The 72089-nt window shown below is 31.9% G+C and overlaps 5 protein-coding genes across 5 annotated transcripts; all 5 read right to left on the bottom strand.

The window, feature by feature from the left end:
• Positions 1 to 7089: 7089 nt before the first annotated feature.
• Positions 7090 to 7410, bottom strand: LOC145805353 (uncharacterized). The gene has a single exon (XM_082900475.1). It carries the CDS (start codon positions 7408 to 7410, stop codon positions 7090 to 7092), a length of 321 nt encoding a protein of 106 aa, XP_082756601.1.
• Positions 7411 to 18805: 11395 nt separating this feature from the next.
• On the bottom strand, positions 18806 to 33312 carry LOC114256878 (uncharacterized). The gene is made up of 9 exons (XM_082902158.1): positions 29777 to 33312; positions 29559 to 29661; positions 29342 to 29416; positions 28922 to 29072; positions 28601 to 28670; positions 24685 to 26654; positions 22852 to 22932; positions 19927 to 20049; positions 18806 to 19225 (listed from the first exon to the last, which is right to left on the bottom strand). The coding sequence occupies exons 1-8, from the start codon at positions 29949 to 29951 to the stop codon at positions 20026 to 20028; spliced, it is 2649 nt and encodes an 882-aa protein (XP_082758284.1). The 5' UTR covers positions 29952 to 33312; the 3' UTR covers positions 18806 to 19225; positions 19927 to 20025.
• A 441-nt stretch (positions 33313 to 33753) lies between these two features.
• On the bottom strand, positions 33754 to 34074 carry LOC145805354 (uncharacterized). Its single transcript, XM_082900476.1, has one exon. It carries the CDS (start codon positions 34072 to 34074, stop codon positions 33754 to 33756), a length of 321 nt encoding a protein of 106 aa, XP_082756602.1.
• Positions 34075 to 56541: 22467 nt separating this feature from the next.
• LOC145806126 (uncharacterized) lies at positions 56542 to 71897 on the bottom strand. Its single transcript, XM_082902159.1, has 10 exons — positions 71430 to 71897; positions 67432 to 68810; positions 67214 to 67316; positions 66997 to 67071; positions 66577 to 66727; positions 66255 to 66324; positions 62425 to 64394; positions 60593 to 60673; positions 57663 to 57785; positions 56542 to 56961 (listed from the first exon to the last, which is right to left on the bottom strand). The coding sequence occupies exons 2-9, from the start codon at positions 67604 to 67606 to the stop codon at positions 57762 to 57764; spliced, it is 2649 nt and encodes an 882-aa protein (XP_082758285.1). The 5' UTR covers positions 67607 to 68810; positions 71430 to 71897; the 3' UTR covers positions 56542 to 56961; positions 57663 to 57761.
• Positions 71458 to 71778, bottom strand: LOC114295568 (uncharacterized). The gene has a single exon (XM_028239839.2). The coding sequence runs from the start codon at positions 71776 to 71778 to the stop codon at positions 71458 to 71460; it is 321 nt and encodes a 106-aa protein (XP_028095640.2).
• Positions 71898 to 72089: the final 192 nt, after the last annotated feature.

A 72089-nucleotide genomic window follows, 5' to 3' on the forward strand; every position in this document is an offset into this window, starting at 1 on the left:
GAGGTATGTAACCCCGAGAAGATCGCACAAATGAGGCAAAGTATGAAAGACATGCAAAATATTCTAAGTATAGAATCATGCAAGAGCAGTTAGAAGAAGATCAAGATAGAATTCATGGTGATTGACACGCCTTCACCTTACAACATCATCTTGGGAAGGCCATGGTTGCATGCAATGGGGGCAGTTCCCTCAAACGTTGCATCAACTATTGCGGTTCCCCACAGAACATGGGATTGAAGAAGTCAGAGGAGACCAACTGCAGGTAAAGAATTGCTCCATGGCAGCAATGAAAACTACCTGCAACATTCGGGAACCAGGGAAGGCAGAGATTGAAGACGAGGACATGGAGGTCCTAGATGATGTTGGAAAGGAGCCAGCCAAAAAGAGTGAAGAGACACTGAAGAAAATCCTCGTCCAGGAGGGCGATGAAGAGCGCTTCATTCAGAGAAGGAAAGTTGAATTAGACATTCAAGAACAAGGAGGCACATCGGCCATATGCAGAGCTTACATTATCTAAAGAATAAAAAGGTACAAGAGTACAAGCGACAAAAAAAGGAAAAAACTTCAAAAACTGAGATGATGCTAAACCGAAGTTAAGCCGAGATGATGTTTAACCGAAGTTAAACTGAGGTGATGTTTAACTGAAGTTAAACTGAGATGATACTTAACCGAAGTTAAACCGAAATGATATTTAACACTTGTTGAAATTATGAGAGAATTTACAACTTAAAGAGTGCACAAAGTTAAATGTCGGCAAAAGATTCGCCGGAGTCAAACGTCGTTTTGATTAGAACCACTAAGTGCACGCCAGAAGTGGTGACCAGAATTGTGAAAGGAATAAATGCTTCAAGAAACAGCGATGATAGTTTGCAAAGGCCAAGAGAAAGAGGGTCTAAAGGGGGTGCATTAAATACCAGAAGTTTTAATACATTGGTGAAAGCAGAACACATCAGGTCTGTGACTACGGCACGAAGCCAACCTCCCTAATGTGATCCTAAGTACAACTTATGTTCACATTAGGGGGCAGGGAGAAGGTACAGGGGGAAGGAATGATAATTAAGGAGCAAGGAATGTTAACATTTGTTGAAATTTTTGAGCAAATTACAAGATGAGTTAACCGAAGATTATGAAGTCTACCACTTGTTGAAATTTATAGCAATTTACAAGTTTGGTATAGTCGAGATAAACACTGAAAGACGTTTCCGCGATATGATCATCCGAGATGACCAATTAGCTTGTTAAGAGCAGAGAAGGTTGACAAGTACAAAAATGAAGACCTTAAAGAACTAGGGACTGAAAGCAATAACATCGGATTGATCTGCTTCGACGGACGACGATGGTTCAGCCTCGGCAATCAGTTGGAGGAGCTTCTCTACCGCCACCTCGGCATCAATTTCAAGAAGGAAGCAAACTACTCGGCATCAGCGGCAGGTTGTGTTTCACCCCCAGAAGACAGTTGGAAAGAACTTCTCAGTAGCCTTCTTAGCCACGAAGCTCAGCATCAATCTCCTGAAGAGTTTGATCAAAGCTTTTCTCGGCGATTGGCACCTCGGCGTTTTGAAAGCAAGAATTGAAAGCAAAAACTCTGGGAAAAGACACAGAAAACAGAAACAAGAATGTAATTCGTAAATCAAAAATGGTGATGAAGCTATTAGGAAATCAAGACAAAAAGATTGCACAAGTGTGACAAGCCAAGAACAGTGGCAGAAATCAACAGATGTGTGAACAGTGTATATTCAAGAAGATGATTTGAAAATAACGGGTAAAACAAGCAATGGTGATTAACAATAAAGCAGAGCTTCTTGGAAAGCAACAAGAAATAAAACCAGGAGGAACAGTGGCTTACCAGAAAGAGGGAAGCCGGAATGAGAATTGCCGAAGTCTGACGACAATGACAGAATGACGTAAAGCTTCACCGGAGGAGAGAAACGAAGACAGTTGTAGAAGCTTGAAAGCTTGAAACAAATGGCGGATTCAAGCAAAAGAGCTAGAAAGAGAAGAAGCCAGAGGATTAAATGAGAAAAAAAAAAATAGTCAAGAAGACGACAAAGTTCAAGAATAAAGCCAAGTGCACAGGCACTAAGTAAGTATGTGAAGAACAAGAAAGTAATGAACCAGACATGATGCTAGCAACAGAAAGCGGATATGACAAAGAACAGTTTCAGGCATTTTAGCAATAAGAAATCAAAAAATTGAAGACAGATGAGAACAGAAGGCCACAGATGGCAAATAAACAGATTCAAAGTAAATCAGAAGAGTTATGAAAGATTGAGCTTAATAAAAGAGTTTATGAACCTACCAAGAGAAATAAACGCCGATATGAAAATCGTCGGAGTCAAATAGATGACTGGAAATCGGGAACTCACCAGAGAGTGTGAGTGGAGCAGTTGCAAAGCTCTTGGAGTTTACGAATTAATGGAACAAGAACCTCGGCTAGGAGGTATGATCTCGAGCAACTTGGAATGAATGAAACTTGATACTTGACACCAGTGGACAGCGAAGTCCAGGAAACTTTGAGGTCGGCAAGTTTGATCTCAGATAGAGGGGCACAGATGAACGAACAGTGTAGGTTCCATCACCTCAGAATGCCGAGGTAATAGAACCTAGGGGCAGTTGTGGGGATATATTTTCTGAGTACCAACACGTGGCAAGGTGACGCCGATGTGTCAGCCGAGGTGCCACGTGTCCTGGTCGTGACGCCGAGGTGATCTCGGCTAGGCCGAGGTTGCCTCCGAAGATATCGGAATCCGAGATAAGCGGATAAGGGACAAGAGTCCTAAAATAAAGAGGGAACTCAACTTGGATATGGACAAGAGTCCTAGATTGGAAGAAGACTTCAGTTTGGGTAAAGATAAGACTCTTAGAGAGTTTATCCTAATCCCACTAGGAGTCCCAGATTAGCAGTAATCCTAAGTCCATTAGGGCCAGGCTCCTTTTGGGACTAGGATTGTATTGGCTATAAAAGAGAGGCACCCCCATGGGTCTAAGGTATGCTTTTGATACTCAAGCTTGTGAGTTTAGTACTTGATTTATCTTTGAGATATACTGACTTGATCGTCGGAGTGCCCCCGGGTGGTCGAAACCACCGCGGGATTCTTATATTTCTGTTACAGGTAAGACAGGGGCCATCTATTCTGCCAGTGCTCTCCAGCTGGTTACTAAGCGGGCAGTGTGGTCGGAAAATCACCCACACAAAAACTTAAAAATAAAAAGTATGTTTACTTTTTGGGAAATTTTGTGTAAAGACAACTTTACCGTTAATAATTTAAAAAAATTCACAAAGTCTTTTTTTTTTTTTTTTTTAATAAATATTGTACGCCATTATAATAGTAATAGGATAGTTTCTCACAAAAAAGAAAAAAAAATTCAAAGACCCTAAAAACTTTTTCCATAACCGAAACATAACTTTTTGTAATAATTACCAAATAAATAAATTTTCTTAGATTCTAAAAATAAAATAAAAAATTCATTCATGTGAGCCCTTTAAATGTTGTAAAAGTCACAATAGTCACGGACCCCTTTAAATGTTGTAAAAGTGACAATAAAAGTTGGAAAATAACAATTCAGTGTGAATTTTTTTTAAAAAAATTCAAATTAATGGTAAAATTTATGAACTTTAATTATTAAAATGTTAAAATTTTTCATCAATCTATAATTATTTTTGAAAACACAGCATAAGTGTATTATTTAGTCACATTTTATTTAAATGTAAAAATGTTTTTAAAAAAAATACAGCTTACTTTTTATTTTAGAAATGACTTGTTGATTAGAAATAGAAAAGTTCTTACATGACTTGAAATATAGATTCCCACCGTTTATACATTTTTTTAGTAATACTTAATTTTAAAATGTATGAATAATAATGTGGTAAGGACTGAGCTGATTCTTAAACAAATTAACAATTAACTTTGGTTGAAACCTATCTAACGTAGAGTTGGACGACGTTATTTGGGTATGTAGGACTCATTACGGATCTTGTCGATCGTTCGAGTCATTTATTTTTTAAATTAGTTTGTGTAAATCATCTACATAAAAAATCAAGTTGATTTAACTAAATTACATAATTTTATTACTTTTGTCTTTGAAAAAATGAGCGACAAGAATGATTTCGAAAATAGATCACATAGTTTTTGAAAACAAATGTGATAAAATTATATAGGCACAAAAATCATATCGACTTAATTTTTTTATATAAATAATCTACACAAGGTGTCATAAAACATAATGTCTGGCTGAAATGATTAAAACGGGACTTGTAATGGGCCTACAGCCGAAACAGTGTCGTTCAATTTCATATTTTTATAACATATTATGATTATCATCTCATATGTTATAATTATATTGATTAAATATATCCTACCATTTATATTTGTTACTAAAAAATAACACATTATATAAACATAATCATTAAGTTATAATATTATTATTGTTATTCAATCATATTAGATGGTAATTTTTTCAGGAGGGGGCACACCCAACCAACCAATCTCCATGGGCAATTGTCATGGTCTTGAAATTTCATTATTGCTCCCTCCCCTACGTTCAAGAGGGTTGTTAGCAATGAGAGAGTGGTGTTTCCTCTGTTGCCAACCCAACAACTCAAAATCAACTCAATTTAAACTCTTGGTAGTGTTTAATTCAGTAGAATAAAATGAAATAAAATAATTATTTTATTAAAAAAAATTATTTTTACATTTGGTTTGATTAAAATAACAATAAAAAATACATTACAAATAAAAATTAGGAAAAATTACTCTTCATAGGATATTTTTTTTAAAAAAATATTACAAAATAATGAAAAAAATTATGATTTTAGTTATTATTATTTATTTTTATTTTTATTTTGAAACCCACAAACATGTAATTATCCTAAAAAAGATATGATAATTCTATTTCATAACATTTCACTTAATCAATTATAGCATTTCATCAGTGATGATGGTACAAGACATTTTTTTTTTTTTTTTTTTTTAATATTCAAATGGCACAAGACATTGGAAGAATGGATTGTGGTGTCTTAATCAATGTGTCCACCACTTCTTACTCACCAAAGGGGGTGGGACCCCAGATGAAGAAGACACCAATTTAAAGATTCAGTTCATTTTCCATATTTTAGAGGTACAATTTTAGGTCAATCAGAGGAGAGTGATGATGATCATGATCATGATCATGCTTCATCCACTTATTTTTGATACCCCTACTTACATACATGCAATCCATACTCACAGTTTCAAGCCCACGGTTTAGATTTTTAGACCCAGAAATGGTTTTTGCATCGTGGGTGAGTGGACGGATGGGTGAATTCTTCTCACAAAAAAATCTTCCAAACACTGCTGATGATGGGAAAAATGATTTCAGTCTTCTCCCTCTAGTCACTTTCTCGGGAAATTGCTTGTTTTTTCTTGGGGAAATCACATCTCAAGATTGTTTAAAAATTAATTATCAAATCATAAATAAATAAAATTTAATTTTAATTTTTAATGTCTGTAAAATTTATCATTAATTTGAAAATATTTTTTTAAATATCCACTTAAATAAAACTTTACTTTTTTCTTTCCCTCACTTTAAAGGTTGGTGAATATAACTCTCTTTTCTTATTAGTTCTTTCACTGAGGTTCACAATTTTAAGTGGATAAATTGTGTGAACCTCAATGGGATAATCAATTAAGGAGGGGTTTGTTCTATTTGCACACTATGAACCCTCTCATTTCACATAATTTTTTAATTTTTTTAATTTTAACTGTATCCTTCAAACAAAATATTGTCAAGGACAATCGTACTACACTTTCTTCCCAAACCACCACCATCTATTGCCACCTCTTCCCAACCCCACAACCGTGACGCCCTCTCCAATCCTTCACCACCATAACCCCCCCCCCCTAATATAACTATGAAGAATAAGATGAGAATGACTAAGTTTTTAAATTTAAAAAAAGAAATGGAGCAAGATGCAATAAAGAGGGACGAGGAGACAAGTTTGGAAGGGATGGTGGTGGCATAGGTGGTAATTGACGAATTAGGATTAAGATTAAGATTTGATGGATGAAGGTAAGAAATATTATAAAGATTAAATAATATGAACGAAGTAAAAATAAAATATTAAAATTGTGCGACAAAGAAGTAGGGTGTGGAACATGGAAGAGGGTAACGTTGACCCATATCCTTGGAAGGGAAGAATAAAATTTGAGTGAGTGGGGGTACTAATGCAAACCATAGTCCACTAGGTTATGTGCTTGGAAATAATTTTATTTTCACACGCATAAAAGGGCTGTTTAACTTAAATTCAAAGTTCCATCATAAGTACAAAGTAAAAGTAATGCTAATGAATAAAAGCTTGATTGATTTGAATTTTGATACCAATTCAGAACAAAGTAGGTCAGTGCGTCCTTGTTTATTTTGCACTTGGACTTAACACTGCCATTGCTATGCCTTTTTTCAGTCCGATTGGAGAGTTGTTATTGAATTTTGTGGATTCATTTTTTGATTTTATTTCAATAATTCGAATCGTTCACAGTTTAAAAATCGTTGAGTATATCAGTCTTGTAAAAAAATCAAATCGATCAGATAATGGCAACTATATGTTTAGATCAGCTTTGTATGACAAAAAGTGAATAATCAGAAAATAAACAATTCGTACAAAATTGATCTAAACACATGGTTTTCGTTATCTAATTGACTTGATTTTTTGCAGAGATAATGTACTCGACAAATTCTAAAATGTGAACGATTTTAATCATCAAAATGAAACCCAAAAGTAAGCTTATTGGGTTAGACCGGACAGTTCAGTCTGTAATCGGACTAGAGACATTCCAATCCCTAAAAAAAATTAATAAAAACAATAAAAAAAACAAACCAAACAAAAAACAATGATGGATCCAAATACTTTTTGGGTGTGAGGACCATACATTGTTTCTTAAGTATTTTTTGTGATTTATTTTTTTATTTTTTGTATATAGTATTATTAATAGATACATTTTATCAAAAAAGTTCAACAAATATGGGTCAGCTCAGCCCAGTCCTAAAATATATGGGTTGCACTTGGGTCTATTGGCTTTTCAAAGCCCAATCCATAGCAATTTTTGCCCCCTCTCAGAAGACCACGCGAAACTGAGGAGCATCGTCGCCACTGGCCGGTAAGATCTCCCAGCGGCAGGGTTCGAGCTCGTCGGATACGGGACAGTACCCGGCCAGGGTGACCTTGTCGGTGGAAGTGGCTACCGACCCGAACTCGAAGACCGTGACGTCGGGCGGCGGAGCTCCGGAACGGATGACCTCCACAGCGCCGTTCATACCCGGGACCTCGGATTGCTGGGGCAAAGGCTTGTCCTTCGGGACGGGTTTCTGGGTGGGTTTGCTTCCGGAGGAGGATGGAGCCTCCTTCTTTCCTCCCCACCAAGATAGAATCCCCATGTTAGTTGTGTGAATGAAGAGAGATAACGAGAAAGATATAGGGCTGACCCGAAAACTAAAACAATTGCAACCTGCTCCGATTCAAATCATAGCGGTCGATTTTGTTTGATTTTTTACGATGATGTTTGGGAAGTGGGTTTTTATGTAGGTTTTTTTAGTTGTAGGTTTTTATTGGATAAAAATTTTTTGGTGTTTGGGAAGATAGTTGGGTTTTTATGTGGTTAGATGTGATGTTTGTGAGAGAAAAAGTGAAATGATTAGGGGGTTGGATGTGATATTTTGTTTGGATGTGTTTTTTTTGATTTTGTAAAAAGTTTGTCTTTTAGTAAAAAAAATGAGAAAAAAATTTGGAACCTAGGTTCCCAAACACCACCGTAGTCTGGGGGATTACAATAATAATTAAAAAGTTAAAAATTATTAAAAAATTAAAAACCAAAGAATAATAAAGGTTCCGTGGGATAGAGTTTTAAAATTATGATTTGATAATAGAGTTGTATTTTAACTTTGTGAGTTTTGAAATTATGATTTAAGTGTAAAAAATTTGTTTAGTTATGAGTTTTGAAAAGAATTTGAATTGAGTGATGTGACATATGATATTGAAAAGTGTTTTGAAAAGCAAGCGTGGAATTAATTTTCTAAAATTGTAACCAAACAACACACTCAAATTAAGGGATAAAATTAAACTTCAAAAACTCTATCAAACAGAGCAAAAATTTATGATTTTTTAACTCCTAACCAGTAACAGTTTATCCAATTGCGCAACCCGCACAAATCTAACCTATCCGCATGCATAAATAGGGCAAGTCCGGGTCTATTTTTACATTCAAAATTGGGTTTGGGTCAGATCCGAATCTACCCGCGCAAATCCACAATCCGTCTACAGATTATGTTTAAAATAAAAAAAATAAAAAAAATCTCACTCATGTTGAACTAAAAAAATCTTCATTCTTTTGATCATCTCCTCTCTCTCTCTCTCATCTGGCCCTTGTCTTTTTTTCTCTCTCTTTCTTTCTTTTTCTTATCTCGCCTACTTCTTTCTTCTCCTTCCCATCGTCATCACCACCACCATCTCTCGCCCCTTGCTCATTGTCTCTTTCATCTCCTATTTGTTGTCATCTCTTTCCTCTCCTCTACTCTACCATCGTCGTCGTCTCTTGTAGATCAGCCCTTTACTCCATCGCCGATTTATCACCTACCGCATATCAACCCAGCCATGTCGTTGGTTGCTTGCCATTGTCCTCTCCTCTTCTCCTTGTCGCCGTCGACCAATCGCAAACCATATCTAGAGATGCGAGATCTAGAAGATATAGAAACTACACACACACTATCACAACCCAAACCCGCCCCTATGGGTTTAGCACCATGATCGGCTAGTAATCCGTGGATTACCAAAGGCCTCTGAACAGATTAGCAAATAATAAGGGGCTGCGGAAGCAATAATACAAAATAGACAAGGTCCAATGAGCTGTGATAACATACATGAGACGGAATATTTCAAAACTTATATATATACATAAGCATGCCAATCAAAGGACACCAATATTTACAAAGTATTATATCTCAAGACCTATCCTTACAACACATACAGAGACTAGCATGAGTACAAAAACAACCATGGCTTTAAACTCGATCGGAACCTCCTCAGGAGGCACATCGGTTGGCTGACAAAAACGAAACAGAAGGCCGTCAACTCTGGCCCTGGTGCTCAGCCTTTTTGATCATCCCCCTGAGCTCACATACCCGTTCAAGTTCGACGATCCCATGTATAACGTTTATTATGCCTTGGGGTGGACCGTCGACCGGCATCCCGTTTGGTCTGTTTAGGTCCTGGGGGTTGGTTGTGTTCCCCCTTCTATATACTGGTCTAGGTGTCTAGCAGCCACTAACTCCTCCAGATGTTGCCTCAATGGTGTGTAATTTTCAGTTCGGTGCCCCTTCTCATCATGGAAGGTGCAACAGGACCTCTCGTTATAGCCCCTTTGTGCTTCTCCCACTTGGCAGGCCGTCGAACGAAGGGTTCATCACGTATTTCGCTAAGAATCCGGTAGAGGTTTATTGAATACTGTGGTGATGGCAGTGCGGACTCTTAACTTTCTTTTTCTGGGTCCTCTCTGTTGGCTCGCCTGCCTCGTCCATTCCTGCTTGATTGTTCTACCGTGTTGACTTTTGCTGTAGTCTTTTTATCTGGTATTGCTGCTGCGCCAAATTTGGCTTTAGCACGGACGCTATCTTCCTCTATTCTGATATGTTAATGCACTTTCTCTATTAGGGCCTCCATCGTGAGGGGTGGCATCATTGTCATTGAGTCCCTCAATTTGTTATCGACTAGTAAACCTCGTTTGTATTGTGCGATGGTGAGATTTGTAGGGCAATCCCCAATCTGGTTGAAAGTCTCCTAGTAGCGACTGTTGTAAGACCTAAATGTCTCTTTTTCGCTTATGTCAATGGAGAGTAGCTGGTCGATATCCACGGGTGTTTTGGTATTCATTCTAAATCTAGTCACGAATGCTTCTGCCAATTGTGCCCACGAGGCTATGTTGCCTTCCGGCAGTCTTTCGAACCAAGTTAGGCCCAGGTCGCCCAGGCTGGATGGAAACAGGATACACATTAAAGCTTCGTTTCGCCGGTATACTGTCATAACTTGGCGAAAGTGGCTTAAGTGCATGTAAGGATCTGACTTCCCCTCATAAGTAGTGAATTTGGGCTGGTGGAAGCTTGAGGGTAGTGCTGCGTTCTCAATTGCCGGAACGAACGGCGAGCTTTGCAACCTTGCTAATGCTTTATCCGTTGGTTCATAAGCAAGGTGTGACATTGGCATCCCTACCTTGACACTCCCATGTGTCCTAGGGGCCAATCGCTGCAAGGCTGAAACTCTACGAGGGTCACGAGCCCTGGTGTCCTCCTTCCAACAGGCCCTCTCCTCTAGCACTGATCGCAAGTCCGTTGACCTAGGCAACTCTGTGTGCCTAGATGTCGTTTGGTGCGTGTGCGAAAGCCGATAGCTGCTTCCCTCTGTATATGACCTTTTAGTCCTCGTTCTCTCAGACCTAGAGTGACGAGTCCCGGAAGTTATTGATTGAGTGTCGCCTGTTCTAAGGCTCTTATTTTCTGCTTGTGATGGTGTGACATGTCTGTCACCATCTTCCGAGTGGTAAGAGGGCGTGTTGCCTTTGTATCCCCCTTCTGTCGCCACCATTTTTTCCTTGATCTGGCATTTCATGGTCTCCATGTCTGCCACCATCCTTCTTATTAACTCATTTTGCTTCCTCACGCGATCCTCCAGAACTTGAGGATCCAACCTTTGCTTTTGTCTTTCAGGACTCTGAGAGTGACGGGGACTAGTGTCCCTTCTCTTTCGTGTGTCCTTTCGGGAGTTCCGTCACTGGGCTTCTAATTCTGCCATGGGTGGGATAGAAGGTAAACCTTCACGCCTCTCACCCCCTTCCGGGGTTTGCCCATCAATAGTAGATTGCGGCAAGTTTTCATTGTGAGCCATTGATTTCAACTAGACAGGAAAACTCGATCGAAAGGTTTTGTTCTTTGTGTAATTCTCACAGACGGCGCCAATTGTACGAGCACGAAATAATCTTTTCGTATAATCTTGTTGATCAAGTTTGTACTCCTCCAAATATCGTCGTTTTACTCCCTGAAAACACAAATGTGAGCTAGCCGGCAGGTGTGTGCCGGGTACCTCTTCGATGCCTAAGTCAACCAATAGACAATGGACAAAAGTTCTGTGTATTTGAGATTCAAGATTGTGGTACCTGTACATATGTCCTGCTATGAGCTTTTATAGATTCTGCCTGGCACAATCCTAGTAGGACTCTTATTCTCCAATGTAGAATCCTCCTAGGAATCAGAAAGGTAATGCTTATCTTTTTACACCCCCCTCATTGCTTAACCAAGTGAGATGGTTTTACCACGATAGCACGACAAAAGAGCCAATCTACCACTAACCTTCGGACACAGTTAGCTCGGCGCATTCATGAGTAATGCCTAGCTTGGTCCTTGTTCATTCAGACCTCGGTCCAAAATACTTAAACCGAGCTAATTGCAGCCATTCTTGACCGAGCTAACAAGGTCTAGTCGCGAAGCCTATTTACCTCGGCCCATAGCTCGACCCACTCTCTATCCAGACCTAGCTTGGCCCAAACTTCACACAAATTACCCTCTCAGAAGCCATTGGTGAAGTTCGATGTTGAAGATGGTGGATTGATGATTGATGAAGAACGACGATGATGGTAGATGGAGCATGGAAAAAAAGCGACGGTAATGGCAAAGACGAAAGAAGACGACAATGTTGGGCGAGCGAGTCAAACGGTTGAGAGATGGTGAAGTATAGATTGGCGACGGTAGAGATGATTGGTGAGCAATGGTGGTGGTAGTGGCTGGCAAAGGTAATGGTGGTGATCGGTGGCGGTAGCAGTGGTTAGTGACAGACGACGATGGTGGTTGCGGGTGGATGGCCATGGCCATAGCTACAATGGTGGTATTTTCTAGAGAGAAAGAGATGAGAAAGAAGAAAAGTTTTGGAAAAATGATCATAAGAGAAGTTAATATAAATTGAAAAAATTAATGAATAATAAATATTATAAACAATTAAAGATTTATAAAGTGTTTGGGATGGTTTAAATAAGGATTTTTACCAGCTGGTAGTAGGGGCAAAATCGAAATAAAAAAATATAACAGGACTTCCTGATACATGAGATAGAAACTTAAGACCTAATAGATAATAGATTCAATTATTAGGACCGACTGGAAAAAATCCCATAAAAAAATTGGAGTAATACAAGAAAGATTGGGCTTTTTGAGAATTCATTTCAAAGTTTGGGTTTGCGGTAGTTGTTTGATTTGGGGATTATGTGGGCTTGTAGTAGTTGATGGATTTGGTGATTGTAAATTTTTTTTTGGTGATTGTTGGGCTAATGTAAGGGTGTAATTTTGGACCGGCCCGGCTTATGTCGGGCCTTGCGGGCTCCCGTCAAAAAATCGGCCCGGTCCGGCCCACGGGCCAGAAAACTAGGCCCAGGCCCTAGCCCAGGCCCAGGGGTATTCAAGCTTTGGGCAGGCCAGTGGGCGAGGTCTCAGGCTTGGGCTGGGGCTTTGGGCAGGCCTAAACAATTTTTTTTAATTTTTCGCACCAAAATTTTATTATTTTTCATTAAAAAAAATGGGCATCGGGGTGGGCCGAGCCTTGGCCCGGGCTTTTGGGCGGGCCTTGAGCGGGTCAAGGGTTGGGTCGGGCTTCAAAATGATGGCCCAGGCCCAAGGCATCGGGCTGGGCTTGGGCTCGGGCCGGGCTGACCTCGGGCCGCGGACGGGTTTCGGGCCGCCCGCGGGCCACGGGCCAAAATTACACCCCTAGGCTAACAGTATACTTCTTAAATTTATAATTACTCATTTATCGATTGATAAAAAAAAAAAAAATCAATTGGGTGCTGTTTAGGATGTGAGATCCATCATCAAAATCATTTGTGAGTTGAATTGTTGATTTTTATACGTTGTACATGGGGGGCATTCATTAAACAAAATTAAATTCATTCAATTATTATATAATTTTTATGAACGTGTATTTCAAAGTTATTATTTATTTTTATGATAAAATCTAAATTTGTTTGGGTACGTTATATAATCATATTTTTTATTTTTTTTAAATCCTATCACTTTTTTACTTTTTCGTATATTTTTTTATAAAAAATTAAAATGTACACTTATTTAAATTATTTTAAACAATTATAAAAATATAAAACATATGTCCTCAAACTTCAAGAGCACTTGTCATGACCTTTTTTTAAAAAAAATGGTCAAGAAACTTAGAAAGAGACAGAGAGAGAGTCACGTAAAATATTGTTCAAGATTCAACAGTCATCCCATTTCATAAGTCAGAAAAGCAACTAAGCTGATTACAATTACTACAACACGCTTGTCTGTCTTGAAAATGCTTTGAAACAAAACATAATTATTTTAGTATTATCTTCTGACCATAATAATCAATCAATCAAAAGAACTCAAAAAAAAAAAAAAAAAAATAGAAAACTTACAACATGGGGAGAAAAAGAAATTGAGCCAATTGGGTTGAGAGGTTACATGCTTCTCACCCCTCTGCTAAGTCCTCCCAACACTTGCCCACAACAACAACAAGAGCTTCACATCTACTCATCATAATTGTGACCTTCTTTCCTTTTCTGTCCCTTTCCTTTTCATTTTCTTCTTGGGCCTTGTTAATGTATATTAAAGTATTTAAAAAAACATTATACAATTTTTTATTACATGTATTTTCATATAAAATATTTAAACTTTTTAACCTTTACATGTTCGCGATAAAAAAAAAAAAAAAATCCTTTACATGTTAACAAAAACTCTTCACGTTATAAATGATATTTTCTATTAATGCTCCGTTTGTTTGACAAAATATATATATATATATATATTATGTGTTTATCATAGAAAATAAATTTATTTAAGTTAAAAAATATTTTTCCACTTTTAAAAGATAAAAAATAATTTTTCAATTAAGATCTTATTAATATCATCGCCCCCAACCACCTCCATCTTGCTATTACCACCACCACTATTAATGCAATCATTGCTATTGCTACTATCACCACCACACTCCTTACCATTACTCTCATTAACCCACCACCAACACCACTTTTACCCCAACATTACCACCTCTACTATGCCATTGCTACCACTAAGTGGGTGAATATCTGGGCCTTTGAGTAATATTTGAGATGTTGGTTTGGGTGCTAATTTAAGTATCGTTTGTTTTCAGTGGTAGAATTAATGGAGGCGATTAATTGTGAAGGAATTGATAATGAAGAGATTAAGTAAAATTGAGTTTGTTTTGATGATAGTTGTTGGCGTAGGAATCGTAAAATTATTTTTCTATAAAATAATAAAACAAATAAAAAAATACAAAAACATTATAAACATTAATGTTAAAAAAAAAATGCCCAACATGTAAAAAATAAAAACAAAAATAAAAATAGTTCGGCAGACTGTTTTTTTAAGACCACATCCACCTCCACCTCCACCTCCTCCATCTCAATCCCCCTCCTAAAGCCCAACCAAATTCGGATCTCCATCTCAAGGAAATGGGATTACTGCTGTGCCTTAATAGGAGGTTTATTATGGACTTATTTTTATGATCCGAACTGTCATTTTGTAGGGTTTGTTAAGTACTTCATGCCTACAAAAAAATCATATTAATCGGATATCAATAAAAATAAACCTCCTATAAAATCATATTAATTGGTTTGATCATATAGTTATTGATATCCGATTAATATGATTTTTAGTAAGAATAAAGTACTCAACAAATCTTATAAAATGAACGGTTTGGATCATAAAAATAAGCCCATAATAAACCTCCAATTGATACACAACAGTTACTATTGTTCTCCTATCTCAATCCCTTCTCCAAATTTATAAACAAACATAATATTAAATAAGTTTCACCTCTATCTTAATCCAATTTCTACCTATATACCCAAAACAAATGGGGCTTAATCAGTGCAATAATAAAAACATTGAAAAAAGGCTAATATAACCAAAAAAAAGTTTTGTGGTGAAGGTTGAAGAGGCAGCCCCTGAGGAAATTACCAAAATACCCCGAAAACTTTAATTTTTAATGTCATTTTGCAAGTGTCACATCAAGGGTAGAATGGCAAAATACTTATTCCAAACACATTTTCCCATACAAAAAAGCCTAAACATCATTCCAAACCTAACTTTTTTCCACAAATTAAAATAACCAAAACCCACTAATAGCCTATCCCACACAAAAGCTTTTGCTTGGCTGATTTATTGACCATGGTGTTTGGGTGATTAGAAGTATTTATCATTTGGGCCTTTTTATGAAACTTCAGAGAATTAGATGGGTTGCCAATTTGTAGGTCCAGAGAGTCAAAATATTGGGCTGTAATTTGGGGCTATCCATATCGGCCATTTAAAATAGAAAAATGTTTTGAAATTTTAATTTGTAAGTTCTAAAGCTAGTTCTAATGAGCTGATAGTAAGTCTCACACATTGTGATGTGATGTTTTAATCTTGATTTTTTTTTCCCTTGTCATGTTATTAGTACTCTATTAGAGTATCAAAACTAATACTCTGAATCATTGTTGATTTAAAACAAAATAGACAGATTTTATGATATACTCCAAAACATTGAAAATCATAACTTTTTTAGGCGGGATTAATACGCTTTTTGAATGAGTTTTTACTGATTTAGACCAACAGCAAGTGTGTGCGTGTGTGTTTTTTTTCCCACACAATTTGGAAGCACGTGAAAAAAACCAATTTCATCTATCAATTAGTCAAGGAATCCTTGTAGTGTGTGTGCCCTTCAATCGCCCATCTCAAATACTTTTTCATGATATGAATAATTTATTGTGTAAAACTCTCGTTCATAAGATTATTTATTTAATAAAGTATATTATTAGTAGTTATAAGAATGAATTATATCTGTCTTAAAAATATGAAAGAGAAATATGATTTAAGAATATTTTTTTTAAAAAAAATAATTTGATCCTGATTACTGATATTCGATTAATTAAATTCTTTATATAAATTATTTTTTAATAAACATAATAAATAAATTATTTAAAGCATTCACCTGGATTCAAAGTGAAGCACATGGAAACAAAGGATATGGTAAACAAAGTCCGGTAGGGTGATCGTGGTTGGTGGGTGGAAACTCATTTAAGAGGGAGCAAGCTGAAAACAACTACTATTATGGAGTATGTATGGATTGATAGTCAAAGTTTTTTGCAAAAAATAGTCAACATTGATCCCTACAGAAAAATAGTACCACAACTCAATGGCATAGTTAGGAATTTCGGGTTTATTTAGCAAAACATCATCATCAATGTCATTATATCATATTTTTAATTTTACACAACTAAACAATATTAACATTTATATGATACTTTATAAATTTCATACATTCTCAATTATATTGACAAAACCAATCCAAACTAGTCAAATTACAAATAAAACAAAATATTGGGATATCAAAATCGTTAGAGCGAGTTTTTTTTTGGGAGGGTCGGGGTCAATATGTAAAGTTTTCAGAATGGTTAATTTATGTGTAGAATGTGAAAGAAGGAGAGAAGAGAGATAAGAGAGAAAAAGTGATTGATTGATATATATATATATATATATATATGATATAAGAGAAGGAGAGATGAGATAGTAAAAATGATTGAAAATAGTTTTGAGAAAATTATGAACCAAATAAATTTTAGATTTTGAGCCTCTTAAAAAAAATTTTCAAAACTAATTTTGTTTTATTTTATTTTTTGAAATTTAGTGGTGTCAACTAACACCACTGTGATGAACATAGCTACTCTCCTACCACAATTACTATGCATTTAATGCACCATTTTTTTTTTATATAGATTTTATTTGGAGTTACGCTTGGTAATCTAAATGAATTATCAAATATCTTATCAAATTTCTTACATGTATGTGAGATCCACCCACATGTAATTTGTGTAGATTCCACACTCATATAAGAGATTTAATAAAATATTTAGTAATTCATTTAGGTCCATAACATTTTTTTTTTATATTTGATACACGCTATTAAGATTTCTTATAACTTTTTATAATATTTATTTTTTATTACAAGACATTTAGAAAAGCACAGCCAATAGCCTTGTATCTTGTAGGTTAGCCTACCCTCATGAGTCATCCACTTCCCCAGTAGACTCCCCATGAGTTAATTAACGTTTTTATATCTTATAACTGTAATATTTCCTTCCATCACACCAATCAACCATCCTTGAGTTAAGAATTATTCTTTTTATATCTTATAACAGCTATTGAATGTTGTAATATTTCGATTTTTTATCACATAACGTTTTGTGTGGCTATTTTAGCTAAAAAGCCTAGAGCTTTTTCTTTCCAAACAAGACAACTTCGACTATTAAGAAATTAATGGAATTTGAAGGTCCAAAAAAATCTTAGTTAGAACTTAATAAAGTATAAGTTCATAAATTAGAACTTATGTGTAAATGTCCCTATATTTTATAATTTTGACATAAAAAATATAGTTTCATAATTTTTTAAGTTCAATAATTAATTAGTTTTATTTTTATCAATAATCGTTTGGGAAGTTGGGTTTGGATTGGGGTTGGTTAGGGATAAAATAGTTACAAATAGACAACGATGGTGCTACATGCACCAATTAATATACTAATTAGTGTATCAATTGATAATGTGACATAATTTAATAGGTTTTTGGTATTTGTAATTTGTACACTAGTTAGTACACTAATTTGTGCATATAGTATTATTCAAAAGTCAAAATAGGCCTTTTAGCCCCAAGCTAAAAATTGTTACATTCAAACCATAATCATGTTTTTTTTTTTCTCTTACAAAAGTAAAAAAAGCCAAAAAAATACTTTCCAAACGAGATTTTTTAACATCAGGTTAATAGTCAAAAAGTTAAAAAATTAAAAAATCAACCCATATCTCAAACGAAGCTTTAATTACTTGCTAGTTATATAATGAAATATTTGCTATTGTCATCTACTTTTATATTTCAATTTATTTATTTTTTACATTTTCACACCATCTATCCTAATTTTGATCCATTAACCTTACTAAAATAAAAATTAATATACTTATGTCAAAATTATAAAAATTGTTATATTTTCACCCAACCTTATGAAAGGTCAGGGTAATTTACGATTATTATTTTTTTTTTCTTCACTTCTAAACACAAGGATAGAATCACCTACACATTTAATGTGAACCTCATTATGTCATGTTTAAATTGAAAAATATTATCTTTTTTGTTTAGTATGAGAAAAATAGAATAAAATATAAAATTATATCATATATAGCATTACTCTTATTATTTAGAATGAACCTATTTTGTTTTTAAATTGGTCCAATGTTTGTCTCAAATTTTTTAAAGTAATAATCCGCTTATCTGGTTAACTTTATAACTTTTGTGTTTTTTAAACAAAACTTAAAGTTAGTTTAGCAAAAAAAAAATTTACTTGACAATTTTGAAAAGATGTATTATTTCACTTTGTTTGGTTTAGTTTTTAAAATATAAATTAGTTTGACAAAAATAAATATTAAAAAATAATTTTAAATTAAAAAAATAGAAATTTATGTAAAATTTAAAAATGTGAATCAAATTCATTCTTCTAATTGTATCTTAAGACACACTAATTTTGAATTTACATCATCAAATCTATTTGTACACACTAATGTACAAAAGCCATTATTGAGGTCTACACACTACAACACTTATATTAATTGGAATAATGATATATGTATCAATTAATATACTAACTAGTATACTAACAAATGATATGTCATAATTTTAGAAATTTTGAATATTTGTAATTTGTATAATAGGTGAGGTCAGTAATAATGACATAACACTAGTTGGTATACTAGTGTGTATATTAATTGGTGCATGTAATATCACCATATTAATTGAGAATTAAGTGTCACCATACAAAATATGTACACCAAAAACAGTAATAATAAGAAATAAAAAGAATTAAAAATGCAAAAAAGAGGCTAAATATTATTCTCTTATATCAGATAATTAGATCAAATCAGTGGCACAACTACTTTAGTTATAATAACTCTAGTGTGTGTGCATTCTTTAACCTTTTTTTATTTATTTATTTTCTTTCTTTTAATTCCACTAAGGTAGGCCTACGCCTTTGTCTTTGTCCTCCAATCTGCACTTGACACGTGGTCTCACATTTCGCTTCATCCTCTACCCAATCATCTCTCACAAGTGATTGTTGATAACATCTGAACGCCACAAATAACATGAACACTGCATGGGATGTAAATCAATAATGCATGTTAGAAAAACCCAAAAATATTATCAACAATTTATGTATGTGTTATTTATTTTACAAAATTTATTTGCACTTTTTTAGTTTAAATTTTGAAATTTCATGTTTAAGTACTTGTAATTTAAAAAGTTAAGATATATATATATATATATATATATTTTAATTTTAGTTTATTTATTTTTTCAGCTTAAAAAATATGCTCAAAAAGCTATATTTTCTAAATTAAGTTTGAAATGTTTTTTTATTTTGTGATATTTTTGAAATGTTTCAAAAAGCTATATTTCACATCACGCTCTCTATTTTTCTGTATATCTTTTCTTAAGAAGTCAAAAAATTAACTAAAATAGTCAATTTCTAAATGCAATTATATGACTCAAATGGATAAACAATACGTAACAAAAAAAAGTTTGATATGTTTTTGCACGAATCAAGGCATTCAGTTAAACACTGTATAATAACCATACGATTATCAAAATTTAACTAAATCTAATATTATGTTTATGTGTTTTTAAGATTTGTCGACTTCACGAAACTACTTATGTTGAGAGAACTTGGGATGAAAAATATATATACTATACATTATTTTTTATAGAAAACCTAAGAGTATGCATTATTATATGTACTTACTATTATTCATGCGTATATATATGTATGAATGAAATGACAAAAGTGTCCTTACCTGCCCATATGCGAGCTACGACCGATGACAGGTTCCATACAAGGGCAAAGATGCCAAAAGCCACAGCCTTCTTGTGTGAGCATGATTCCCAAACGTCTCTCAATTGTCCAATCCAAAATTTACCTATAATAACAAATAAATAAATGAATAAAGAAGACCGCTCTCATATAAAATATGTTTTCATGTAAATTACAAAGAAATCAAATTTTCCACATAAATTTTATTGTTCAGGTCAGTAAGAAACTTATGAGATCCATATGTGTAGATTTTGCATTGTGAAAATCTTAACCAAAAAAAATTAAACTTTCCTGTAACTTTTGTTTTCTTGGTAAATGAACTGTTAAATTTAAATTTTTCTTGTAAAATTCTAATGTCAAATGAACATAATATATACAAGAAAATAAATTTCTTTTTCCTTTATATATAAAATTCATCACACTTGAACCGAGTTCAAAAGATTGATTTTAGTGAATAAGATGTTTTTTTTTTTTTAATATATATATGAAAAAAAACTCATCCATATGTATTTGCTTAGAGGCCCATTATTAAATCTATATTCTTAGGGTATGTTTGATTAGCACAATTAATAATGAAAAGATTAACAACCCATGATATTAGTGTAAGATTAATTATCCATCTAAATTAGTGAGATATATAATTACCTCTTGTTCACATTTATTTTACGATAAATATGGAAATATATAATCTCAATTATATGTATGTATTGCGTAATTAGTTGGGAATTAAAAAATACGTCAAATTTGTTTGATAGAATGACTATTAGAATATAATCTAAATAATAAAAATTACAACCAAACAATATAATGTAAGTCTCACAAAAGCCAAAAGTCAATTTTTAATTTATTTTGGATCATATCACCTTTTTTATTTTTTACACATTTTAAAAAAAAAAATTAAAAGAATTAACTTTTAACCAACTTCTCAAAACAACCAGTAGATATCACACTGACTCACACTGGCCGGGGTAGAGCATAGAATGCTTTGTGATAAATTCAATGGTGTGGTTTATACGAATGTTTACTTATAAATTAAAACTTGATAATTTAAAAGTCGAAATTAAAAAAAAATTAAAAATTAATTTTTAAAATTTATTTAAGTTATTTTTTATTAATAAATTATAAGCAAAAACGTAGAAGTTAAAAAAAAATCGAAATTAGTCTTTTTTAAACTTATTTAAGTTATTTCTTATTAATAAATTATAAGCAAAAACTATACTAAACAATCTAGCATAGACTCTCAGAATAAATAAAAAAAAATTATAAGCCGCTCAGATAAATTGCACCAAACAATACCATACTCTAATGTTGCACTATCATACACATACTTGTTGACAAATGTTAAAAATTTATAATTAATAATTTTAAATCCATCCACAATGATTTAAGAAAGAGTTAAAATTTTATGATTGACAAATCAAAAATTAACATTTATCATTTAAAATTATTGTACATCAAATTATATGAATTTTTATTTAGAGATTTTATACATTCTTCACTTAAAAAATACTAAAAAAGAAGGTAATAAATAAATAAAGAGCAAATTATAATAAACTTAAATTATGAACAATTTGCTTTTTGTTCCTCTAAACTTCAAAACTCAACAGTTAAACCACCTTAAAATATTATCTTGTTACAATTAATCATTTTTATTAGAATTTTGTTAGGGATTTACACAAAGTCAAATCATATATAAAGCACATCACACATTTATTTAATTTTTAGGGCAATAATGTATTTATCTAGTGATTCTGTTTGCACTTTACCACTAAGATAAAAAAGACAAAATACAAATGAAATTATTAGATAAGAGTATCATTGCTTTTAAAAAATCAATAACGGATATTATTATTCTAAAAAATAATAAGTGTATCATGTATTTCACACATGAATTGATTTCGTTAAAATTCCAAGACAAAATCCTAACAAAATGTATTGAGTGTAAAATGATGAAAATTCAAAGTAGTTAACTGTTACATTTTGAAGTTCAAAGGGACAAATGACAAATTAATTATATAGTTTAAGAAGGTTTATGGTAATTTACCAATAATAATAAATAAAAAAAATTATGCACTAGTCGTGGGACAAATTCAAATAGTGTCATAATTTGTTATTAATTGATTAAAATTATGGGATCTAATATTCTTTCCTAACCGCTTCGCTTCCTCCGTTTGGAAATCAAGTTTTGCACAAAAATAACCAAAACTTTCAATCACATCATTCTTTTTACTTTTTTATACGTATTTAATAAAATATTAGTAAAAAATTAATTTAAATAGTCAATTTCCAAACGAGCTCTAAAATCTCGTTTGGAAACATGTTATTTTAATTTTTTTTTTGAATTTTTTACTAAAATATGAGATAAAAAAGAAAAATGCTAGAGACTCCCAAAAGATTTATCAAAAAAATTCTACCAAATGTCTCACATGGCTGTAAGATTCATACCATGTGGGTCTTATGTGTGTTACACCCACGTGAGACATTTAATAAATCTTTTAAGTCTCTAGAATTACTAGGAAAAAAAAATAGTATATTTGAAATGATTTTTTGACTTTTTATGAAAAAATTAAAAAAAAAATAGAGAAAAAAAAAGGAGAAATCTTTGGCATTTTTATATAATTTACTAATTTTTTTTTTACTTATTTAATGATTTTTAAAAAAAAATTTAGGTTAAAATCAACGAATAATATTAGAGTTCATAAAAAAAAATCATAAAATATTTCACAAAATTTTTTCATTTTTTAATTAATATATAATATTTTATTACATATATAATCTCACAATGAAAAATCTTCCATAACCATCCTTATAATATTTTCTTCATTATCCCTGTCATTACTCAAAATCAACCCTTCCTAAACAATGCTTGAGAATTACAAAAAGTAAGCATAGTGGAGAGTGTTATTACCGTAGGCAGTGATGAGCGTGGAATACGATGAGCATATCTTTGGTACGCTGAATACTCCAAAAAACTCTGTGCACACCACACCTAGTTGTCACACCACATCTACTAGTCAGCGCAAAACGACAGTCCATAATATTAAATAATTAATGCTCAGAAAATTTTAACTTTTTGGTTAGATTTGTTTGGTTCCCGAGAAAAAATTAGAGAAAACTATCAGGCAAAAATAAGCATTTATGGGATACCCAAGAAAAATTTATCACGTAAAAATATGTAAAAATGCTACATTAGGATTAAACTTGTGGCACATTCCTCGTGTATCAAATTGGAGTTATTGTATAATTATTTAAATTTTATTAACTAATATTTTAACAAATTTTTAACAATTGTCATTGGATCTCACAATAGATCATGCTAATTAATAAATTATTCAGCTTGCTTGATTTGAATTTTTAAAATTCACTTTTAAAAAAATTAATTTTTTTATATTTCATATATTTTTTTTTACTTAATTTTTTAAAATATTCTAAATTAATTTTTTAAATTTCTAAATACACTTAACAAGTATTATATTTATAAAAGAAAATATTTAGAAAATTCAGTAAATATCAAAAATATTTTTTAAAAAATTAAAAATTCAATACATTTTTCATATTCTTGTATATTTATTGATTTTTTAAAATATTTATTTATAAATATTTTATTTTTTAAATACATCTAAGTAAGGTACATCTAAAAAATAAAAAAAAATATTTAAAATTTTAAAAATATTCACTAAAAATAAAAAAAAATTTAAAAATTCAATTTTTTAAAAATTAAATCTAAAAAATTGAAACCAAACACAATCATTATTTCTTTGATAGTGAGAATTGTAAAATGATTTAAGCTTTTTTTTACCTAATTTATTTTGCAAAGATAAACATATTTTGAAAATGTTACTTTTTTTATATCGAGTCAATAAATTTATATACACTATAAAAGAAATAATTAAATTTGCACATTTATACATTCAAATTCAATTCGACTAAATATCGTTTGAGATTTTATCGAAAGATAAACAAGTTAAATTTGCACATTTTGAAATTCATTCATTAAAATTTTAAATTAAGCTTGAACAATCTTTTTTTTGAACAACAATTTAAACACTACTATTCAACTTAATTAGTTTACACTGTCTCCGGATCAGGAATTTGAAAAAAAAAAAAAAATTAAGCAAAAATTTAACTTACACTTCGTTAAAATTTCTTTTACATCTTTTTTTTTCTTCAAATCTCATCCCAAATTTGTAATACAAACACACCTTACAATTTTATTTATAATTGATGAGACTCCAATGTAACACCTATATTGCCACTAGGCCAAGGCAAAATAGACTTTTAACTCCACTAAAATGATGAATAATAATGAATAAAAAAGATTAGTAAACAAATTTAGCACCAAAATTTTTAAGAAAATTACTATTTATACTCTACTTTTGCTTTCTATCCTTTAAATTTTGTTCTTAACCAAAACACAATATTGAGTGTGAATAGCCAGTGAGGGGTGTAAATAACAATCTCCATTTTGAAAATTCAAATGAAATCATAACTAAACCAATTTGGCCATCTTCCAAATAGTTATGGAGCTACCAAACCTCGCCAAAACAAACAGCATGATTGCCAACTGACAAGGTCACATTTAAAAACAATAAAAGAACAAGAAGAAAGAATTACTGCAGATCTACACTATAGATTCAAATTATGATACTATAGAAAAGGAAAAAAGAGTTGTCTAAAATTCCTATTGAGTAGATCAAATTCATTTCAAAAGTAATATATAGGATCAAGTTTAAATCTATACCATAGATTCAAATTTTAATATCAATTTTGCCACCTTCAATTCAAATGAATTCCCCCCAGTTCCATCACTCAACCCATCTAAATTTTTGTTTGGGCCATCCAAAGATTTATTTGAAACCAATTTTGCTTTTGTATCTACGGATTCATCCAAAGCCTTAGTGGACCCTGACTTCACTTTACTCAATTGAACTAAATTCCTCTCGTTTCCATCATCAGATTCACCAACTAACTTCTGGGATTCAGACTTTGCCTTCCTAGCCTGATTTGGGTTTCTCTCAGTTCTTTCAACAAACACATTTAGCTCCTTAGATTCCTCAGATCTTGTCTTCATTTTGTGAAATGGGCTTCTCTCAATTCCATTAACAAACACACTTAGTTGCTCAGATCTTGATTTCTTTGACTGAACTGGGTTTTTCTTGATTCCATCAGTAGATACACTCGACTCCTTACACTGTACATCCAAATTCTTGTTTATTTCAGATCTTTGCCTTGCAATCTGAATTGGGCTTCTCTCAAGCCCATCAGAATTCTCAGATTTCCATGTCTTCCTCTTGCCACTGACCCCAATAGGACTTGGTTTTGGTCTCAAACTTTTGTCACCACTCTCTTCTGAGTTCTCTTCTTCACCATGGAAGATTTTGAGTCCTCCGTTGAGTTCATCACTCTTTATTCTGCTCTCCCATGTTATGCGCTTTCTTCTACCCACCTCCATTTCCTTATAACCCTCTCTCTCTCTCTCTCTAGTTTCATCAGATCTAGTCTCCGCAATTCCAACTGGGCTCTTCTCAATTGCCACAACAAACTCAACAAAAGCCTCGTTCGACTCCGGTTTCGCCACCTTCAATTCAAATGAATTCCTCCCAGTTCCATCACCCAACCCATCTAAATTTTTGCTTGGACCATCCGAAGATTTATTTGAAACCAATTTTGCTTTTGTATCTACGGATTCATCCAAAGCCTTGTTGGACTCTGGCTTCACTTTCCTCAATTGAACTAAATTCCTCTCGTTTCCATCATCAGATTCACCAACTAACTTCTGGGATTCAGAGTTTGCCTTCCTAACCTGATTTAGCTTTCTCTCAGTTCTTTCAACAAACACATTTAACTCCTTAGATTCCTTAGATCTTGTCTTCATTTTGTGAATTGGGCTTCTCTCAATTCCATTAACAGACACACTTAGTTGCTCAGATCTTGATTTCTTTGACTGAACTGGGTTTTTCTTGATTCCATTAGTAGACACACTCAACTCCTTACATTGTACATCCAAATTCTTGTTTATTTCAGATCTTTGCCTTGCAATCTGAATTGGGCTTCTCCCAAGACCATCAGAATTCTCAGATTTCCATGTCTTCCTCTTGCCACTGACCCCAATAGGACTTGGTTTTGGTCTCAAACTTTTGTCACCACTCTCTTCTGAGTTCTCTTCTTCACCATAGAAGATTTTGAGTCCTCCGTTGAGTTCATCACTCTTTATTCTGCTCTCCCATGTTATGCGCTTTCTTCTACCCACCTCCATTTCCTTATAACTCTCTCTCTCTCTCTCTCTAGTTTCATCAGATCTAGTCTCCACAATTCCAACTGGGCTCTTCTCAATTGCCACAACAGACTCAACAAAAGCCTCGTTCGACTCCGGTTTCGCCACCTTCAATTCAAATGAATTCCTCCCAGTTCCATCACCCAACCCATCTAAATTTTTGCTTGGACCATCCAAAGATTTATTTGAAACCAATTTTGAGTTCTCTTCTTCACCATTGAAGACTTTGATTCCTCCTTTGACTTCATCACTCTTCATTCTGCTCTCCCAAACAGAACCTGCCACCACACCATTTCTTGTTGTGCGCTTTCTTCTACCCAGCTCCATTTCCTTATAACTCTCTCTCTCTCTCTGTCTAGTTTCTCTTGTAATGAGTACACCAGGGTCACTGGAATAGGATGAGCATATCTTTGGTAAGCTGAATACTCCAAAAAACCCTGTTCACACCACACATAGAGTCAGCGCAAAACGACAGTCCATAATATAAATAATTAAATAATGCTCAGAAAATTTTAACATTTTGGTTAGATCTATTTGGTTTTCGAGAAAAAATTGGAGAAAATTATCAAGCAAAAATAAGTATTTATAGGATACCCAAGAAATATTTATCACGTAAAATTATGTAAAAATGCTACATTAAGATTAAACTTGTGTCACATTCCTCGTGTTTCAAATTGGAGTTATTGTATAATTATTTAAATTTTATTAACTAATATTTTAACAAATTTTTAACAATTGTCATGGATCCCACAATAGATCATGCCAATTAGTAAAATTATGCAACTTGTTTGATTTGAATTTTTAAGATTTATTTTTTTTAAAATTAAGCTTGTTTTTATTTTTCAAAAAGCACTTTTTAAAAAGTTATATTTTCTTATTTTTTGTGTCTTTTTGTTTTTATTAATTTTTTTTAATATTTTAAGCAATTTTTTTACTTTTTAGACACACGTAGCATAATACACCTAAAAAGTAAAAAAATTGTAAAAAAAATCTTTTAAAAATTCACTAAATACCAAAAATATAAAAAAAAATTCAAAAATTCAGTACCATTTTTATATTTTTATGTATTTATTAATTTTTTAAAATATTTTTTCACAAATTTTTTACCTTTTAGTTACATCTAACTAAGGCGCATCTAAAAAAGTAAAAAAAAATATTTTAAATTTAAAAAATATTCACTAAAAACAAAAGAATACGAAAACCAAAAAACTCAATTTTTAAAAAACTTAATCCAGAAAATTGAAACCAAACGCACTGAATTTTTTTTTTATTTTTCTTTTCTTTTTTTTCACTATTTTTTTTTAAATATTCAAAGTAATTTTTTTTAATTTTTAAATACACGTAACATAAATACACTTAACAAATATAATATTCGTAAAAAAAATATTTAAAAAACTCACTAAATACCAAAAATATTAAAAAAAATTAAAAAATTCAATACATTTTTCATATTCTTGTATATTTATTGATTTTTTAAAATATTTATTTATAAATATTTTATTTTTTAGATACATCTAAATAAAGTGCATTTAAAAAAAGTAAAAAAAAATTGTTTAAAATTTTAAAAATATTCACTAAAATAAAAAAAAAATTAAAAATTCAATTTTCAAAAAATTAAATCTAAAAAATTAAAACCAAACACAATGATTATTTCTTTGATAGTGAGAATTGTAAAATGATTTAAGCTTTTTTTAACCTAATTTATTTTGCAAAGATAAACTTATTTTGAAAATGTTACTTTTTTTATATCGAGTCAATAAATTTATATACATTGTAAAAGAAATAATTAAATTTGCACATTTATACATTCAAATTCAATTCGACTAAATATCGTTTGAGATTATATTGAAAGATAAACAAGTTAAATTTGCACATTTTGAAATTCATTCATTAAAATTTTAAATTAAGCTTGAACAATCTTTTTTTTGAACAACAATTTAAACACTATTATTCAACTTAATTAGTTTACACCGTCTCTAGATCAGGAATTTGAAAAAAAAAAAAAAAACATTAAACAAAAATTTAACTTACACTTCATTAAAATTTCTTTTACATTTTTTTTTTTTCCAAATCTCATCCCAAATTCGTAATACAAACACACTTTACAATTTTATTTATAATTGATGAGTCTCCAATGTAACACCTATATTGCCACTGGGCCAAGGCAAAATAGACTTTTAACTCCACTAAAATGATGAATAAAAAAGATTAGTCAACAAATTTAGCACCCAAATTTTTAAGGAAATTACTATTCATACTCTACTTTTGTTTTCTATCCTTTAAATTTTGTTCTTAACCAAAACACAATATGGAGTGTGAATAGCCAGTGAGAGGTGTAAATAACAATCTCCATTTTGAAAATTAAAATGAAATCATAACTCACCCAATTTGGCCATCTTCCAAATAGTTATGGTGCTGCCAAACCTCGCCAAAACAAATAGCATGATTGCCAACTGACAAGGTAACATTTAAAAACAATAAAACAACAAGAAGAAAGAATATTGGAGATCTATACTATAGAAAAGGAAAAAAAAGTTGCCTAAACTTCCTATTGAGTAGATCAAATTCACTTCGAAAGTAATATATAGGATCAAGTTTAAATCTATACTATAGATTCAAATTTTAAACATTATTCTGATATTTTTTCTGAGTATGTAGCATTGTTACTTGATAAACTATAGAAAATGAGTGAAATGAAACTCACCTTCATTGTAGTGGCAGGATCTCCACAAAAAAGGGTTCTGAACTTTAGAAGAAACTCATTCAAATAAGGAAGAATCATTTTTACTAACCATACTGCCTCTTCTTCCCCAACAATGTAGTCTTGGTTTGTATCATCTCCTCCTATAACTCCCCTGTTATTTTTTTTCCAAAATTATAGCAAAAAAAAAAAAAAAAAGAAACCATCAAACAAGTCTTTAATTAACTCCTATGTGGTAAATGAACTTTCCCATAAAAATAAAAAAGAATAAAGGGAGTTTCAGATGAATAGGAAACAGACAAATAATCGAAAATCAATAAGTGAGAACTGTGCGAAAATGACACAGTTCTCCCTTGCACCTACTTAATTTGCAATTATTTTGCTCTTTTTCATTTATCTAAAGTTCTTCATTTAATAAATTACCTGCAAATAATGGATTTGAATAAGAAGATTGCAGCAAGATAGACAAGACCCAGATAAGAAACCGCAGTTATGAAGCTGTAAAATCATCAAAGAGTGTTTTTAGCTCTGTGCTCTGTTTTGAAACAGGAGATGAGTAAAATGAACAAGAAAAATTGGATAATGAGCATGGTTAGAGTAGTTGTGTTGTGTCATATGAGCTTGGAGTACTATTTCTGACCTGATATTGATATCTTTGGTGTAAGATGATGCAATTATGATAAATGTTCCAATACCGAACATGAATGCTGATTTTGAGACATCTCTCCACATAACCAAATCAGCTGTTAAAATTTAACAAACATCACAAAATGAATGCTTGAAAATGGAGAGGTATAGTGAAGTAGCATCCAAAAAAATGAAAAAAGAAATCAAATCCATCCATGAGTGAAAACTTGCCTAAACTCTGCAATTTATTATGGGTTTGAGAAATCCTCTGGAATCCAGTCTGGGTTTCAGGACGACTTTCTTCCGAGTTCTCTTCTTCACCATGGAAGATTTTGAGTCCTCCGTTGAGTTCATCACTCTTGATTCTGCTCTCCCATGTTATGCGCTTTCTTCTACCCACCTCCATTTCCTTCTAACTCTCTCTCTCTCTCTCTCTCTCTAGTTTCTCCTGTAATGAGTACACTAGGAACACTAGTTTTTTCTTTGAACGGAGGGGCTGTGGTTGTTATCAATGAAATAGAGTAAGACTTTGAGATGAAGAAATGGTGAGGAGAGAGATTTTATTGGCCTTATTTGGTTTGTGTTTCCTAAAAATTTTTGGGAAAAATTCCTTAAAAATTTTTGGGAAATATTCTCTACAAATAAGTTTTCCAAAGTAATTAAATCAAACAAAATTTTCCAAATTTTTTTTCCAAAACTTGTGAATAATTGTGAATTTCAAATTAAAAACAATAATAGTAACCCAGAATTTGATTCACAAATATGATTAAGCATGTTGCAAAAATAAAAGAATGCCATAATATGAAGTTGATGGTTCACAGCTGCATAATGAATATTCAGTACAATATTTGGATTGAATTACTATTAGTCTGGGTTCATATTCTCATAATTCAAATCATTTATATTTAATTGATTGAAAAATTAAAATCATATAATTTTATTACATTTATTTTCAAAAGTTGAATAGTGTGATTGTGAAAATAAATTGTTAATTTTTTCAAAGACAATTATAATGAAATTATATAATTACAAATTATTATTTTTTTCATGAATAATTTATGCATAGAGGACTACAAATAAAAGGTTCACATGAAATTAGACTCATGGTAGACTAGACTGCAATTGTCTTTGTATTTTATTATTTTTAAAAAAAATTGAGTTTTAAGTTGATTTTGAATGTTCAAAGTAGGTCTTTGAACTTGAAACTTCATTCAGATATGAAAATAAATAAATAAATAAATAACTGGAAACCTCTTTTGAAAATTACATATGAAAAAAAAAAATAAATAAAAACTGGAAACCTCTTTTGAAAATTACAATGCTTGAATGATTGGAGATGGACTGTAGTAATACCAACATTTTCAATCGTTGCAGCTCATTGGCAACTGCAGTAGATGCCCAGCAATAGTCACTTTCTTTTCTTTTCTTCTTATTTATTCTTCTTCTTTTTCTTTTTTCATTTTTTCTTACAAAACCAACAATAACCACCACCAGTTGAATTATAATGTGTAGAGTTTTTTTTTTTTTTTTTCTTCTTCCCTCCGCCATGCCTTTTTTGAAGTTCAATCCTGGCAAACGAACTAACTGCCATTCTTGCTCCTGTTGTCAGTAATGCTATGACCGCAAAAAACATGTAAAGAAAAGTGAACCAAACAATCAATGATATGTTGTCGTAAAAAAAAAAAAATTATGATATCAAAACACTTTACTCTCGTGCATGAATGATGCTCAAACACCTATCAAAACATCGATTACTTGGTTTCCATATATGAAAATAGCAGATCTATATGTTTTCAACTAGCAGCAATGGTTAAATTCAAAATTCTCACATAAACTCTTTCAATCAGATTAGGAAGAACCTGCGAGTAAGTTATAACCCTAATTGTTTTTTGGCATGACAAGTTTAAAGAGGGCGACATTGGTCAAATACAACAATGACACAGCTTTTGGAAGGGAAAGTTTTAGAGCATACTTCACAGCGATGGGATAGTGAATACACAGGGGATACAGGCAAAATAATAATTTGTATCATGGAAACAATGCTCTATATGTTTGCTAACCCTCTCTGGCTTCTATCAAACAAATGTGGCAAAGGAAGACTAAAAACGGTTTACACCAAACACAACACAAAAAGATGAAGAAACAAAACAAGACTAGAGAAGATCCAACTAACCAACAACTGATAAACAATTTCAAGTTTCCTATCCTTTTCCACTGATTCTTGCTATCAGAGACAGAAAGATTCGTAATTCTACACCAAATTCCTGTCAAAATGGTTACTATCATTCCATCAGACATTAAGCCAGAAAGAAACCACTAGAAACAAAGTTATACAACAAAACCTAGTTTATTTATAGTTCTAATGGTAGAGTACACTTATATGCTTGAAATACTAATTCAAGGCAAAGGCTGGTTTCAGGGCCAAACTTTACTGCATTCCTAATCCAGAGCAGGTGAACTAGCTTATAGAATTTGGATTTAGGATTTGTAACCATTCCACATTTGTTTGAAAGAAAAATCTCAACCATCCAATATACAATGCCAATAACTCAAGACCCACCAAGTGGTTGTGAATTCATGGATAGATTGAGATAATTAAGGATAAACATGTCTATTATATTTGCAAAAATTCTGGCTCCACCTATGTCCACTGTCTCCTCCACTTTATAATAACACCTATTAGGTTATGTATGAAACCTCTTTTCACCAAATTATCAATAGTAAGAATGGAGTCCAAACTGGATTTCTAAAAAATAATAATAAAATGTTACTTTTGTTATAATTCTCGACTTCCAAAAGATCTTCAATGGGAAACAGTTCCTCGTCCCACCAATAATCAAGGAATCATAGGATTTGAACAAGAAAATCCAATTTCCATGCTTCCGCCTCTTCCTATCTATCCACTATGTTTGATGGAACATCAGATCTCATAAAGGAGCTCAGAAAGCTCAAAAAAGTCAACAAGGCCTCCACACCCACCTCATATGGCTCTCAATGTACCTTAGATGTCCATCCTCCTTGGTCCACTCCAAACTTGCAATCAATCACCCTTCTGGCTTTTCCCATAATTGGTGCTCCTCCTTAACTTAATATTATTATTATATTTTATTTATTTATTTTATGATAAGCAACAAAGACTCCTCTACATATATCTCCATAGGCACTTCCCCAGTAGTGTTTGATTGAACTGACAAAAATGGCGAAGGCCCAAACCACCATCTTCAATAGGAATACACACATTCCAATCTACAAGATGGAATTTGAACTCCTCTAAACCTCAAAAAAGAAAAATTCTCAACTTGTCAAAACTCTTTCCACTGATGCAGGTAGAGGGAATAGAAACATCAAATAAATAGGTAGACTAGCCAATGTATTCTTGATAAGAGTAATTTTATCTCCCTTAGATAAATATTGTCGCTTCCACCCTACAAGCCAATCTCAAGGTGTTACATAACCTCATCCCAAATAGCTATAAACCTTCTAAGTTGAAGGAAGACCCAAATTTGTATTTGTTGAGAGGGATCCCACTCTCAATCTCAAGAATTCGGCCAGTCCTCGAACATTTTGAATCTCTCCCACTAGAATGAGCTTGCAGTTCCCAATGCAGATGTTCATCCCAAACACTACCTAAAAAATACATCAAATCACACTATAGACATGTCAATTGTTCTTCTTCTACAAAAGAAGATGATAGATCTCCTCCACTTCACTTCCTCTTCCCTTTACCTTCCTCTTCCCTTTACCTAAAAGTCAGCCCTAGTGCAAGAGACTCCAGCCACTGTGGTGTCTGGGGAGGATCATAGGTAAGCTAAGCTTTTTATCCATTTACCTCGTATATTCGTTTCCCTTTCTAAATCGCTACCCAAAATTCATGATTCAAAACACAGCCTTAGAGATGAATATTAACCCCTTACCAAATTAGAGATGAAGTTACTGAATATATTCCTAAGTACACTCAACAGTACAAATACAAACACTGGAAGGGTATAGATGCATATATCAAAATTAAACAGAATAGCATATGCAAAAACTAAAACTGAACTAATCAAATCAAAACCCAATTCTTAAATATGCAAGAAAAACACAAACCTCCACAAAAACAGCCAAATTAAAACTAAGAAGTACAATTTTAAATTTTTTTTTTCATTCAAGTTCAGTGAATTATACCAAAAAAAAAAAACATCTTCGGTAGCAATTTTTGCCCCCTCTCAGAAGACCACGCGAAACTGAGGAGCATCGTCGCCACTGGCCGGTAAGATCTCCCAGCGGCAGGGTTCGAGCTCGTCGGATACGGGACAGTACCCGGCCAGGGTGACCTTGTCGGTGGAAGTGGCTACCGACCCGAACTCGAAGACCGTGACGTCGGGCGGCGGAGCTCCGGAACGGATGACCTCCACAGCGCCGTTCATACCCGGGACCTCGGATTGCTGGGGCAAAGGCTTGTCCTTCGGGACGGGTTTCTGGGTGGGTTTGCTTCCGGAGGAGGATGGAGCCTCCTTCTTTCCTCCCCACCAAGATAGAATCCCCATGTTAGTTGTGTGAATGAAGAGAGATAACGAGAAAGATATAGGGCTGACCCGAAAACTAAAACAATTGCAACCTGCTCCGATTCAAATCATAGCGGTCGATTTTGTTTGATTTTTTACTTAGTGCACGTCTGGGGGATTACAATAATAATTAAAAAGTTAAAAATTATTAAAAAATTAAAAACCAAAGAATAATAAAGGTTCCGTGGGATAGAGTTTTAAAATTATGATTTGATAATAGAGTTGTATTTTAACTTTGTGAGTTTTGAAATTATGATTTAAGTGTAAAAAATTTGTTTAGTTATGAGTTTTGAAAAGAATTTGAATTGAGTGATGTGACATATGATATTGAAAAGTGTTTTGAAAAGCGAGCGTGGAATTAATTTTCTAAAATTGTAACCAAACAACACACTCAAATTAAGGGATAAAATTAAACTTCAAAAACTCTATCAAACAGAGCAAAAATTTATGATTTTTTAACTCCTAACCAGTAACAGTTTATCCAATTGCGCAACCCGCACAAATCTAACCTATCCGCATGCATAAATAGGGCAAGTCCGGGTCTATTTTTACATTCAAAATTGGGTTTGGGTCAGATCTGAATCTACCCGCGCAAATCTACAATCCGTCTACAGATTATGTTTAAAATAAAAAAAATAAAAAAAATCTCACTCATGTTGAACTAAAAAAATCTTCATTCTTTTGATCATCTCCTCTCTCTCTCTCTCTCTCACTCTCTCTCATCTGGCCCTTGTCTTTTTTTCTCTCTCTTTCTTTCTTTTTCTCATCTCGCCTACTTCTTTCTTCTCCTTTCCATCGTCATCACCACCACCATCTCTCGCCCATTGCTCATTGTCTATTTCATCTCCTATTTGTTGCCATCTCTTTCCTCTCCTCTACTCTACCATCGTCGTCGTCTCTTGTAGATCAGCCCCTTACTCCATCGCCAATTTATCACCTACCGCATATCAACCCAGCCATGTCGTTGGTTGCTTGCCATTGTCCCCTCCTCTTCTCCTTGTCGTCGTCGACCAATCGCAAACCATATCTAGAAATGCGAGATCTAGAAGATATAGAAACTACACACACACTATCACAACCCAAACCCGCTCCTATGGGTTTAGCACCATGATCGGCCAGTAATCCGTGGATTACCAAAGGCCTCTGAACAGATTAGCAAATACTAAGGGGCTGCGAAAGCAATAATACAAAATAGACAAGGTCCAATGAGCTGTGATAACATACATGAGACGGAACATTTCAAAACTTATATATATACATAAGCATGCCAATCAAAGGACACCAATATTTACAAAGTATTACATCCCAAGACCTATCCTTACAACACATACAGAGACTAGCATGAGTACAAGAACAGCCATGGCTTTAAACTCGATCGGAACCTCCTCGGGGGCACAGCGGTTGGCTGAAAAAAACGAAACAGAAGGCCGTTAACTCTGGCCCTGGTCACATGCCGGCTCACCTACATACATAATATAAACTGTGAACGAAAGCCCAATGAATAATAATAGAGTAAAGGGTTTCAATGAATGAGTTCATACAGATTCGGAAATCATAATTCAGTTCATATCAAAATCATAGCTTGTCCAGATCATATACAGACAGAAATCATAAGTCATGATTAAGTTTACGTGATACATCCATTAGCATTAACAGAACAGAACCGAACAGAACGTATACACGTGGGGTTACGAATAACCAGTTCCATAAAGGAACCTCCGGATTCGGGTAACAGAACAGAACAGAACAGAAGCAGAGCCCCCGTGATAGGGCCTCCGGTACGGGTAACAGAGTGCAGACAGAAACAAGTTCCATAAAGGAACCCTCCGATACCGGGTAACAGCTAATAGATATCACATGATGCTAAGGATGTCACGAATACATATCAGAAATTGAACAATCATTCATTGTACAGAACATATCATTTCGGAAAACAGATCTTGTTTTATCACACAGAAAATAGATACAGTTGAACATAACTTTACTAAATTATTACTGACAGTTGGCCTTGAAACAGACAGACGGAGCAGATCGATCACACGACGCGCGACACGTGACCTACATCACACATAACGAACACACACTTGAAACACACATTCTAATTGTACAAAACTTATGTCGTTGGTTCTTAGTGCGTTTCTAACCTTAAATCCTCACTATAGAGTCTTAAACATGGCCAAAGAATGCCTAGGATGGAATGAAGATGCAAAGATGCCTTTGGAAAACATTTCTCAAATTTTGCTGAAAATAAGGTCCACGCTCGAGCGTGGCTTTCCCCACTCGAGCGGACATGCAGGAAAATGGATCTCCGCTCGAGCGTGGAATCCTCCGCTTGAGCGGGCTACAAACTCATGAAAAAGTGCTAGATGCGTGAAATTCATGCTCGACGGGCGCTCGACCCCCGCTCGAGCGTGTGACACAGACCCTCGCTCGAGCGTGGCTTCCCCCGCTTGAGTGGACTGCAAAACACACAAACTTCTGGGTATACGCATTTCACGCTCGAGTGTGACTCTCGCCGCTCGAGCGGAAGTGCATGTACTCAGGCTTCACGCTCGAGCATGGAAGTCCCCGCTCGAGCGTGGGTCAAAATTCTGAAAAATCCAGATTGACCTCCAAGCATGGAACTCGACCTTCAACCATCCAAAACTTATTTTTGTGGGCCAAATCTTTGGAAAACACTTAGTAACCCATAAAACGGCATGTTTAAAGCTTCACTTTAAGAAATCATGGCCCAAGAGTAAACCAATTGTACAAAATTCAACTTGAAACTTGAAATTAATTTCATGCACATGACTTGTATGCCAATCCTTGAACTCAAGTCCTCCAAAACATGATCCAAAACAAGATTAAGCTCAAGAATAAAATGAATTCACGGACTAAAACCAAAATGTAGACATGCATGTGAAAATTCATGAATAACAACTCCAAAATCCAAGAATATGTGCATGCATGCATGAATTCACTCTCAAATCCAACTCTTAAAACCAATTCTAGACTTTAAACTCTAATCTTCCAAGAACCATGCAAGAATTAAACTTAAATGCACAATTGAAAGGAGAATCTCCTACCTTAAGCCTTGAATTCCAAGCCTAGAAGCTCAAATTTGTAAAGCCTCTTCAATTCTCCTAAGCTCCAAGCCAAATCTCTAGATGAATCCTATTTTCTCCTAGCTCTCTCTCTCTCTAGTTGGTTTTGACAAGGAAAATGGCTGAGGAAATATGTTTCAAAGTGTAATAAGGTTGGTCTCCAAATCAAGCCACTAAGTGGCATAATGGTAGATAAGTCCAACTAATGTAATTTAGCTTTATTTAATCATACCAAATCAAATTTAAATTAAATCTAGCATAAAGTTACATAAATTCTATTTATCACATAGCACTAATTAATTTCGAAATCGAGCGCCGATAAGGCTTTCAATTCGCAATTCAAAACTAAAACATGAACAGATATTTCTACGCCTAACAGATATAAACACAAAAATCACGCAATACTCATGCAAATTAGTTCCAAATCCTTCCTAGATTATTGTTAGGCTTAGCCAAGCACGAATTAACATTAATCTGGGGTCGGGATTATTACGCACACACACAAAAAAAAAAAAATTGTTTCATTGCACGATCTTCATTTATTTATGGTTTGCTGGTTGTGTTGTGGGTATGGGTGTTTATTGAGTGGGTTATACAAGTACCCCCCCCCTCTCTCTCTCTCTCTCTCTCTTTGTGGGTCATAATTTTTAAAGCAATTTTGACTATAAAGTTCTTCAACACCAGTTTTCATTGTTAGGTTGGAGAAATTTTGTTTGTTTGTTTGGTTTTTTTTTTTCCTTGCAGATTCAAGGTTTGGGTGTTTCAGGCTTGGCTGTGGGTTTGCAAACTTTTGTTTGTAATTTTTTGTTTTGTTTATTTAATAAAAAAAAATGCTTTCATTATTGCTTTGTTTATTTAATAAAAATGTTGCTAGAATTCTCCTTTGTCTTTTCATTATTTTATGGTTTCAGAAAGTGGGGAAGGCGAAGGCCCCAATGCAAAAGCCCAAAAATAAAATTTCAAAAAAATATATATATATTTCACAAATCGTCCACAAACTGCTCGCACAACCGCATGACCCACCCGTTCAATCTACAACCCACATTGCGAGCGGGCGCGGTTCCATTTTTTCCCAACCTGCACCCCATTGAGTGGGTCTAATCTGTCATTCGAACCGCACAGAATCAATTTGTGAGCACCCCTACTAACCATAGTTAAAAAGTTATAAAAAAATTCAAAATATATATGAAAAATTCAAAAATTTTAGAAAAATTCAAAAAAATTTAGAAAATCTTAGAAGAATCCAGAATATTAGAAAATTTTGGAAATATTTAGATATATCTAGAAGGTTCCAGATGTACTAGAATAGTTTAGCGAACTCTAGAATATAACAGAAGGATAAAGGGATTTTAGAATATTTAAGAAGGCTAATGATGGTTCTTGGATCAAATTAATCTTATACTGTATAAAGGGAAGACCCTCATTTTAGATAACACAAAAATAAGACAAGGAGTTTGTAATGAGAGTAAAGTATTGTTAATATTTTATAATCATGTCCCTTTTTTGTTATTAATATTTATTTGAGTATGAACTTGTTGATAATAGTGTCAAATTTATTAGGGTATGTTTTGTACTCTACTACATCATATATTGGTATTAAACTGAACGAAATGAATAGAGCTATGCTTATGGAAGGAAAAGACGAAAAAAAAAATTTACTACCCGTAAAATGAAAGTAAAAAGTAAATTCTGCATGAGCGTCATCTCCGCCCACATGACCATTATTGTTATCACTGCCATCATTATTGCCTCTGTCAGTGTTACACCTCATGGAGACAAAATTTTGGCTCCTGAAATCGGTATTGATTTTTCCATTATAAACATGTAAACACAACAAGGGAAGTAGGAGAAACAATTCAATACTTCTAGGCGGATTTGCTTCTGGAGGAGGATGGAGCCTCCCTCTTGCCTCCCCACCAGGATATAATTCCCATCGCTGATGTTGGTTGTGAGAAGAGAAAGAGAAAGAGAAAGAGGGAGATATTAGAGGGTTGACCCAAAAACCAAAACAATTGCAAACTCATACCATATAAAAATTTCTCCTTTTATTATTATTCATCAATTTTTTTAATTTAATTTTTTTTTAATTAATTTTTTTACTTTTTATTTTTTATTTTTGAAAATTGAGGAAGAAAACAATTACATTTTCAATGTGGAGAAAATCAATTGAGAGATATTTATCCATCCCTAACACTTGTGTAATACATATAAAAAAATAAAAAAATAAGAAAAAAAAGCACAAAACATGTTTATCGAAACAAGAAAACAACCACAAGAATCAAATCATTTACATGATAATTCATCTATTGACGACGATCATTCATTGAACTTATCTCAATTTGTTCATCACTGCGATTGCCTTCTTCTCCTTCTCTTCTATCACCAATTTATCACCACCGCAATTCCTGTCGTTTTCTACGTCTCTTTTTTCCTCAAGAACTGCCATTTTTGAATTCAACTGAGGTCTTGGTCAACTCTAGAAAACATATAGCAGAGCAAAACATGTTGCGCAGTCCGTGAACCTCATTTCAGGTCCTATTTTGATGAGCTAAATCGTTGAAAATTTAAAAAATAACGAGAACAATATACTTGTAAAAAATCAAGTTGATCGGATATCAATAACATATTCATCAAATAACATTTGTATTTAGTTTGATACATACATATTCATTTTTTTTTTATATAAAAATGTTATTTGATAAACAGGTTATTAATATCCAATCAACTTAATTTTTTACAGGTATATTGTTCTCAATATTTTTTAAATTTTGGGCAAATTACATATACCCCCTCGAGGTTTGGCTAAATTACAGATATCCCCCTGAGATTTGAGAAATTACGAATTCCCTCCTGAATGCTATATTTGCATAAGAAATTAGGGGGTAATTTGTTATGAAATATAAACCTCAGGGGGCAAATTGTTATGAAAATACAAACCTCAGGGGGCGGGATGTAATTTCCGAAACCTCAGGGGTATCTGTAATTTAGCCAAACCTCGAGGGGTATATGTAATTTGCCCTTAAATTTTCAATAATTTAAATTATCGAGATAAGACTTAAAATGAATTCTACAAACCACATAACAGTCACTGCTGTGCTCACTAACTCTTTTTTTTGGAATTAGGCATTGGTGCGTAATAATCACCTCTTCTGCACTGTGGGTGGAACCCATTGGTTTTGGGTCCCAGACTAAGCTAGACAAAAAAAAAAAAAAAGGAAAATATCACCACACTTAGTTGCTGAAAAAGTAATTCGAAATGAATGAAATTTTTTATAAATATTAATAATTAAATTTATAATATATATATATATATTTTTTATAAATTTGTATTTTTGTTTCCAACATCACTAGAATATAAAAACCTCATTAAAAAAAGCTAGTCGTATTTTAGCCCACAAGCCCGCATCTCACCACCAATGTCCCCTCATGAAATTAATTACAAATTTTATTACTAATATTAATAACTAAAATTATAATTTTTTTCAAATATATGCAATAGTTTTTTAAATTACCACTTAGGTTAATTTCCCCCGTATTTATCTCTCTTTTTTTATCTTTTTTTCATCATTTTAATTTTTTTTCTTGAAAAAGTGTGTTTTTGCTGTGGATGTATGAATTTGAGACAAATATATAAGAGTGATTATTAAGTGATTTTGAAATGTTATTCTATACTATTTACTATTTGACACTTATTAAATTGTTTTTCAAAAAACTAATAAAAAATACTAGGTCCCATTATTTTAACTAATGAATATTAAATTACAACATCACATAGATTTGTTGTAAGCTCACCAAATAAATTTTTGGTATCCGGTGGTAGGAGGTGGGTTCTTTTGAGAGAGAGAGAGAGAGAGAGAGGGGGAGCAATTAAAATTTCTTCAGCTTGACAAAAATTAAAAATTAAGAATTAAAATGAAAGAAAGACATGTTAAGCTATTGACTATGGAATTTTTTTTTTCTTATATTTTCCTGGATGATGCTTCAAAGCACCACTTTAAAGCAGATGATTCTATTAGTAGTCAAGCCTGGCATCAATCTATTATTTACTCCATTTTTATGGTGTTTATTTGGCCAGGCTGAATAAGAGAATTATAATATAATAAATGATTAGTCTTGAAATTAAAAATGATTGTATTTAATTATTAGTTTAATCTTTATATTTTTGTAGCTAAATGATAGACTAGTAAACCTATTAGATATGAAGTCTAACTTCATGCCTCAATTCCGTCAAACAAATATCCTCTTATTAAATTAATTGATACACTTGTTGGATTTAGGATTGTGCAAAATACCACTTAATCTGTTAAAATCGCACCAATCTATATCAATTCGTACCGCTCTATCCGTTAACTGCGGTTTAAACTTTAAATTTTATAATCCGCCTTCAAAGCAATTATGTTCCGCTATAGTTGATACATATATATTTTTTAATTTATAATGAAATATCAAAGTAAAAATAAGTGTGAGAGAGATTTAAGATGTCATGTTTATTATAAATTAGTAGTTATATATATGAAAAATATTATATAAACTTAGTTTGTGTTATATATATATATATATATATATATAAAATATTACTAGTGTTATATATTATGTAAAGGTTTGATAATTTGTTAGAATATTCTTTAATCCTTTAATCTGTCCAAAACCGCTCAAATCGCAATATGTCAATCCGCCAACCTATTAATCTACCATTTAATTTATAATTTTATTTTTAAGGGTCCAACTTGTCTCAAGTTGATTTTTGGGCCCATTTTGATAATTCGAACCGTTCAATGTGTAGAACCCATCGATTATTACATGTTTGCAAAAAATCATGTTGATCGGATATCAATAGCTATGTGATCAAATTAGTTTTGTATAAAAAAATAGACGGTGAAACAATTAACGGTTGATAAAAAACTGTTTTGTTCATATAGCTATCGATATCCGATCAACGTGATTTTTTACAGACATATAGTACTCGACGATTTCTACACATTGAACGGTTCGGATTATCAAAACGAGACCTGTGGTGAGCCTCCACGGGCCCAACAGCACGGTCCAGTCCAATCTTGGACTGGACCAAAGCCACTGCCTATTTTTAATCCTCCTGAATCACATCACGCGCCTCTAATTAGACTGATTCACGCGCCTCTAATTAGACTGATTCAATGTATTATACGCTTAAATTATTAATTTAATTTGAATCTAGCTGGCTACCTGACAATTTAGTTGCTTTGTCCATTTGTTTTTTCATCAGAAAGTTGCACTGCCATTGAAGTTGAAATATCCTAAAACTACAAGAATCGTTTTGCGAAGAAGACAAAAACAAAACATATGGAGAAAATAAATAAATAATAACAAAGAACAAGAAGAAGAAAAAAAAAATTCAAAAATGACTTAGACCCCCAGCTGGGGGTGCTGGGGGTCGTCCATGTTAGGCAAAAAAAATTATTATTTTTTTTTTTGTTTCCAGCCAACCCCAGGCCGACACGTGGCACTGGGAGTCATTGGGGGGTCGTCCGTACTGGGAGTCCGAAGCATTGTTGAAAAATATTATACTTTTTAGCTATATAATTTGATTAATTTATATTATTTAAATTTGAACAATTTGATTCATACATTTTAAATTTAGTTTCAATTTATTCATTCTATCTAAATTGGATATTAAAATTAACGATTTTGTAAAATGTGTTAATATCTTGAGATACAAACATAAAAAAGATTACATCAATTTAAATAGAATGATTATATTAAAATTGAATTTAAAATGCATATCTAAATTGTTCAAATTAAAAATAATAAAAATAAAAATAAAATTTAAATCAAACTATATAAGTTAAAAGTGTAACAAAAGGAGTAACAAATAGAGAATGGAGGCCGGGAGATGAGTGAATTAAGGAATCGGTGACAAGATGAGAGAGAAAGATAAGGGGTGACAAAAAGTAGCAGAGACAAGGGAATTGAGTGACAACGATAATGGCAACGATAGTACCGATGGTGGAGATAGTAGTGAGGGGGTGAGTGGATTGAAATCTTACTGTTGAGATTTTTAAGATTTTGAGGCTTTGTTTGGTTTGATTTTAGGAGAAATTTTTTAGAAATATACTCTACAAACACTTTTCCAGGAGTAATCAAACCAAACAGATTTTTCAAAAAAAATCTCACATATGTGTTTGGCTATCCAATTTTCAGGATTACTTTTGAAATATGTTTGCAAAAAAGGCAAATCAAACACGTTTTTATACTTTTATCTCATAATACTCTTATAGTATGGCTGTAAAATGTACAAAACTATTTGAGATCAACTTGTTACAAATTTTATCTGAAATTTATTCTTTTGAGCAAGTAAACCAAATTTGAAATCATTTTAAAGATGATTAAGTTTTCAAATTTGATTGAGCAAACTATTACTACTCAACTTAGTTATATACACTATAAAAAATTTAGTCAAGTTCAACTTATAATCAATTTGATTAAAACTTGTTCGAGATCAGTTTAAAAGGTTAAAAAAAAAAGAAGTCAAATTTAAATATATTTTAAAACTTATTATATTTTTAAATCAAATTTAAATAACGTACTACTTAAGTTTACTCATTTACAACCTTACATTTTAATCTATTTATTAAGTAAAATAGATATAATTTTGATTAAAAAAAATGATTGTTCATCATGTGGCATTGAACAACCTCTCTCCATCATTGAAATTTAATAGGTCTTGGATGATAAAGGAAGCTTGCCTTATCCTCACTTTATTCCTTTTCATAGAGGTAGTGGAAAGCCCCACTATGATCATCATCTAGATCTTTGTCTCCCTTCATCCAATATTCATCTCATTTTTCTCTTCAAAATTTCAAAGGACTCAATCATCCCCATTGGTAAGAGGAACTATTGTCAATACCCACAATTCAAAACAATGACTTAATAGCAATCCATTCCCTAATTGATTTTTTTGTATGTATGGATTATCACTAATGGAATTACACCTACTTGTCAATTTTGTAGCCATTGCCTTTGTCTATGGTTCACAATCAATGTGTGATTTAGATTATGCCCTTTTATTTAAAATGGCTTATACAATTGGTGATTGAAAAAGTCACTATAATTAAAATATAAATATATAACTGATATTTATAAATTATATTACAAGAATCATAATAAGGTCATATTATTTATTGTTGAGTGTTATGATAAAAACCTACAATAATAATACTATAATAATTTGTAACAAATGAAATATATATATATATATATAATTGTCATAACAATAGAATTGTAATATTTTGGATTGTGGTTTACTATAGCACCTCATAACTTTTACCAAAATAAATTGCAACTTAGGGGTTGTTTGGAATGTTCTAAATAAGCGTACTTTTTGACTTTTTATAAAAAGATGTGTAGAAAAGTAGAGAGGAGATGTCGATTGATGTGACTTAAAAAAGATAAAAAGATAAAAAGTGTGGACTTATTTAGTCTTCCCAAACAAGGCCTTAACATTATGTTGGGTCATAACCACAAATCCATGACTTGTTTCTAATCCTGGCCTAGATAATTGTAACCTTTTTTCACAAAACTCATAAGGAAAACCACAATTTATCATATAACCTTTGAGATTCAATCACAAATGATTACATAATTGATTCAGCAACCACAAGATCGTAACAAAAGTAATTTAATTAATTATTTAATGAATTCCAGTTGATTCTATCTGGACTTTATTTTTTTATTTTTGGCCCAATTAGTCAAGAAGTTAAGATTTTTTGGACAAAAATGGCCTAATTGATTATACAATCTGGTTTTGTTTTGGACTTTTGCTTTTCGTACTCTGGTTGCATTATAATCACACAATTGAGAACATCTGATTTAGCATTTTCTGTTGATTATTGTTTACAATAGATAAGATTGTGTCTCTCTCTCTTTTTACACCCACAAAAAAAATAAAAATAAGAGTCTTGCATTTGTCTCTCTTTACATGCATGCATTTGGAATTCATCTATCTTACGAAATGACCACAAACTCCAAATGAGGCAACTGTACACACATTAGGGAAAAGTATATGTGACTGTGATTTCGTTTGGGATGTGGATTGATTTTTTAATATTTTGATTATTTTAATTTAGGATCAAAAAGTCTCTTTTGTGATAGAATTTTTGATTTTTTTTATTTTTGTGAGAGAAAATATGAAATAATTTTAAGTTTGCTATGATATTTTGTCTTATTTGACTAAAATAACATATTTTATCTTATATGATTATTTTAGTCCTAACGGAACATCCCCAAACGAGCTATTTATTTAGCAACAGTTAAATTTTTAGTTTTTTTTATAAATTGAGTTTTTTTTTAAAAAAAAAAACTTTTAAGATATGGGTAGTCTAAAAGGACTTAAAAATTAAAAAATATATATATATATTTTTTAAAAAAACATTAAAAACAAAACAACCCCCCCAAAAAAAAGGCTTGGTTTGAGTTTTCTAAAAATACTTTTTAGAAAATTTTACTTTCTTATTTTTCGTATTTTTTTTACTGAATTTTTTTAATATTTTAAGTAATTTTTTTAATTTTTAGACACACCTAAAAAGTATAATTTTTGTGAAAAAATTCTTAAAAAATTAACTAAATACTAAAAATACAAAAAAAAAAATTGTATATTTTTCGTATTTTTATGTATTTATTAATTTTTTAAAATATTTTTTCACAAATATTTTACTTTTTAGATACATCTAAGTAAGATAAATCCAAAAAAAAAATGTTTAAAATTTTAAAAATATTTATTAAAAAAGTACAAAAAACTTAATTTTCAAAAAACTTAATTCAGAAAACTCAAGCCAAACATACTAAATAATAATTTTTTTCATCTGTAGACTTTTTTCAACTTTTTTATATTTTAATTTTTAGGTCCCTCCAACCTATAGTAGGATCTAAGTGAAAATTTTGAATTTTTTGGGGGAAAAAATTTCTAAAAAAAAACCCTAGGGTTTGACCTTTATAACAACATAAATCATGAGTTTTTAATTTTATCAATTAAAATTTTAATCTTTTAATTTATTTTCAATCTAAATCATCTGCTTATTTTTGTTATGTAAAACCAACAAAAAAATTATAATTTAATTATTAAACTCAACGAAAATTGATATTTTAGAAATTTTTGAATTGTTTGGGATGATCTAAATAAATACATTTTTTGACTTTTTTTCAATGCTAAAACACATTTTTTCCTTCAGTTTTACTTAATTGAAATATGTGAATGTTTAATTGAAAATAAATCAAACTATTAGAATTTAAATTAAAAAACTTAAAAATTTAGAGTTTATTTTATTATAAGAATCAAACTCTGAGTAAACTTTTTTTTTTTTTGGTTCGTAATTTCTTTTTTTTAAATTAAGGTCTTGTTTGTCAATTATATATTTTAATCAAAAAGTTAAAAAATCATTATAAGTTATCATATTACTCTTTTTATTTTTTTTTATAAATTTTTGTAAAAAATTAAAAAATTATTAAAATAATTTATTTCCAAACGACACCTAAAGATGAAAAAAAACACAAATAAAAAAGCAATTATCACATACACAATTAAAGACGTGTGCATTCAGCTCTTTCAAAGAATTGATAATTCATGAGATCAAAGTACAAAATTGTCTTGTTTAAAGTGTCTATTTTAAGCTGACAGAGAATTGCCTCACTATAAAATGTGTCTGTGTGCTTGTATATGTCTCCTCCCTTAAAATCAGTCCATATCCTGTAAACTGTAATAATATCGGTATTGTTTGATCAGTGAACCCAAACAGAAACTAATTTTTTCTGTGTAATGTCTATTTCAACCATGTATAAATTGTTTGGTTGTCTACCACTTTATTTAGGCCAGATTAGGGGTGAGCATGGTCCGGATTGGACCGGATTGGGATAAAACCAGGACCAATCCGCTATCTACGGTTCCTAAAAAATTGGAACCAATCCAATCCGTTTAAATCATGGAACCAATCCGAACCAATCCATTTAAATACGGATTGGATCGGTTTAGGACCACGGATTCACATAACTAAATAACAAAAATATATTTATAACACTTTAATTTTATGAAAATATAAACATAGCGCTATATTAGTTCCATTCCTGCTTGATTGTTCTACCGTGTTGACTTTTGCTGTAGTCTTTTTATCTGGTATTGCTGCTGCGCCAAATTTGGCTTTAGCACGGACGCTATCTTCCTCTATTCTGATATGTTAATGCACTTTCTCTATTAGGGCCTCCATCGTGAGGGGTGGCATCATTGTCATTGAGTCCCTCAATTTGTTATCGACTAGTAAACCTCGTTTGTATTGTGCGATGGTGAGATTTGTAGGACAATCCCCAATCTGGTTGAAAGTCTCCTAGTAGCGACTGTTGTAAGACCTAAATGTCTCTTTTTCACTTATGTCAATGGAGAGTAGCTGGTCGATATCCACGAGTGTTTTGGTATTCATTCTAAATCTAGTCACGAATGCTTCTGCCAATTGTGCCCACGAGGCTATGTTGCCTTCCGGCAGTCTTTCGAACCAAGTTAGGCCCAGGTCGCCCAGGCTGGATGGAAACAGGATACACATTAAAGCTTCGTTTCGCCGGTATACTGTCATAACTTGGCGAAAGTGGCTTAAGTGCATGTAAGGATCTGACTTCCCCTCATAAGTAGTGAATTTGGGCTGGTGGAAGCCTGAGGGTAGTGCTGCGTTCTCAATTGCCGGAACGAACAGCGAGCTTTGCAACCTTGCTAATGCTTTATCCGTTGGTTCATAAGCAAGGTGTGACATTGGCATCCCTACCTTGACACTCCCATGTGTCCTAGGGGCCAATCGCTGCAAGGCTGAAACTCTACGAGGGTCACGAGCCCTGGTGTCCTCCTTCCAACAGGCCCTCTCCTCTAGCACTGATCGCAAGTCCGTTGACCTAGGCAACTCTGTGTGCCTAGATGTCGTTTGGTGCGTGTGCGAGAGCCGATAGCTGCTTCCCTCTGTATATGACCTTTTAGTCCTCGTTCTCTCAGACCTAGAGTGACGAGTCCCGGAAGTTATTGATTGAGTGTCGCCTGTTCTAAGGCTCTTATTTTCTGCTTGTGATGGTGTGACATGTCTGTCACCATCTTCCGAGTGGTAAGGGGGCGTGTTGCATTTGTATCCCCCTTCTGTCGCCACCATTTTTTCCTTGATCTGGCATTTCATGGTCTCCATGTCTGCCACCATCCTTCTTATTAACTCATTTTGCTTCCTCACGCGATCCTCCAGAACTTGAGGATCCAACCTTTGCTTTTGTCTTTCAGGACTCTGAGAGTGACGGGGACTAGTGTCCCTTCTCTTTCGTGTGTCCTTTCGGGAGTTCCGTCACTGGGCTTCTAATTCTGCCATGGGTGGGATAGAAGGTAAACCTTCGCGCCTCTCACCCCCTTCCGGGGTTTGCCCATCAATAGCAGATTTCGGCAAGTTTTCATTGTGAGCCATTGATTTCAACTAGACAGGAAAACTCGATCGAAAGGTTTTGTTCTTTGTGTAATTCCCACAGACGGCGCCAATTGTACGAGCACGAAATAATCTTCTCGTATAATCTTGTTGATCAAGTTTGTACTCCTCCAAATATCGTCGTTTTACTCCCTGAAAACACAAATGTGAGCTAGCCGGCAGGTGTGTGCCGGGTACCTCTTCGATGCCTAAGTCAACCAATAGACAATGGACAAAAGTTCTGTGTATTTGAGATTCAAGATTGTGGTACCTGTACATATGTCCTGCTATGAGCTTTTATAGATTCTGCCTGGCACAATCCTAGTAGGACTCTTATTCTCCAATGTAGAATCCTCTTAGGAATCAGAAAGGTAATGCTTATCTTTCTACACCCCCCTCATTGCTTAACCAAGTGAGATGGTTTTACCACGATAGCACGACAAAAGAGCCAATCTCCCACTAACCTTCGGACACAGTTAGCTCGGCGCATTCATGAGTAATGCCTAGCTTGGTCCTTGTTCATTCAGACCTCGGTCCAAAATACTTAAACCGAGCTAATTGCAGCCATTCTTGACCGAGCTAACAAGGTCTAGTCGCGAAGCCTATTTACCTCGGCCCATAGCTCGACCCACTCTCTATCCAGACCTAGCTTGGCCCAAACTTCACACAAATTACCCTCTCAGAAGCCATTGGTGAAGTTCGATGTTGAAGATGGTGGATTGATGATTGATGAAGAACGACGATGATGGTAGATGGAGCATGGAAAAAAAGCGACGATAATGGCAAAGACGAAAGAAGACGACAATGTTGGGCGAGCGAGTCAAACGGTTGAGAGATGGTGAAGTATAGATTGGCGACGGTAGAGATGATTGGTGAGCAATGGTGGTGGTAGTGGCTGGCAAAGGTAATGGTGGTGATCGGTGGCGGTAGCAGTGGTTAGTGACAGACGACGATGGTGGTTGCGGGTGGATGGCCATGGCCATAGCTACAATGGTGGTATTTTCTAGAGAGAAAGAGATGAGAAAGAAGAAAAGTTTTGGAAAAATGATCATAAGAGAAGTTAATATAAATTGAAAAAATTAATGAATAATAAATATTATAAACAATTAAAGATTTATAAAGTGTTTGGGATGGTTTAAATAAGGATTTTTACCAGCTGGTAGTAGGGGCAAAATCGAAATAAAAAAATATAACAGGACTTCCTGATACATGAGATAGAAACTTAAGACCTAATAGATAATAGATTCAATTATTAGGACCGACTGGAAAAAATCCCATAAAAAAATTGGAGTAATACAAGAAAGATTGGGCTTTTTGAGAATTCATTTCAAAGTTTGGGTTTGCGGTAGTTGTTTGATTTGGGGATTATGTGGGCTTGTAGTAGTTGATGGATTTGGTGATTGTAAGTTTTTTTTTGGTGATTGTTGGGCTAATGTAAGGGTGTAATTTTGGACCGGCCCGGCCTATGTCGGGCCTTGCGGGCTCCCGTCAAAAAATCGGCCCGGTCCGGCCCACGGGCCAGAAAACTAGGCCCAGGCCCTAGCCCAGGCCCAGGGGTATTCAAGCTTTGGGCAGGCCAGTGGGCGAGGTCTCAGGCTTGGGCTGGGGCTTTGGGCGGGCCTAAACAATTTTTTTTAATTTTTCCCACCAAAATTTTATTATTTTTCATTAAAAAAAATGGGCATCGGGGTGGGCCGAGCCTTGGCCCGGGCTTTTGGGCGGGCCTTGAGCGGGTCAAGGGTTGGGTCGGGCTTCAAAATGATGGCCCAGGCCCAAGGCATCGGGCTGGGCTTGGGCTCGGGCCGGGCTGACCTCGGGCCGCGGACGGGTTTCGGGCCGCCCGCGGGCCACGGGCCAAAATTACACCCCTAGGCTAACAGTATACTTCTTAAATTTATAATTACTCATTTATCGATTGATAAAAAAAAAAAAAAATCAATTGGGTGCTGTTTAGGATGTGAGATCCATCATCAAAATCATTTGTGAGTTGAATTGTTGATTTTTATACGTTGTACATGGGGGGCATTCATTAAACAAAATTAAATTCATTCAATTATTATATAATTTTTATGAACGTGTATTTCAAAGTTATTATTTATTTTTATGATAAAATCTAAATTTGTTTGGGTACGTTATATAATCATATTTTTTATTTATTTTATTTATTTTTAAATCCTATCACTTTTTTACTTTTTCGTATATTTTTTTATAAAAAATTAAAATGTACACTTATTTAAATTATTTTAAACAATTATAAAAATATAAAACATATGTCCTCAAACTTCAAGAGCACTTGTCATGACCTTTTTTTAAAAAAAATGGTCAAGAAACTTAGAAAGAGACAGAGAGAGAGTCACGTAAAATATTGTTCAAGATTCAACAGTCATCCCATTTCATAAGTCAGAAAAGCAACTAAGCTGATTACAATTACTACAACACGCTTGTCTGTCTTGAAAATGCTTTGAAACAAAACATAATTATTTTAGTATTATCTTCTGACCATAATAATCAATCAATCAAAAGAACTCAAAAAAAAAAAAAAATAGAAAACTTACAACATGGGGAGAAAAAGAAATTGAGCCAATTGGGTTGAGAGGTTACATGCTTCTCACCCCTCTGCTAAGTCCTCCCAACACTTGCCCACAACAACAACAACAGCTTCACATCTACTCATCATAATTGTGACCTTCTTTTCTTTTCTGTCCCTTTCCTTTTCATTTTCTTCTTGGGCCTTGTTAATGTATATTAAAGTATTTAAAAAAACATTATACAATTTTTTATTACATGTATTTTCATATAAAATATTTAAACTTTTTAACCTTTACATGTTCGCGATAAAAAAAAAAAAAATCCTTTACATGTTAACAAAAACTCTTCACGTTATAAATGATATTTTCTATTAATGCTCCGTTTGTTTGACAAAATATATATATATATATATATATTATGTGTTTATCATAGAAAATAAATTTATTTAAGTTAAAAAAATATTTTTCCACTTTTAAAAGATAAAAAATAATTTTCCAATTAAGATCTTATTAATATCATCGCCCCCAACCACCTCCATCTTGCTATTACCACCACCACTATTAATGCAATCATTGCTATTGCTACTATCACCACCACACTCCTTACCATTACTCTCATTAACCCACCACCAACACCACTTTTACCCCAACATTACCACCTCTACTATGCCATTGCTACCACTAAGTGGGTGAATATCTGGGCCTTTGAGTAATATTTGAGATGTTGGTTTGGGTGCTAATTTAAGTATCGTTTGTTTTCAGTGGTAGAATTAATGGAGGCGATTAATTGTGAAGGAATTGATAATGTAGATATTAAGTAAAATTGAGTTTGTTTTGATGATAGTTGTTGGCGTAGGAATCGTAAAATTATTTTTCTATAAAATAATAAAACAAATAAAAAAATACAAAAACATTATAAACATTAATGTTAAAAAAAAAATGCCCAACATGTAAAAAATAAAAACAAAAATAAAAATAGTTCGGCAGACTGTTTTTTTAAGACCACATCCACCTCCACCTCCACCTCCTCCATCTCAATCCCCCTCCTAAAGCCCAACCAAATTCGGATCTCCATCTCAAGGAAATGGGATTACTGCTGTGCCTTAATAGGAGGTTTATTATGGACTTATTTTTATGATCCGAACTGTCATTTTGTAGGGTTTGTTAAGTACTTCATGCCTACAAAAAAATCATATTAATCGGATATCAATAAAAATAAACCTCCTATAAAATCATATTAATCGGTTTGATCATATAGTTATTGATATCCGATTAATATGATTTTTAGTAAGAATAAAGTACTCAACAAATCTTATAAAATGAACGGTTTGGATCATAAAAATAAGTCCATAATAAACCTCCAATTGATACACAACAGTTACTATTGTTCTCCTATCTCAATCCCTTCTCCAAATTTATAAACAAACATAATATTAAATAAGTTTCACCTCTATCTTAATCCAATTTCTACATATATACCCAAAACAAATGGGGCTTAATCAGTGCAATAATAAAAACATTGAAAAAAGGCTAATATAACCAAAAAAAAGTTTTGTGCAACAGGTGAAGGTTGAAGAGGCAGCCCCTGAGGAAATTACCAAAATACCCCGAAAACTTTAATTTTTAATGTCATTTTGCAAGTGTCACATCAAGGGTAGAATGGCAAAATACTTATTCCAAACACATTTTCCCATACAAAAAAGCCTAAACATCATTCCAAACCTAACTTTTTTCCACAAATTAAAATAACCAAAACCCACTAATAGCCTATCCCACACAAAAGCTTTTGCTTGGCTGATTTATTGACCATGGTGTTTGGGTGATTAGAAGTATTTATCATTTGGGCCTTTTTATGAAACTTCAGAGAATTAGATGGGTTGCCAATTTGTAGGTCCAGAGAGTCAAAATATTGGGCTGTAATTTGGGGCTATCCATATCGGCCATTTAAAATAGAAAAATGTTTTGAAATTTTAATTTGTAAGTTCTAAAGCTAGTTCTAATGAGCTGATAGTAAGTCTCACACATTGTGATGTGATGTTTTAATCTTGATTTTTTTTTCCCTTGTCATGTTATTAGTACTCTATTAGAGTATCAAAACTAATACTCTGAATCATTGTTGATTTAAAACAAAATAGACAGATTTTATGATATACTCCAAAACATTGAAAATCATAACTTTTTTAGGCGGGATTAATACGCTTTTTGAATGAGTTTTTACTGATTTAGACCAACAGCAAGTGTGTGCGTGTGTGTTTTTTTTCCCACACAATTTGGAAGCACGTGAAAAAAACCAATTTCATCTATCAATTAGTCAAGGAATCCTTGTAGTGTGTGTGCCCTTCAATCGCCCATCTCAAATACTTTTTCATGATATGAATAATTTATTGTGTAAAACTCTCGTTCATAAGATTATTTATTTAATAAAGTATATTATTAGTAGTTATAAGAATGAATTATATCTGTCTTAAAAATATGAAAGAGAAATATGATTTAAGAATATTTTTTTTTAAAAAAATAATTTGATCCTGATTACTGATATTCGATTAATTAAATTCTTTATATAAATTATTTTTTAATAAACATAATAAATAAATTATTTAAAGCATTCACCTGGATTCAAAGTGAAGCACATGGAAACAAAGGATATGGTAAACAAAGTCCGGTAGGGTGATCGTGGTTGGTGGGTGGAAACTCATTTAAGAGGGAGCAAGCTGAAAACAACTACTATTATGGAGTATGTATGGATTGATAGTCAAAGTTTTTTGCAAAAAATAGTCAACATTGATCCCTACAGAAAAATAGTACCACAACTCAATGGCATAGTTAGGAATTTCGGGTTTATTTAGCAAAACATCATCATCAATGTCATTATATCATATTTTTAATTTTACACAACTAAACAATATTAACATTTATATGATACTTTATAAATTTCATACATTCTCAATTATATTGACAAAACCAATCCAAACTAGTCAAATTACAAATAAAACAAAATATTGGGATATCAAAATCGTTAGAGCGAGTTTTTTTTTGGGAGGGTCGGGGTCAATATGTAAAGTTTTCAGAATGGTTAATTTATGTGTAGAATGTGAAAGAAGGAGAGAAGAGAGATAAGAGAGAAAAAGTGATTGATTGATATATATATATATATATATATATATGATATAAGAGAAGGAGAGATGAGATAGTAAAAATGATTGAAAATAGTTTTGAGAAAATTATGAACCAAATAAATTTTAGATTTTGAGCCTCTTAAAAAAAAATTTCAAAACTAATTTTGTTTTATTTTATTTTTTGAAATTTAGTGGTGTCAACTAACACCACTGTGATGAACATAGCTACTCTCCTACCACAATTACTATGCATTTAATGCACCATTTTTTTTTTATATAGATTTTATTTGGAGTTACGCTTGGTAATCTAAATGAATTATCAAATATCTTATCAAATTTCTTACATGTATGTGAGATCCACCCACATGTAATTTGTGTAGATTCCACACTCATATAAGAGATTTAATAAAATATTTAGTAATTCATTTAGGTCCATAACATTTTTTTTTTATATTTGATACACGCTATTAAGATTTCTTATAACTTTTTATAATATTTATTTTTTATTACAAGACATTTAGAAAAGCACAGCCAATAGCCTTGTATCTTGTAGGTTAGCCTACCCTCATGAGTCCTCCACTTCCCCAGTAGACTCCCCATGAGTTAATTAACGTTTTTATATCTTATAACTGTAATATTTCCTTCCATCACACCAATCAACCACCCTTGAGTTAAGAATTATTCTTTTTATATCTTATAACAGCTATTGAATGTTGTAATATTTCGATTTTTTATCACATAACGTTTTGTGTGGCTATTTTAGCTAAAAAGCCTAGAGCTTTTTCTTTCCAAACAAGACAACTTAGACTATTAAGAAATTATTGGAATTTGAAGGTCCAAAAAAATCTTAGTTAGAACTTAATAAAGTATAAGTTCATAAATTAGAACTTATGTGTAAATGTCCCTATATTTTATAATTTTGACATAAAAATATAGTTTCATAATTTTTTAAGTTCAATAATTAATTAGTTTTATTTTTATCAATAATCGTTTGGGAAGTTGGGTTTGGATTGGGGTTGGTTAGGGATAAAATAGTTACAAAAAGACAACGATGGTGCTACATGCACCAATTAATATACTAATTAGTGTATCAATTGATAATGTGACATAATTTAATAGGTTTTTGGTATTTGTAATTTGTACACTAGTTAGTACACTAATTTGTGCATATAGTATTATTCAAAAGTCAAAATAGGCCTTTTAGCCCCAAGCTAAAAATTGTTACATTCAAACCATAATCATGTTTTTTTTTTCTCTTACAAAAGTAAAAAAAGCCAAAAAAACACTTTCCAAACGAGATTTTTTAACATCAGGTTAATAGTCAAAAAGTTAAAAAATTAAAAAATCAACCCATATCTCAAACGAAGCTTTAATTACTTGCTAGTTATATAATGAAATATTTGCTATTGTCATCTACTTTTATATTTCAATTTATTTATTTTTTACATTTTCACACCATCTATCCTAATTTTGATCCATTAACCTTACTAAAATAAAAATTAATATACTTATGTCAAAATTATAAAAATTGTTATATTTTCACCCAACCTTATGAAAGGTCAGTGTAATTTACGATTATTATTTTTTTTTTCTTCACTTCTAAACACAAGGATAGAATCACCTACACATTTAATGTGAACCTCATTATGTCATGTTTAAATTGAAAAATATTATCTTTTTTGTTTAGTATGAGAAAAATAGAATAAAATATAAAATTATATCATATATAGCATTACTCTTATTATTTAGAATGAACCTATTTTGTTTTTAAATTGGTCCAATGTTTGTCTCAAATTTTTTAAAGTAATAATCCGCTTATCTGGTTAACTTTATAACTTTTGTGTTTTTTAAACAAAACTTAAAGTTAGTTTAGCAAAAAAAAAATTTACTTGACAATTTTGAAAAGATGTATTATTTCACTTTGTTTGGTTTAGTTTTTAAAATATAAATTAGTTTGACAAAAATAAATATTAAAAAATAATTTTAAATTAAAAAAATAGAAATTTATGTAAAATTTAAAAATGTGAATCAAATTCATTCTTCTAATTGTATCTTAAGACACACTAATTTTGAATTTACATCATCAAATCTATTTGTACACACTAATGTACAAAAGCCATTATTGAGGTCTACACACTACAACACTTATATTAATTGGAATAATGATATATGTATCAATTAATATACTAACTAGTATACTAACAAATGATATGTCATAATTTTAGAAATTTTGAATATTTGTAATTTGTATAATAGGTGAGGTCAGTAATAATGACATAACACTAGTTGGTATACTAGTGTGTATATTAATTGGTGCATGTAATATCACCATATTAATTGAGAATTAAGTGTCACCATACAAAATATGTACACCAAAAACAGTAATAATAAGAAATAAAAAGAATTAAAAATGCAAAAAAGAGGCTAAATATTATTCTCTTATATCAGATAATTAGATCAAATCAGTGGCACAACTACTTTAGTTATAATAACTCTAGTGTGTGTGCATTCTTTAACCTTTTTTTATTTATTTATTTTCTTTCTTTTAATTCCACTAAGGTAGGCCTACGCCGTTGTCTTTGTCCTCCAATCTGCACTTGACACGTGGTCTCACATTTCGCTTCATCCTCTACCCAATCATCTCTCACAAGTGATTGTTGATAACATCTGAACGCCACAAATAACATGAACACTGCATGGGATGTAAATCAATAATGCATGTTAGAAAAACCCAAAAATATTATCAACAATTTATGTATGTGTTATTTATTTTACAAAATTTATTTGCACTTTTTTAGTTTAAATTTTGAAATTTCATGTTTAAGTACTTGTAATTTAAAAAGTTAAGATATATATATATATATATATATATTTTAATTTTAGTTTATTTATTTTTTCAGCTTAAAAAATATGCTCAAAAAGCTATATTTTCTAAATTAAGTTTGAAATGTTTTTTTATTTTGTGATATTTTTGAAATGTTTCAAAAAGCTATATTTCACATCACGCTCTCTATTTTTCTGTATATCTTTTCTTAAGAAGTCAAAAAATTAACTAAAATAGTCAATTTCTAAATGCAATTATATGACTCAAATGGATAAACAATACGTAACAAAAAAAAGTTTGATATGTTTTTGCACGAATCAAGGCATTCAGTTAAACACTGTATAATAACCATACGATTATCAAAATTTAACTAAATCTAATATTATGTTTATGTGTTTTTAAGATTTGTCGACTTCACGAAACTACTTATGTTGAGAGAACTTGGGATGAAAAATATATATACTATACATTATTTTTTATAGAAAACCTAAGAGTATGCATTATTATATGTACTTACTATTATTCATGCGTATATATAGGTATGAATGAAATGACAAAAGTGTCCTTACCTGCCCATATGCAAGCTACGACCGATGACAGGTTCCATACAAGGGCAAAGATGCCAAAAGCCACAGCCTTCTTGTGTGAGCATGATTCCCAAACGTCTCTCAATTGTCCAATCCAAAATTTACCTATAATAACAAATAAATAAATGAATAAAGAAGACCGCTCTCATATAAAATATGTTTTCATGTAAATTACAAAGAAATCAAATTTTCCACATAAATTTTATTGTTCAGGTCAGTAAGAAACTTATGAGATCCATATGTGTAGATTTTGCATTGTGAAAATCTTAACCAAAAAAAATTAAACTTTCCTGTAACTTTTGTTTTCTTGGTAAATGAACTGTTAAATTTAAATTTTTCTTGTAAAATTCTAATGTCAAATGAACATAATATATACAAGAAAATAAATTTCTTTTTCCTTTATATATAAAATTCATCACACCTGAACCGAGTTCAAAAGATTGATTTTAGTGAATAAGATGTTTTTTTTTTTAATATATATATGAAAAAAAACTCATCCATATGTATTTGCTTAGAGGCCCATTATTAAATCTATATTCTTAGGGTATGTTTGATTAGCACAATTAATAATGAAAAGATTAACAACCCATGATATTAGTGTAAGATTAATTATCCATCTAAATTAGTGAGATATATAATTACCTCTTGTTCACATTTATTTTACGATAAATATGGAAATATATAATCTCAATTATATGTATGTATTGCGTAATTAGTTGGGAATTAAAAAATACGTCAAATTTGTTTGATAGAATGACTATTAGAATATAATCTAAATAATAAAAATTACAACCAAACAATATAATGTAAGTCTCACAAAAGCCAAAAGTCAATTTTTAATTTATTTTGGATCATATCACCTTTTTTATTTTTTACACATTTTTTAAAAAAAATTAAAAGAATTAACTTTTAACCAACTTCTCAAAACAACCAGTAGATATCACACTGACTCACACTGGCCGGGGTAGAGCATAGAATGCTTTGTGATAAATTCAATGGTGTGGTTTATACGAATGTTTACTTATAAATTAAAACTTGATAATTTAAAAGTCGAAATTAAAAAAAAATTAAAAATTAATTTTTAAAATTTATTTAAGTTATTTTTTATTAATAAATTATAAGCAAAAACGTAGAAGTTAAAAAAAAAATCGAAATTAGTCTTTTTTTAAACTTATTTAAGTTATTTCTTATTAATAAATTATAAGCAAAAACTATACTAAACAATCTAGCATAGACTCTCAGAATAAATAAAAAAAAATTATAAGCCGCTCAGATAAATTGCACCAAACAATACCATACTCTAATGTTGCACTATCATACACATACTTGTTGACAAATGTTAAAAATTTATAATTAATAATTTTAAATCCATCCACAATGATTTAAGAAAGAGTTAAAATTTTATGATTGACAAATCAAAAATTAACATTTATCATTTAAAATTATTGTACATCAAATTATATGAATTTTTATTTAGAGATTTTATACATTCTTCACTTAAAAAATACTAAAAAAGAAGGTAATAAATAAATAAATAAAGAGCAAATTATAATAAACTTAAATTATGAACAATTTGCTTTTTGTTCCTCTAAACTTCAAAACTCAACAGTTAAGCCACCTTAAAATATTATCTTGTTACAATTAATCATTTTTATTAGAATTTTGTTAGGGATTTACACAAAGTCAAATCATATATAAAGCACATCACACATTTATTTAATTTTTAGGGCAATAATGTATTTATCTAGTGATTCTGTTTGCACTTTACCACTAAGATAAAAAAGACAAAATACAAATGAAATTATTAGATAAGAGTATCATTGCTTTTAAAAAATCAATAACGGATATTATTATTCTAAAAAATAATAAGTGTATCATGTATTTCACACATGAATTGATTTCGTTAAAATTCCAAGACAAAATCCTAACAAAATGTATTGAGTGTAAAATGATGAAAATTCAAAGTAGTTAACTGTTACATTTTGAAGTTCAAAGGGACAAATGACAAATTAATTATATAGTTTAAGAAGGTTTATGGTAATTTACCAATAATAATAAATAAATAAAATTATGCACTAGTCGTGGGACAAATTCAAATAGTGTCATAATTTGTTATTAATTGATTAAAATTATGGGATCTAATATTCTTTTCTAACCGCTTCGCTTCCTCCGTTTGGAAAGCAAGTTTTGCACAAAAATAACCAAAACTTTCAATCACATCATTCTTTTTACTTTTTTATACGTATTTAATAAAATATTAGTAAAAAATTAATTTAAATAGTCAATTTCCAAACGAGCTCTAAAATCTCGTTTGGAAACATGTCATTTTAATTTTTTTTTTGAATTTTTTACTAAAATATGAGATAAAAAAGAAAAATGCTAGAGACTCCCAAAAGATTTATCAAAAAAATTCTACCAAATGTCTCACATGGCTGTAAGATTCATACCATGTGGGTCTTATGTGTGTTACACCCACGTGAGACATTTAATAAATCTTTTAAGTCTCTAGAATTACTAGGAAAAAAAATAGTATATTTGAAATGATTTTTTGACTTTTTACGAAAAAATTAAAAAAAAAAATAGAGAAAAAAAAAGGAGAAATCTTTGGCATTTTTATATAATTTACTAATTTTTTTTTTTACTTATTTAATGATTTTTAAAAAAAAAATTTAGGTTAAAATCAACGAATAATATTAGAGTTCATAAAAAAAAATCATAAAATATTTCACAAAATTTTTTCATTTTTTAATTAATATATAATATTTTATTACATATATAATCTCACAATGAAAAATCTTCCATAACCATCCTTATAATATTTTCTTCATTATCCCTGTCATTACTCAAAATCAACCCTTCCTAAACAATGCTTGAGAATTACAAAAAGTAAGCATAGTGGAGAGTGTTATTACCGTAGGCGGTGATGAGCGTGGAATACGATGAGCATATCTTTGGTACGCTGAATACTCCAAAAAACTCTGTGCACACCACACCTAGTTGTCACACCACATCTACTAGTCAGCGCAAAACGACAGTCCATAATATTAAATAATTAATGCTCAGAAAATTTTAACTTTTTGGTTAGATTTGTTTGGTTCCCGAGAAAAAATTAGAGAAAACTATCAGGCAAAAATAAGCATTTATGGGATACCCAAGAAAAATTTATCACGTAAAATTATGTAAAAATGCTACATTAGGATTAAACTTGTGGCACATTCCTCGTGTATCAAATTGGAGTTATTGTATAATTATTTAAATTTTATTAACTAATATTTTAACAAATTTTTAACAATTGTCATTGGATCTCACAATAGATCATGCTAATTAATAAATTATTCAGCTTGCTTGATTTGAATTTTTAAAATTCACTTTTAAAAAAATTAATTTTTTTATATTTCATATATTTTTTTTTACTTAATTTTTTAAAATATTCTAAATTAATTTTTTAAATTTCTAAATACACTTAACAAGTATTATATTTATAAAAGAAAATATTTAGAAAATTCAGTAAATATCAAAAATATTTTTTAAAAAATTAAAAATTCAATACATTTTTCATATTCTTGTATATTTATTGATTTTTTAAAATATTTATTTATAAACATTTTATTTTTTAAATACATCTAAGTAAGGTACATCTAAAAAATAAAAAAAAATATTTAAAATTTTAAAAATATTCACTAAAAATAAAAAAAAATTAAAAATTCAATTTTTTAAAAATTAAATCTAAAAAATTGAAACCAAACACAATCATTATTTCTTTGATAGTGAGAATTGTAAAATGATTTAAGCTTTTTTTTACCTAATTTATTTTGCAAAGATAAACATATTTTGAAAATGTTACTTTTTTTATATCGAGTCAATAAATTTATATACACTATAAAAGAAATAATTAAATTTGCACATTTATACATTCAAATTCAATTCGACTAAATATCGTTTGAGATTTTATCGAAAGATAAACAAGTTAAATTTGCACATTTTGAAATTCATTAATTAAAATTTTAAATTAAGCTTGAACAATCTTTTTTTTGAACAACAATTTAAACACTACTATTCAACTTAATTAGTTTACACTGTCTCCGGATCAGGAATTTGAAAAAAAAAAAAAAATTAAGCAAAAATTTAACTTACACTTCGTTAAAATTTCTTTTACATCTTTTTTTTTCTTCAAATCTCATCCCAAATTTGTAATACAAACACACCTTACAATTTTATTTATAATTGATGAGACTCCAATGTAACACCTATATTGCCACTAGGCCAAGGCAAAATAGACTTTTAACTCCACTAAAATGATGAATAATAATGAATAAAAAAGATTAGTAAACAAATTTAGCACCAAAATTTTTAAGAAAATTACTATTTATACTCTACTTTTGCTTTCTATCCTTTAAATTTTGTTCTTAACCAAAACACAATATTGAGTGTGAATAGCCAGTGAGGGGTGTAAATAACAATCTCCATTTTGAAAATTCAAATGAAATCATAACTAAACCAATTTGGCCATCTTCCAAATAGTTATGGAGCTACCAAACCTCGCCAAAACAAACAGCATGATTGCCAACTGACAAGGTCACATTTAAAAACAATAAAAGAACAAGAAGAAAGAATTACTGCAGATCTACACTATAGATTCAAATTATGATACTATAGAAAAGGAAAAAAGAGTTGTCTAAAATTCCTATTGAGTAGATCAAATTCATTTCAAAAGTAATATATAGGATCAAGTTTAAATCTATACCATAGATTCAAATTTTAATATCAATTTTGCCACCTTCAATTCAAATGAATTCCCCCCAGTTCCATCACTCAACCCATCTAAATTTTTGTTTGGGCCATCCAAAGATTTATTTGAAACCAATTTTGCTTTTGTATCTACGGATTCATCCAAAGCCTTAGTGGACCCTGACTTCACTTTACTCAATTGAACTAAATTCCTCTCGTTTCCATCATCAGATTCACCAACTAACTTCTGGGATTCAGACTTTGCCTTCCTAGCCTGATTTGGGTTTCTCTCAGTTCTTTCAACAAACACATTTAGCTCCTTAGATTCCTCAGATCTTGTCTTCATTTTGTGAAATGAGCTTCTCTCAATTCCATTAACAAACACACTTAGTTGCTCAGATCTTGATTTCTTTGACTGAACTGGGTTTTTCTTGATTCCATCAGTAGATACACTTGACTCCTTACACTGTACATCCAAATTCTTGTTTATTTCAAATCTTTGCCTTGCAATCTGAATTGGGCTTCTCTCAAGCCCATCAGAATTCTCAGATTTCCATGTCTTCCTCTTGCCACTGACCCCAATAGGACTTGGTTTTGGTCTCAAACTTTTGTCACCACTCTCTTCTGAGTTCTCTTCTTCACCATGGAAGATTTTGAGTCCTCCGTTGAGTTCATCACTCTTTATTCTGCTCTCCCATGTTATGCGCTTTCTTCTACCCACCTCCATTTCCTTATAACCCTCTCTCTCTCTCTCTCTAGTTTCATCAGATCTAGTCTCCGCAATTCCAACTGGGCTCTTCTCAATTGCCACAACAAACTCAACAAAAGCCTCGTTCGACTCCGGTTTCGCCACCTTCAATTCAAATGAATTCCTCCCAGTTCCATCACCCAACCCATCTAAATTTTTGCTTGGACCATCCGAAGATTTATTTGAAACCAATTTTGCTTTTGTATCTACGGATTCATCCAAAGCCTTGTTGGACTCTGGCTTCACTTTCCTCAATTGAACTAAATTCCTCTCGTTTCCATCATCAGATTCACCAACTAACTTCTGGGATTCAGAGTTTGCCTTCCTAACCTGATTTAGCTTTCTCTCAGTTCTTTCAACAAACACATTTAACTCCTTAGATTCCTTAGATCTTGTCTTCATTTTGTGAATTGGGCTTCTCTCAATTCCATTAACAGACACACTTAGTTGCTCAGATCTTGATTTCTTTGACTGAACTGGGTTTTTCTTGATTCCATTAGTAGACACACTCAACTCCTTACATTGTACATCCAAATTCTTGTTTATTTCAGATCTTTGCCTTGCAATCTGAATTGGGCTTCTCCCAAGACCATCAGAATTCTCAGATTTCCATGTCTTCCTCTTGCCACTGACCCCAATAGGACTTGGTTTTGGTCTCAAACTTTTGTCACCACTCTCTTCTGAGTTCTCTTCTTCACCATAGAAGATTTTGAGTCCTCCGTTGAGTTCATCACTCTTTATTCTGCTCTCCCATGTTATGCGCTTTCTTCTACCCACCTCCATTTCCTTATAACTCTCTCTCTCTCTCTCTCTAGTTTCATCAGATCTAGTCTCCACAATTCCAACTGGGCTCTTCTCAATTGCCACAACAGACTCAACAAAAGCCTCATTCGACTCCGGTTTCGCCACCTTCAATTCAAATGAATTCCTCCCAGTTCCATCACCCAACCCATCTAAATTTTTGCTTGGACCATCCAAAGATTTATTTGAAACCAATTTTGAGTTCTCTTCTTCACCATTGAAGACTTTGATTCCTCCTTTGACTTCATCACTCTTCATTCTGCTCTCCCAAACAGAACCTGCCACCACACCATTTCTTGTTGTGCGCTTTCTTCTACCCAGCTCCATTTCCTTATAACTCTCTCTCTCTCTCTGTCTAGTTTCTCTTGTAATGAGTACACCAGGGTCACTGGAATAGGATGAGCATATCTTTGGTAAGCTGAATACTCCAAAAAACCCTGTTCACACCACACATAGAGTCAGCGCAAAACGACAGTCCATAATATAAATAATTAAATAATGCTCAGAAAATTTTAACATTTTGGTTAGATCTATTTGGTTTTCGAGAAAAAATTGGAGAAAATTATCAAGCAAAAATAAGCATTTATAGGATACCCAAGAAATATTTATCACGTAAAATTATGTAAAAATGCTACATTAAGATTAAACTTGTGTCACATTCCTCGTGTTTCAAATTGGAGTTATTGTATAATTATTTAAATTTTATTAACTAATATTTTAACAAATTTTTAACAATTGTCATGGATCCCACAATAGATCATGCCAATTAGTAAAATTATGCAACTTGTTTGATTTGAATTTTTAAGATTTATTTTTTTTAAAATTAAGCTTGTTTTTATTTTTCAAAAAGCACTTTTTAAAAAGTTATATTTTCTTATTTTTTGTGTCTTTTTGTTTTTATTAATTTTTTTTAATATTTTAAGCAATTTTTTTACTTTTTAGACACACGTAGCATAATACACCTAAAAAGTAAAAAAATTGTAAAAAAAATCTTTTAAAAATTCACTAAATACCAAAAATATAAAAAAAAAATTCAAAAATTCAGTACCATTTTTATATTTTTATGTATTTATTAATTTTTTAAAATATTTTTTCACAAATTTTTTACCTTTTAGTTACATCTAACTAAGGCGCATCTAAAAAAGTAAAAAAAAAATATTTTAAATTTAAAAAATATTCACTAAAAACAAAAGAATACGAAAACCAAAAAACTCAATTTTTAAAAAACTTAATCCAGAAAATTGAAACCAAACGCACTGAATTTTTTTTTATTTTTCTTTTCTTTTTTTTCACTATTTTTTTAAAATATTCAAAGTAATTTTTTTTAATTTTTAAATACACGTAACATAAATACACTTAACAAATATAATATTCGTAAAAAAATATTTAAAAAACTCACTAAATACCAAAAATATTAAAAAAAATTAAAAAATTCAATACATTTTTCATATTCTAGTATATTTATTGATTTTTTAAAATATTTATTTATAAATATTTTATTTTTTAGATACATCTAAATAAAGTGCATTTAAAAAAAGTAAAAAAAATTGTTTAAAATTTTAAAAATATTCACTAAAATAAAAAAAAAATTAAAAATTCAATTTTCAAAAAATTAAATCTAAAAAATTAAAACCAAACACAACGATTATTTCTTTGATAGTGAGAATTGTAAAATGATTTAAGCTTTTTTTAACCTAATTTATTTTGCAAAGATAAACATATTTTGAAAATGTTACTTTTTTTATATCGAGTCAATAAATTTATATACATTGTAAAAGAAATAATTAAATTTGCACATTTATACATTCAAATTCAATTCGACTAAATATCGTTTGAGATTATATTGAAAGATAAACAAGTTAAATTTGCACATTTTGAAATTCATTCATTAAAATTTTAAATTAAGCTTGAACAATCTTTTTTTTGAACAACAATTTAAACACTATTATTCATTAAAATTTCTTTTACATTTTTTTTTTTCCAAATCTCATCCCAAATTCGTAATACAAACACACTTTACAATTTTATTTATAATTGATGAGTCTCCAATGTAACACCTATATTGCCACTGGGCCAAGGCAAAATAGACTTTTAACTCCACTAAAATGATGAATAAAAAAGATTAGTCAACAAATTTAGCACCCAAATTTTTAAGGAAATTACTATTCATACTCTACTTTTGTTTTCTATCCTTTAAATTTTGTTCTTAACCAAAACACAATATGGAGTGTGAATAGCCAGTGAGAGGTGTAAATAACAATCTCCATTTTGAAAATTAAAATGAAATCATAACTCACCCAATTTGGCCATCTTCCAAATAGTTATGGTGCTGCCAAACCTCGCCAAAACAAATAGCATGATTGCCAACTGACAAGGTAACATTTAAAAACAATAAAACAACAAGAAGAAAGAATATTGGAGATCTATACTATAGAAAAGGAAAAAAAAGTTGCCTAAACTTCCTATTGAGTAGATCAAATTCACTTCGAAAGTAATATATAGGATCAAGTTTAAATCTATACTATAGATTCAAATTTTAAACATTATTCTGATATTTTTTTCTGAGTATGTAGCATTGTTACTTGATAAACTATAGAAAATGAGTGAAATGAAACTCACCTTCATTGTAGTGGCAGGATCTCCACAAAAAAGGGTTCTGAACTTTAGAAGAAACTCATTCAAATAAGGAAGAATCATTTTTACTAACCATACTGCCTCTTCTTCCCCAACAATGTAGTCTTGGTTTGTATCATCTCCTCCTATAACTCCCCTGTTATTTTTTTTCCAAAATTATAGCAAAAAAAAAAAAAAAAAGAAACCATCAAACAAGTCTTTAATTAACTCCTATGTGGTAAATGAACTTTCCCATAAAAATAAAAAAGAATAAAGGGAGTTTCAGATGAATAGGAAACAGACAAATAATCGAAAATCAATAAGTGAGAACTGTGCGAAAATGACACAGTTCTCCCTTGCACCTACTTAATTTGCAATTATTTTGCTCTTTTTCATTTATCTAAAGTTCTTCATTTAATAAATTACCTGCAAATAATGGATTTGAATAAGAAGATTGTAGCAAGATAGACAAGACCCAGATAAGAAACCGCAGTTATGAAGCTGTAAAATCATCAAAGAGTGTTTTTAGCTCTGTGCTCTATTTTGAAACAGGAGATGAGTAAAATGAACAAGAAAAATTGGATAATGAGCATGGTTAGAGTAGTTGTGTTGTGTCATATGAGCTTGGAGTACTATTTCTGACCTGATATTGATATCTTTGGTGTAAGATGATGCAATTATGATAAATGTTCCAATACCGAACATGAATGCTGATTTTGAGACATCTCTCCACATAACCAAATCAGCTGTTAAAATTTAACAAACATCACAAAATGAATGCTTGAAAATGGAGAGGTATAGTGAAGTAGCATCCAAAAAAATGAAAAAAGAAATCAAATCCATCCATGAGTGAAAACTTGCCTAAACTCAGCAATTTATTATGGGTTTGAGAAATCCTCTGGAATCCAGTCTGGGTTTCAGGACGACTTTCTTCCGAGTTCTCTTCTTCACCATGGAAGATTTTGAGTCCTCCGTTGAGTTCATCACTCTTGATTCTGCTCTCCCATGTTATGCGCTTTCTTCTACCCACCTCCATTTCCTTCTAACTCTCTCTCTCTCTCTCTAGTTTCTCCTGTAATGAGTACACTAGGGACACTAGTTTTTTCTTTGAACGGAGGGGCTGTGGTTGTTATCAATGAAATAGAGTAAGACTTTGAGATGAAGAAATGGTGAGGAGAGAGATTTTATTGACCTTATTTGGTTTGTGTTTCCTAAAAATTTTTGGGAAAAATTCCTTAAAAATTTTTGGGAAATATTCCCTACAAATAAGTTTTCCAATGTAATTAAATCAAACAAAATTTTCCAAAATTTTTTTCCAAAACTTGTGAATAATTGTGAATTTCAAATTAAAAACAATAATAGTAACCCAGAATTTGATTCACAAATATGATTAAGCATGTTGCAAAAATAAAAGAATGCCATAATATGAAGTTGATGGTTCACAGCTGCATAATGAATATTCAGTACAATATTTGGATTGAATTACTATTAGTCTGGGTTCATATTCTAATAATTCAAATCATTTATATTTAATTGATTGAAAAATTAAAATCATATAATTTTATTACATTTATTTTCAAAAGTTGAATAGTGTGATTGTGAAAATAAATTGTTAATTTTTTCAAAGACAATTATAATGAAATTATATAATCACAAATTATTATTTTTTTCATGAATAATTTATGCATAGAGGACTACAAATAAAAGGTTCACATGAAATTAGACTCATGGTAGACTAGACTGCAATTGTCTTTGTATTTTATTATTTTTAAAAAAATTTGAGTTTTAAGTTGATTTTGAATGTTCAAAGTAGGTCTTTGAACTTGAAACTTCATTCAGATATGAAAATAAATAAATAAATAAATAACTGGAAACCTCTTTTGAAAATTACATATGAAAAAAAATAAATAAATAAAAACTGGAAACCTCTTTTGAAAATTACAATGCTTGAATGATTGGAGATGGACTGTAGTAATACCAACATTTTCAATCGTTGCAGCTCATTGGCAACTGCAGTAGATGCCCAGCAATAGTCACTTTCTTTTCTTTTCTTCTTATTTATTCTTCTTCTTTTTCTTTTTTCATTTTTTCTTACAAAACCAACAATAACCACCACCAGTTGAATTATAATGTGTAGAGTTTTTTTTTTTTTTTTTTCTTCTTCCCTCCGCCATGCCTTTTTTGAAGTTCAATCCTGGCAAACGAACTAACTGCCATTCTTGCTCCTGTTGTCAGTAATGCTATGACCGCAAAAAACATGTAAAGAAAAGTGAACCAAACAATCAATGATATGTTGTCGTAAAAAAAAAAAAAATTATGATATCAAAACACTTTACTCTCGTGCATGAATGATGCTCAAACACCTATCAAAACATCGATTACTTGGTTTCCATATATGAAAATAGCAGATCTATATGTTTTCAACTAGCAGCAATGGTTAAATTCAAAATTCTCACATAAACTCTTTCAATCAGATTAGGAAGAACCTGCGAGTAAGTTATAACCCTAATTGTTTTTTGGCATGACAAGTTTAAAGAGGGCGACATTGGTCAAATACAACAATGACACAGCTTTTGGAAGGGAAAGTTTTAGAGCATACTTCACAGCGATGGGATAGTGAATACACAGGGGATACAGGCAAAATAATAATTTGTATCATGGAAACAATGCTCTATATGTTTGCTAACCCTCTCTGGCTTCTATCAAACAAATGTGGCAAAGGAAGACTAAAAACGGTTTACACCAAACACAACACAAAAAGATGAAGAAACAAAACAAGACTAGAGAAGATCCAACTAACCAACAACTGATAAACAATTTCAAGTTTCCTATCCTTTTCCACTGATTCTTGCTATCAGAGACAGAAAGATTCGTAATTCTACACCAAATTCCTGTCAAAATGGTTACTATCATTCCATCAGACATTAAGCCAGAAAGAAACCACTAGAAACAAAGTTATACAACAAAACCTAGTTTATTTATAGTTCTAATGGTAGAGTACACTTATATGCTTGAAATACTAATTCAAGGCAAAGGCTGGTTTCAGGGCCAAACTTTACTGCATTCCTAATCCAGAGCAGGTGAACTAGCTTATAGAATTTGGATTTAGGATTTGTAACCATTCCACATTTGTTTGAAAGAAAAATCTCAACCATCCAATATACAATGCCAATAACTCAAGACCCACCAAGTGGTTGTGAATTCATGGATAGATTGAGATAATTAAGGATAAACATGTCTATTATATTTGCAAAAATTCTGGCTCCACCTATGTCCACTGTCTCCTCCACTTTATAATAACACCTATTAGGTTATGTATGAAACCTCTTTTCACCAAATTATCAATAGTAAGAATGGAGTCCAAACTGGATTTCTAAAAAATAATAATAAAATGTTACTTTTGTTATAATTCTCGACTTCCAAAAGATCTTCAATGGGAAACAGTTCCTCGTCCCACTAATAATCAAGGAATCATAGGATTTGAACAAGAAAATCCAATTTCCATGCTTCCGCCTCTTCCTATCTATCCACTATGTTTGATGGAACATCAGATCTCATAAAGGAGCTCAGAAAGCTCAAAAAAGTCAACAAGGCCTCCACACCCACCTCATATGGCTCTCAATGTACCTTAGATGTCCATCCTCCTTGGTCCACTCCAAACTTGCAATCAATCACCCTTTTGGCTTTTCCCATAATTGGTGCTCCTCCTTAACTTAATATTATTATTATATTTTATTTATTTATTTTATGATAAGCAACAAAGACTCCTCTACATATATCTCCATAGGCACTTCCCCAGTAGTGTTTGATTGAACTGACAAAAATGGCGAAGGCCCAAACCACCATCTTTAATAGGAATACACACATTCCAATCTACAAGATGGAATTTGAACTCCTCTAAACCTCAAAAAAAAAAAATTCTCAACTTGTCAAAACTCTTTCCACTGATGCAGGTAGAGGGAATAGAAACATCAAATAAATAGGTAGACTAGCCAATGTATTCTTGATAAGAGTAATTTTATCTCCCTTAGATAAATATTGTCGCTTCCACCCTACAAGCCAATCTCAAGGTGTTACATAACCTCATCCCAAATAGCTATAAACCTTCTAAGTTGAAGGAAGACCCAAATTTGTATTTGTTGAGAGGGATCCCACTCTCAATCTCAAGAATTCGGCCAGTCCTCGAACATTTTGAATCTCTCCCACTAGAATGAGCTTGCAGTTCCCAATGCAGATGTTCATCCCAAACACTACCTAAAAAATACATCAAATCACACTATAGACATGTCAATTGTTCTTCTTCTACAAAAGAAGATGATAGATCTCCTCCACTTCACTTCCTTTCCCTTTACCTTCCTCTTCCCTTTACCTAAAAGTCAGCCCTAGTGCAAGAGACTCCAGCCACTGTGGTGTCTGGGGAGGATCATAGGTAAGCTAAGCTTTTTATCCATTTACCTCGTATATTCGTTTCCCTTTCTAAATCGCTACCCAAAATTCATGATTCAAAACACAGCCTTAGAGATGAATATTAACCCCTTACCAAATTAGAGATGAAGTTACTGAATATATTCCTAAGTACACTCAACAGTACAAATACAAACACTGGAAGGGTATAGATGCATATATCAAAATTAAACAGAATAGCATATGCAAAAACTAAAACTGAACTAATCAAATCAAAACCCAATTCTTAAATATGCAAGAAAAACACAAACCTCCACAAAAACAGCCAAATTAAAACTAAGAAGTACAATTTTAAATTTTTTTTTTTCATTCAAGTTCAGTGAATTATACCAAAAAAAAAAAAATCTTGGATTTCACTCAGTCAAACTCATAGCAAGGTCTCCGAAATTTCTTACAATCTTCGGTAGCAATTTTTGCCCCCTCTCAGAAGACCACGCGAAACTGAGGAGCATCGTCGCCACTGGCCGGTAAGATCTCCCAGCGGCAGGGTTCGAGCTCGTCGGATACGGGACAGTACCCGGCCAGGGTGACCTTGTCGGTGGAAGTGGCTACCGACCCGAACTCGAAGACCGTGACGTCGGGCGGCGGAGCTCCGGAACGGATGACCTCCGCAGCGCCGTTCATACCCGGGACCTCGGATTGCTGGGGCAAAGGCTTGTCCTTCGGGACGGGTTTCTGGGTGGGTTTGCTTCCGGAGGAGGATGGAGCCTCCTTCTTTCCTCCCCACCAAGATAGAATCCCCATGTTAGTTGTGTGAATGAAGAGAGATAACGAGAAAGATATAGGGCTGACCCGAAAACTAAAACAATTGCAACCTGCTCCGATTCAAATCATAGCGGTCGATTTTGTTTGATTTTTTACTTAGTGCACGTCTGGGGGATTACAATAATAATTAAAAAGTTAAAAATTATTAAAAAATTAAAAACCAAAGAATAATAAAGGTTCCGTGGGATAGAGTTTTAAAATTATGATTTGATAATAGAGTTGTATTTTAACTTTGTGAGTTTTGAAATTATGATTTAAGTGTAAAAAATTTGTTTAGTTATGAGTTTTGA

This window comes from Camellia sinensis, chromosome 13 (assembly GCF_055761805.1).
Source record: "Camellia sinensis isolate YWXY chromosome 13, ASM5576180v1, whole genome shotgun sequence".
Lineage (NCBI taxonomy): Eukaryota > Viridiplantae > Streptophyta > Magnoliopsida > Ericales > Theaceae > Camellia > Camellia sinensis.

Excerpts from the sequence above, each read along its gene's own strand:
- LOC145805353 (XM_082900475.1), bottom strand. The coding sequence starts at position 7,410 with ATGGGGATTCTATCTTGGTGGGGAGGAAAGAAGGAGGCTCCATCCTCC.
- LOC114256878 (XM_082902158.1), bottom strand. The coding sequence starts at position 29,951 with ATGGAGGTGGGTAGAAGAAAGCGCATAACATGGGAGAGCAGAATCAAG. Across the intron at positions 28,671-28,921 it reads ATCCTGCCACTACAATGAAG|TTGGCAATCATGCTATTTGT; the intron begins GTGAGTTTCATT and ends TTACCTTGTCAG. Across the intron at positions 22,933-24,684 it reads TATTAAAATTTGAATCTATG|GTGTGGTGTGCACAGAGTTT; the intron begins GTATAGATTTAA and ends TGTGACAACTAG.
- LOC145805354 (XM_082900476.1), bottom strand. The coding sequence starts at position 34,074 with ATGGGGATTCTATCTTGGTGGGGAGGAAAGAAGGAGGCTCCATCCTCC.
- LOC145806126 (XM_082902159.1), bottom strand. The coding sequence starts at position 67,606 with ATGGAGGTGGGTAGAAGAAAGCGCATAACATGGGAGAGCAGAATCAAG. Across the intron at positions 66,325-66,576 it reads ATCCTGCCACTACAATGAAG|TTGGCAATCATGCTATTTGT; the intron begins GTGAGTTTCATT and ends TTACCTTGTCAG. Across the intron at positions 60,674-62,424 it reads TATTAAAATTTGAATCTATG|GTGTGGTGTGCACAGAGTTT; the intron begins GTATAGATTTAA and ends TGTGACAACTAG.
- LOC114295568 (XM_028239839.2), bottom strand. The coding sequence starts at position 71,778 with ATGGGGATTCTATCTTGGTGGGGAGGAAAGAAGGAGGCTCCATCCTCC.